The sequence below is a fragment of the Aptenodytes patagonicus genome, chromosome 4 (genome assembly GCF_965638725.1).
Source record: "Aptenodytes patagonicus chromosome 4, bAptPat1.pri.cur, whole genome shotgun sequence".
NCBI classification, from domain to species: domain Eukaryota; kingdom Metazoa; phylum Chordata; class Aves; order Sphenisciformes; family Spheniscidae; genus Aptenodytes; species Aptenodytes patagonicus.
Genome location: NC_134952.1, coordinates 59,226,659 through 59,298,747, shown reverse-complemented (window position 1 = coordinate 59,298,747; position 72,089 = coordinate 59,226,659). Strand labels below are relative to the sequence as shown.

The 72,089-nt window shown below is 41.0% G+C and overlaps 1 protein-coding gene across 1 annotated transcript; it reads left to right on the top strand.

Annotated features, from left to right (window-relative positions):
- Positions 1–27,499: 27,499 nt before the first annotated feature.
- Positions 27,500–70,769, top strand: DKK2 (dickkopf Wnt signaling pathway inhibitor 2). Its single transcript, XM_076336863.1, has 4 exons — positions 27,500–27,841; positions 66,700–66,850; positions 67,533–67,682; positions 68,213–70,769. Exons 1-4 carry the CDS (start codon positions 27,584–27,586, stop codon positions 68,461–68,463), a joined length of 810 nt encoding a protein of 269 aa, XP_076192978.1. The 5' UTR covers positions 27,500–27,583; the 3' UTR covers positions 68,464–70,769.
- Positions 70,770–72,089: the final 1,320 nt, after the last annotated feature.

Sequence of the window (72,089 nt, the reverse complement as noted above, 5' to 3'; positions counted from 1 at the left end):
TCTTGCCCCTTCGAGGGCTTCCATATTGAAATGTTCTCCAAACCGCTTTATTTGAGTATAAAGCTCAAAAGTTCTGAAAGCTCTGATTTTATAGACTTGAGGGGAAAACCAAGCAGGACCTTAAAGTGGATCATCTTCTGCAGAGTTTTTGAAACATCAGGCTTTTGGGAGGGTTTAGTCAAAAAATAGATTTTCCATTAAATGGTAGTTTTAAATGAAGCGTATGCCTCTTGCGACAATTGTAATAATTGATTGAAAAATAGTATGTTTCCAGTGCCATCTTATTTTGGGCTTTTAGACCAATTTCTCTTTTCTGAGAAATTTACATTCTGCACAGCTTCTACTTTTTTGATCAGCCCTAGTTTTGAGGTCTTGGCAAGAGTGAGACTAGGAGAGTGGCATTTTAGAGAGGAAAAAAAAATTGGGTAGCTGAAACTTTTTTTTTTTAGTAGGAAAGGAGGTGAGGCAATGGATGGTTAGGAAGAAGAGCTTGCAATTTGACTTGTTTCAGCCACAGAAGGCTGAAACATGAGGGAGCCGTCTTCAGCTGGAATGCTTGTTAAAAAGACTAGGGTTTAGCTTAATTAGAAGAAAGACTTGAGGACTGCGTTAGCTCTTCAGTGGTAAAAATAAAATACGTTTCGCGTTTACCCTTAGTGTTTATTTTCTCCTCCGCATTTCCCTCCCTTCACAAAACAAAACTAAATACAGTGGATGAAAGCAGAATTTACCTTTAAAATCTGATTTGATGGAAGGATCTTCTGAATGAAAAACGTTTAGGCTGTTGGTCCCTTTCTACATATTTAGCAGTACAGGATGCATGAGTATAAATGCTGGGCAGCTGGGAGCTGTTTGTCTTGGGGGAACTGGAAGCTCTTTGAAAACTGCAGGAGTAGATATGTTTCTGAAGTTTTATTTCATTGTTTAGCTTTCTGTCATCCAGAAGTGCAGTGTTTACTTAAATGTTATACAAGCTCAGTGTTGTAAATTAACAAGTACTGTTGTAAATTAGGAGTCTTGGCTTTAAACTGTTGGACTTAATGTTATAATTGAAAACAGCTCTACAAACGCTCAGCTGTCGAGTCCTCACTTTATAGAAATACCTTGGTTTCAGAATATGACATTCCCAGGCAGTTCTGAAAGTGTGTTGAGCTAAACCTGAGGTGTATATTTGAATTTTTGTGATCAAATGAAACCTACCACATAAATCTGAGAAATCCATGCAATCCAGGGTTTCATGCTAGCAATGCATGCCCTCTTTTTGGGGCGTAGCTCCTATGTGAGGTCTTGTTATTAAATGTGTGCACAGCCCCAAGAATTACATTTTAATCTGCATGGCATAATTAAGACTGTTTTTTCTTTCTGAAGGAAAATTTGTCACGTTGGCGTTCATATTTCAGGTCATATTTCTCCATCACGCTGCGTGAAAACACAGTCACAACAAGAGATGGAAACTCAGAGCAAGATATAGGAAAATGCTGGGGGTAAGGTAGCTCTACGAGTGCCCTAGTGAGAGTTAAGCTATCCCAAAGAGATGTGTTTTGCAGATGAGATGTGATGGAGTAGAAGGAACACAAACAAGTCAGGACACTAACACTGTTTCAAAGAGTACAACTGCAGGCAGAATCAAATAGGTAAGAAGAGGCAAAGCATAAAACTAAAAAAAATCTGGGAAGATTTTAATAGGTAGGGAAAGACTTCAGTGTGCACTCTGCATACGATGATCTCTGTTCTCATTTCCCTTTAAAGAGAATGTATACATTTTGTCCATATCTGATGGAAGTATTTATTTAAGAGGATAGCAGAGCGTGGAACAATGGGAGTGGAAATGATTGAGCGGTAATAAGACAGACATTTACCATATGGAGATCCTTACTGCAGAGTAGGCTATGTGTTTTCTGTAAAGAAAGGAGATTTCAAGTAAGAGATGTAAGTTAGAGGTTGTTTGAAATAATGTTGCCTCAGTGACTGTTCTCCATGCTGAACTCATCACCAAAGAAGTAGGAAAAAAAAGAGTGAGTTAAAAAGGCAAAAACACTCTCCTAAAAGGTCACCGAGGTACATAGAAAGTGCTCGTTGGTGGATCCTGCCAGGAAGAGAGAGCTCCTGTAGACATCAGATTTGGTGAGGGTTAATAGTCAACAGTTAACAAGATTTTAATTCATCACTTTAGTAAATGGAATTCAAATTTTCCCTTGCCAGTTCTCCAGTCTACAGCTGAGAGTAACCCTCTCGTCTCAGGCATTAAGCATGAGGCATCACTTGATACCCAAGATGTTTCAAAAAGTAAACAAATGTGTTCCTTGTTTCTCTCCCCATTATGCTAGAGTGTTAGATTTTGAGGTTACTGAGTTTGGGGAGGGATTGTAGGAAGGGAACGTGCCATGTGTTGCTTTGTTTGGTTAAAGAGATGGCTCTTGCATTTTACCTCCAATTCCTGAAGAGATGAGTTCCCACAGTCGCGTACATCCTGTCATAAGCTGGGGTTAAGCTCTGGGCAAAATTGCTGGTATTGCTAGTGTTGCAATTTCACAAATCATGAGACAAATATAATTAAGTTTTGGTTTCTTTTCTGATATTTGAAATTACAGAGGTAGTTGCTGTGCTGTTTTTCTGTTTGTATATTAAAAACCAACCAGTTTACCTACATGCATGGTAGAACCATGTGGTGTCACTTCTGGTTTTCCTCCTCCCTGTTAGGAAAGATGGTATGTTCCTCAGCTGTCTCCTGCTCTCCTCTATACAAGAGCACTCAGCTCCCATCCTATACCTTGGAGCAGGATGTGGCTGAGGCCAAAACCACCAAGCGTGATTTTGCAGCTTGGAATTTCCCCATGGCTGTTGTGTCCATCTCCTCAGTATAGCAGAAGAAAAGTTTGTCTCGGCAATTGCTTTTGTTAAGGGCTGATTTTAAATGGTGAACACTGCTGCTGTAAACTCAGCTTCACAACGTTGAAATGATGCACCATGATTTGATTGCTGAGCAACTTCTCGCTTTGTTGGCTTTTGCTGAGAGGTTTTTGTCACGTGTCTTCAGGAGACTAAGACACTCTGTGTGAGCTGCCATCCACTATCCTTCAATTTTCCATGGCAAATAAAATGCATGTTAAACCACAAGTGCCTCTGTTAGAATGAAGTTACATGTGGTGTTATGAGGCAGTATTTACATGACTTCTTAATGTGAATGAATCTGTTGGTGACCTTATTCCCATACCAAATAAAGTCAAGACCTCTCAAGTGTTAGTCTTCGCATAGAAACAGACCTCTTTACATTAGATTGTAGAGGCTTCAGTGTTAAATTCTTGCAAGTACAAAGGCAAAAGCATTTTAAAGATTATAAGAAACCTGCACCTTTTTTCAAGCCTGTTTTAAGTAGGCTTCTTACTAAGGAAATTATATAATTCTTGGCCTCATTAGAAGGAAGTCTAGTCAAGTAATTCTATTTTAGTAGCCAAGTAAAAAATACCACGTTAATGCTCAGTATTTAAATAATGTGCTTACTGTTGGTGAAATTGTTCCTACACTACAGCAGGCTCCAAAATTGTTCATAATGCCAACTTGGCAAATGATAGCACTCGGGTGTGGAGAGTTCTGGTGCAAGTCTAACACACCTTAAGAAATGCGTTTAAACCTTTTTCCTGCCTCGATTTCTTTTCTGTAATGGATTAAGTGTAGTATTGGTCTATACATGCAGCTATGCCTGGGATCTGATACAGCAAAGCATGTAATCAGGTGTAATCAGAGTTGCTGCCAGGTTGAGGAACTATCACTGACCATCATCTCTTAAAGTTAGAGCTGTGAATTTTCATCTTTCAAGGTACCTTGAATTTTTCCTAAGCAGTGCTAAATATCAGACCTTCACAGCACTCCCAGCTCTGCTTTCAGTGGTACTCGTGGGACTTGATTTATCAATGGGAAACAAGTATTAATCTTGCTGAGAGCCTATGATTGCAGACAGCCTTCCCTGTGCCATCCATTGCTTGTCCTTCTGACTCCAGCAGTTTGTTCCAGTCCTGTGCTGGCCCATGGTACTGCCGATGCTGCTGTCATGTGGCATGGCAAATGAGAACATTGGTCCGTTCTGGGTTAAAATAACCCTTTTTGCTTTCATTTGTGCAAGATTATTTTTGTAAACGCTTGTGCATGTTTATGTGTGTGTGAGATTAATTCCTTCCCCTGTTTTTCCATGTGGTCCTATGGATAGCTGAACCGCTCAGCTGAGAGGTGGCACGGGAAGAAGGGAGCAAGAGGAAAGAGTTGCCTAAGCTGGCCCTGATGCTAACAAACAAAAAACTGGAATTGGAGCTTCCTATATGGTCTATAGCACGTTGGCTTTGGTGGCAAAGCCATTTTCCTTGTTCCTGCTTTGTCCCACCAACGTTCAGTGACTTCCCCTATCTCATGTGCAATCTGAGCTTATTTCCTAGTGTTAGTAATGACATTGCTACTGTGCTTGTAGACTTTAAAGTAGACCGTATAAAACATACAAAATTGGTCTACATTCTTATGACTTTTTATATGTGAATTCCCTGTCTTAAATGAAACTCTTATAAGTATTGGAATTCAAGGGGAAAAATACTAGAGCTTCCTGGATATTATGCGTCTAGCGGTCATCTTTCTAGCTCTATTTATTTTACACATCAATGATTTTACGTAAGAAACTAGGAAACCAACGTATGCTTTGTCTGCACTAAGGAGAGCAGCAGAATGTACCTGAGCTATAAGAAGCGGTCTAGCCATTGCTGCATGGAGCCCTCCAGGAACTGATTTACCCTGCACTGCCCCAAGAAATTTGCACTCTCCTGCCTACACCCTATGCTTAGCTTGTGCTACAGGACTAAATATTGATCTTATCAATTTCTGCTCTTTGTCAGGCTTTGTTTATGGCTCAGAAGCAGCACATGGAGGGTGGAGGAGATTGCATTTCTTTATGCTTGTATTAGCCATTGGCTCTAAATCAAGAAATATGTGAGCAACATTCATTAAATATGATCAATTTCAGACCTGTAAGTTCATGTCACTTCCACTAGCATTTTTCCATTTAAACTCTTAATTCTCCCTCTTGTGACCTCAAAATGGTTAATTTATCACAATCTGCTAGCATTTGAACATTTCTGATGTTATAGACAGAGATTTGTGAATGTCCTGGGCCTAGATGATCTCAAGCCAGGTCAGGAGATCTCAGTCTCCCAGATCCTTGAATGTGAACTTTAGGGGCTATTTCTACAAAAGGGACCATTCAGTTCAATAAAAGCCGATTTGTGCCTTTATTGAACTGCGTAGCAAGCAGAGCATGTGGAAACTCCCACTGAATAAGCCAGAGCGAAGGGCAAGGGAGGCCTCTGCTCCAGCACACAGGATGCCGATCCGGCACAGTCAATTCTCTCTCCCATGCCTATTTTATAATAACCTAAACCATATTATGCCTGGTAATTTGTTAAATTTGGATTCAAATTTGAGTCCAAAGCTGAAACTGTGGCCAGGCTAAAGTCATCTGGAGTTTTGCCTTTGACTTCAAAGGGTCACGCTTTTTATCCAGGTCTCCAACTGCATGAGTGATTTGAAGGAGCACTTTTTCAGCTCCTCTGCAGAGACAGGTCTATTTGATGTACAGCGCTCTGCCATGGCAGCAGAATCTTTTCTCTATGAGGTTTCTGTGCTCCTCTTGCTTATTCCTTCTCTTGAAGTCATAAATTTCTGTTTAGGGCACCAAAATCCTTCTCCGCAACAGCTGGTACTGATTTTAAAGATGCTCCAGGTAAAGAAAAAAAGTCAGTGGAAGGAATATAATTCCTGTTGGAAGGCATTTTCCCCTAGATATTAAAAAAAGAGAAATGGATCTTTTCTCCGTCATGCTTGTTTGTTAGAAAAAAAAGCATGCAAGAAATCTCATCCCTAGAGCAGTGACCAGAGACACTCGCCATCACCGCTCCATCCTGCAGTGCAAAAGCCCCTCTGGGGAATGTAGGAGAACTGCAGAAAAAGGTAGTGGGAGAGGGATGCAGCACTCCCCTAAGGAGTGATAGGGTAGATCCCATTTATGTAAGTTTTAAAAGTCACTTACAGTAAGTTTTAGAACAATGTGGTCCCCCTGCAATCTCTGTGGTTAAAATACCTAACTGTGCAAATAGGCAGGATACTTAATAACTTTCCTGCTTCCTTCCTGCACTCCCCAAATTGTTCTGGAGGCCCTGGCTGTTCTCTTAGCTCAAATAATGTTTGACAGTTCAGTAATAAGACAAAAGACAACCTTCTTTTTTTGTCTTTTTTAATCCAGATAATTTAATACAATAAAGAAGCAGAGACATCAAAGCAAAGAAACTATATACATTTTACAAAGCATTGGGAATCTGTTCTCTCTTCAGAATTTTGACATGTGCTATGTAGTGTGGTTACATCTATTAAGAAAATACAGACATCTTTCCATGCAGTCCTCTTGCTATTTAAAACAATCATGTGAAATCTGTTTTGATGCTGCACAGAGACACATACAGCTTTATTACTGGCTTTCATTGAAGGTGGGTAGAATATGTTGGCCTTGTACTTCATTAGAGCAAGAGCATGGCAGTTAATTCTGAATGAGAGACATAGATTAGATTTATGACACAGTACAAGTTTTGTGTATGTAGACTGCTTTCTTGTTCCGTCTTCAGAGCTCTGCTTAACTTCTTTTGAAGCACATTTGATTATCATTTATTGCCTGGGAGGGTGTTTTCAGAGACTTTCCTGTCCTACACCACAAGACTTGGGTAGGACTGCTATTGAGACCTAATATGGAGATGCACAGGATCTGCCTTTATGATCTCTCTTATCTAGAGGGCAGCGTGTGAGCCTGTGCCAGCATCCATCTCTAATCAGCACAGCAGTTCCTGGAAGAATTGATGGAGGGGACAAAGGTTCTAACATTGCTCTTAATTTTTCAGTAAATGTCTCTTTTATGGACCAGGTGATGGTCCGTAAGACCCCCAACCCCTATCTACATTCAAGCAGTTAAAATACATACAGACTTGAACGCAGGGGGCGACATAATTTAGTCATCCCAGGAGGAGAGGATGAGCTGTACATTGTGTCTTCTACTGGGACTTCAGGTGTAACCTTAACTCAGGTTTGCTATCATTATTGCTCTCCTCCAATGTGTTTATGTCAGAGCTATGGGAAGACCTTCTTGAAGGCAGAGTGAGCTGCAGGGGCTCGGTAGCTCTTGAAACCTACATGCACAATTCTTTTAAATTGGGGCATGGACAAGCAAAAAGAATTAAAAAAATACCACAGTCATTCAGAGAAAACTGTCTAGCTTGGTTTTTCTGAAAGTTGGGTCCAAGTTATCTGAGTTACCAAGATGATTATGCTTACTGGGCTCAGGGTATTTTGGTAATTATCATCCCTAAAAGTGTTTTACAACAGTGGGGAGATGGTGCTAGCAGATTACTAAACATTAAATTAATTAGAAGGGCTGGGATATAAGGTTTTAGATAGGGGAGAGATGAATGGTAGTTGCTGTGCTGTTTTACTTAGCAGTTTATAAATTAATTATTTTGCCATATTACATTGCCTGTTTGCAGGTTTAGGTGAGGTTATTGTCTTGAGTAAAGCTTTAAGAGCATGGGAGGAACATTTTCACACAGAGTTAATAAAGAGACAGTGACAAATTCCAAAGCTCTGCTTCTCGCTTAGGTGGGAAGGTGAGACAGCAAGACTGATATTTAAAAAAAAGTACGTATTCTTAAAAATGATGTGTGCATACACCAGGTCAAGGCTCTTTTGGCAAGATTTCCAAATGCACTGAGTTATCTTAATATCATGAACTTTCTAGTTTGGTAGGGATACCTGGTAGGTAGGAAAATTCAGCAGACCATTGTAATACAGAAGATATGGTCTTCCTTCCTCTCAAGTATAAATGTAGTTGTACTTCCCCCTGAACATGTTCTGGTCTCTACTTCTGGGTGAAAGCTTTGGAAATAAACATTCATCCATTATGAAGGCTTCTAATGTGAATAGTAAAACTTTGTGGGTTTTTTCCTTTGGTTATGTCCCATGATGGGCTACACAAAGAAAGGAGACCATATTTGGTAAGAATCGGACTTTGTTGCTAACGAATAAATTTTATTCATATAAATAATGTATTTTATTGCTATAAAGTATTAGCTAAAAAGCCAGGCTAGACATTGGCTAAAGAGATAGGCATCCACCAACAACAAACTGTGAACCACACCAAGGAGATATAAGCAAAGGAATGGGGTTGTTTTCATCTTGAATCTTTAGATGGATTCCTGAGATTATTTCATGCTCTTTTAGCCACTAAAGTTCCCACTGGACTCTGATTTGTCTTGATCTGGTCCAGTCCAGACATTATTACTTAATCTTTTACGTATTCCAAGATGTCACTTGGATTACTAACTAGACTCTGTTATGCTGTCAGCTGTAATTTCCCCTGGAATAACTACCTTGCTGCATCCAGATAACCATCTTCATATGAAGATCATTTGTTGTTGCCCAACATGGAGAAATTCCAACTACTATTCCAGTTGGGATGACAAGTTTTTCAGACAGCAGTAGTAACTCCTATGTAAACTCCTACGTAGAGGGGAGAGACTTACATTAAAAACATATTTATAATGTGTAGCTATTCCCTATGGAAAGGGGATTTTAGGACTGATGCATCTCTTTAGGTAGGTGAGCCCATAAAATGAGGCTGAAATACATTTAAGCTACCACCTAAGTGCACAGCTGAACCTAACATAGCTGAAGAAGGACTTCACAGACATGTACGGGTCAAGAGTTATTGGCTGGAAAATATGCCTAAGCCTAATGATTGGAAAATGCATTTGCTGTGCTGCTTTTTGGTATAAAGCTGGTAACGTGGCAAAGTAGTGAGTGACAGTTACTTGTACTGCATAACTTGGATACAACAGTTCCTCATTTGTCACAAAAAAATTCAATTAACATTTCAAAAAGGCGTTATGTAGTTTTCAGATGAGACACATTCCAAACTTAATATTTAATCTGTATGTCAGCAGCTAATTTTCCTGATGTATTATGTCATTTTCTGAGCATATCTAGAGAAACAGGGTTAATACTAAACTTCCCTCTATTTTTTTGTTGTTGCTTTCAGAATAATTATAGTGCAATTTTTATTAATTATGGAGAATGATAATCATCATAAAATAGGAATCACATGTTCCGTGCATCTGTAACTTGTATGAAGTGTATAGGACGCTTCATTATTACCATTGGCAATAGCAACAGCAATTCTTATTCTTTTCATATGAATCAGGCTTTATTAGTATCAGGCCAAATATTATCTATTATGACAAAGTAAGACTCTTTAAGGATGTGGGTAATGATGCATTGGGGGGGCACAAATGAGCAAAAAGGAACTGTGGCAAGCTTTGGGTAATCCTACGTTTTAATCCAATCCTGTAAACATTTAAGCACATGTTAAACTTTACTCGTGTGAATGGTGAAGCTGCTGAGACCTGAATTATCTAGGCAGAATGAGAGCATTGCTTTAAAGTGGGAGATGCCAGCCTGTGGTGTAGAAGGCACATGTGGCCCGTGAAACATCTTGATGTATTTAATGAGAGCCCACTGAAGAGGAAGGCTAAATATCCACCAGCCAAGTGTTAGCTTGGTATAAACCTGCTGCAAGCACTGTTTCCTCAGCACCAGCAGGGCTCCATTTCCAAGTGGCTACTGCCTAAAAGTGGACAGATGATCCAGTCCAAAAGGGCATGATACAGAAGACCCTTGCCCAAGGCCTCATGCTAGGAGATGTTCAGAAATGTGCCTCAGGCCGTTTCACTCGGTGTGTAGGTAGAGTGAGGTTATTTCCAAAACACAGAAAAGCACATCCAAGCCATAACAGTAGTGTGTGTATTAGTACAATTATTACAGCTTCTGAATCAGTAACTTCCTGTGCATATGTTTCTCGGGTTAGGAATTTTTATTTCCGCAAACGATATGAAAACTCTTATGAAAATGTTCTTGATACACTGAGCCTTTGATACTTAGCTGGAGCAACAGGACTTCTGTAGTTCCAAAGTCTAGTTTTGCTTTAAATATTGCTCGCTGGACTAAGTATTTGTGTTCCCTAATTCAGGACATTTCATCTCCTGTCCTCAAAATAGGGACTCACAGAGAACTACATGATTCAGAAGGCTTGAGCTCAAAACACGTTGAATACCTTTGAGAGAAAAATAGCACATAGTAAAGAAGCATCTCAAATGAGATGACAATTCTCCACCTAGCAAGATGCAGTTGCTGTATAGCTCACTAGAGGGCACGTGACTGTACTTTATAATCCCGAAGATAAAGAAATTCTGATTTAAGAAAAGAAAAAAAAGGTATAAATCAGATATAGCTGCACTGCAAATAGAAAATGTTAGACTTGCAGCCCTCTTATTTCAGTTGCTCATTCGAGTACATTGTTTGGAAAGGAAGTTTAGATTAGTCTAGTAGTATGCATATAATGCCTTTTCTTTACCAGGGAACTGAGGCAGAGGTATGCTCTGCAATTTAGTCTGAATTCATTTTATCCACTTCTTTGTTCTTACTGTTTTTTTCTTAATGTTTCTCTGGAAAAAAAATGTAGATACCATACTGATCCCTTCTTATGGAAGCTGCCAGAATAAGCAACTCTGATATTCACTATAAATATTTCAGAATATCTAGCATTTCTATTTGTAACCACTTAATCTTGTACACATGTTAAAGGAAATCAATTTTTAAAAACAATTATTTTAGATTTAAGTTTTCTGTAGGCAATAGAACCTAGAGGACCTGGTTATTTTTAATATATAAACTATTCCCCTACCTTGGAGCTTTAAAATATAGAGGCGTTCGGGTCAGTTGTTTTCATCTGCTGTATAAACAACCCCTGAATCTCCTGAATTTCCTAAGTATTTCCAGTTGCTTTCAGTTTTGAGGTTAAAAAAGGCATAATCCAAATAAGTCCAGCAAAACTGGTTTCCCCCTCATTTTTCTGTCGTGTCTCATATTATGCCTGAGTGCAAAGCCATTTATGTCATTTACAACTGTAACAACTTTGTATTTGCTGAAGTGAGAGGACACAGGTATAGTACTGATTGGTTAAGAATAGATGATGAATGAAATATGGCAGAAGACACTGCTTTGGGAGTCCTGGGCCAAATTCCAGACTTGTTCACTTAGGTTTTGTTTTAGTTCAAACTCTTACTGGTATGAACAGAACTTGGTTGAGCAGTAGCCCATGTTTTTCCAAAGCATCATTCTTCTTCATCTCCTAGCTCCAAGAGCTACATCTAAAAGAGAGCAAACAAAAAAAAGTCCAGCAATTCTCTTGGACTTGGCAGTGAAGAGCCCTGCAGAGGGACTCTGTAACTTCATTGTTTGCTGAGGTGGTTTGTTGCATCTCCCATCCGTGTCTAAAGAGGCAAGAGGTGAAATGTTTGTGTGGTCCATGAACGGCTGCTGAAAGCTGCCAGCTCCTCTCTGGCATGCAATTCAGTTGAAAGACATCTGCTAAATTTTTCTCCTGACCCATGTCACTGATCGTGGCATTGCGCTCTCTCAGTTTTTCATTTGTGTGCTCCGGGTACTGGTGTCTGGTCAGCATCCAGCCCCACCTGAGCTTCCAAAGCTCTTCACTTTGCCTCCCGCCCCTGATGTGTGCACTCTTATTTCTCTGAGCTTGCTCCTCTGCTCAGCCACTGGGTCACCCTGGATCTGCCTTCGCACAGCTCACTTCTCTCCTGCACTGTCAGTATTCCCTTTGTGAACTGATAACTGTACGTTTTATGGGGGGAAAAACCATAGTGCATCTATGCAGATAATTTTAAAAACAGAGGAGAGATAAGAAGCTTCACTTTGGACATGTAATAGCTAAAAATTAGAATAAGTTATCCTCCTTAATCATTCCTCGAGGTTCTATTTTGCAACTGTGCCTATAAAAGGCCTCTGAATGATGATATGGCTGAGGCACAGAGGAGACTAGATAACACTATAGCTTTAATTAAGTGCAAAAGATGTAAAACATAAGTATATGAAAACTAAACATAAATGGCTATATACTCCTCCCTTACCCTTCATATGCAGTTTTAAACATCCCCTATTTGGGCCAGAACCTATGCTGATACCTGCGCTGCAGGCTGCGGTCTAGTGTGCAGAGGTGGCTTTGAAACGGTGAGCGTGAGCGTTAGTCTGGTGCTGGTAGCAATCTAGGTGGGGCAGCTGTCAGCCCAGGGCAAACCACAAAACCACTTGAATAGCAGGGCAGGTTAACCCGCTGTCCTCTGCAGCCAGCACCCAGCCAACTTGCTTAAAAATAGCTCTTGTAGCTTGATACGACACTACCGTGTGTTCGCTTAGTCATATCCACCATCCGGAGAAGGGACGTGAACCTGGCCGCTGCTGCCAGGTGACATAGCAACAGCAACGTTAAATAAAAGCCTTCTCTGGGAGATGGGGACAGTTGTCGCAGAGCCTCTGCGAAGCTCATTTGTCACGTAAGAAAAGTCCCCGGGTACATGCTCCGTCTCATCTGCATTAAGATGGAAAACAGCTGGGGTTAAGCTGACGCACTTCAAAATTGTGTTTTAAGTCAAATAGTTACATTAATGAGGGACTGCTACCAACCATCCCACTAAATTACCTTACATTCTGACTCGGTGAACACAACAAACTTAACTCTGTTCAGCCATAACTGGGGGGGGAGGAAGGTAAAAAAAAAAAAAGCAGCTGGGTCTTTATGAAGAAAAACAAACTCGATGTATCAAGCTCGTGAAGAAACTTTTTTTTTTAATATTGTTTCCCTTATTAAAGAAGAACCCCATTCTGCATCTGCCATGAAGATTTGGATGGTGGGTTGAAATCACGCTGAAAGTCAGGGTGGCCTACATCAGAAAAGTTGCATTTCACAGAACATTTGCTATTGATATGTTGGGAAAGTGTCAGACTTGCGGGAGGACTGGAGAGTATTTGCATGATACATTAATAAGAAACAGTTTAGTATACTAGATTACTAAAGCATGGTTAATTTTGAAGCCAAAGCCCACACATTCTTAACTTTCTTTCCCAGCTGAAGAGCCAATATACTCATGTATTGTACAGGAACCGGAGCGTGATTCTTTGAAAGCAAACCCAGTGTTTAGAAAATCCAAAACTGAGCTAACAGCACAGCATATAGGCATCACACAGGATGTTATTTTAAGCTGTAATGCAGAAATGTCAGTACACTTGATATCTTTATTTGCAGCACGTGTGTTTTGAGAAAGAAGGTTACATACGTTCTTGCCTTACAAGTCCTGTGAAACTGAGATAGTTTCATTTGTCTTGGGAAGCTCAGTATCTGACAGACTGACAGGAGGTCTATTCAACCATTCTGAGAGGTTTTAAAAGATACAGGGATATATGCTCCCCTCCATGAGTTCTGAGAGGGAGCTGCTTTTTGAGACTGCTCTCCTCATCCCGGGAGCATTTTGAAAAACAGGTTAATTTCTGAACTGCAGAATTTAACTGAGTTTAACTCAGTTTAACTGAGTTTGCTGTACAACATTCCCAGCTACCGCACTTGTCTTCTGGAAGCATTAGTCATCTTCCCCACCTTGAAAAGAACAATGGACCTGTAGGATTGTACGTCCTCTAGAGCTAATTTTAAACACAGTATTGACAAAGTAGTCCTATTTCCTAAGATCATATGAAGAATTAGAACTTGAGTATATTAAGTATATTCTCAGTCTAATCAATGCAATCAAAAAATAATACAACCTCCAAGTTGAAACCAAGCGTGGCAGCCATGTTGCTGCAGAATGAAAAAGCTATCAAATGCTGCTGTAATTGGCTGGTCATCTGTAAATGCAATGTTTAGTAACTGAGCAGTAATTTTTATAATATTAAAATCAGAGTGAGAGAGAGAGAGAGAGTGTGTGTGAGTGAGCTTCTAATCGTTTTGATCTCTTTTTTTGGGGAGGGAATTTTCTCTCTTTGATAACGAATGCACAGTAACAGGCAGTGGCTTTCACTGAAACAGCAGAGCTCCACCTCCCAGCCAGTTTGGGTTGGGCACTTGCCTTACAGTTAATTTCACCGTTGCTCCAGTGAGAAACTCTTGAGTTGTAGATGGTGTCCTCCGAAAAGTGCCCTACATTCTCGCTCCTTTTTTTTTTTTTTCTTTCTGAAGAATACCTAGCTCCGATAGTAACCATCTGCATTGCTTTGATGGTTTGTTACTGACAATGTGGGTTGTGTGGTAGCAAGTAAAAAGAATAGTCTCTTAGCCTTTAACTGGGTCACAAAATATTACCATGCAATTTGGGAGGGGGTTATTTCCACAAAGATACTCCCTGCTCCTGCCCCAGTGATGCTGTTGATGATCATCTGTAAGCCAGTGGGGACAGAGATAACAAAAAAGATGTGTAGTTAGACAATACGTATATTTAAAAAATTAATAAAACAGATATCGCAACAGTAAACCCATATTAATTCCCCTTTGATTACCTATAGAATCTTCTCTTGCTCAGAGTTTTAGATAAAGCATTATGGTTTTATCACAATAGTATGCTTGTGATGCATGAAGACGTGGATATAAAAGATTTTTTCAGTAAATTTATACAGAATTTAAAAATTAATTTCAGAATTGATGCTTTGCTTTAATAAGACGCCATACATAGAAGTTCGCACTTTATTTTTCTTTCTTCTTCATTCCCCCCCCATTTCAATATTGCAGACTATTTACTGTTATTTTGTGAAAAATTCCTGACCAAGAAAGATTAAGATTTAGCATGTATCAGTAACAGCTTATTTTAATTTGGTATGTAAAATTAGGAAGATTGCATGGCCCAGATATAAAGTATGAGGTAGAAGTGAGGTTTTCTTTGCGCATTGGCAATCAGAGCCAAGTCTAGGCAGATACATAGAAGTAAAAAATTTCAGATTTTAAAAAATAAATGAAATGTCCAAAATTGATCAGACTGGCGAATGAAAAAAGAGTCAATGTAGTAAGTTGCAGATTTGAAACGTTGGGTTAAAACCTATTAAAAAAATAACCATAAAACATTCCTAGATTATTATCTGATTCACGTCTTCCTGTTGACTCGCTTAGTACTTGTTCCCTTTCCCTATTAGTTTTGCTCTCTTCCTTGTAATTTGAATTCCACTGTTTTAATAATTTAATCATTCGTTCTCTCGCTACTGGTACTTTATACAATTTTGAGGTGGCTAGTAGCACCTTTTGTTGCAGTCATTACTTCTATGGGGATTCAAAATCTATCATATTGAACTGGGCAATATGAGTGATTTCAGTACCTACTATGTCAGGATACAAGTTAGTATTTTGGACTATGAACTAATGCTTCAAGCCTCTAGGGAAGCCTAAAAGATCTAGCCTGGGCTGAAAGAATCAGAAACATGAAATGAGAATCATTCTAAAACCTAACATTTCCATGTTTCCATTAATTCATTATGTTTTGCTTTGAAAAAAATGGAAAATCAAATTCAAAGATCAAAGTCCACATAGCTTTCTACACACAAACTAGCATTTCATCTAGATTATACATGTAAATAAAGTTGCAGCTTGCTCCTAAGACATAAAAAGCAAAGGTCAGATGATGGAAATAAAGGGAAAAACATGTAAGTCTGTTTGTTCTGCATTTCTTGGCAGCCAGTACATTCAGTATTCTGGTACTTGTTATGCAGAAAAATAGAGCTGCCTATTGTGGATAATAGCAAGAAAAGGCAAAGGACCGGTTCTGGTCCTCTTGTAACTCCATTGGTGTCAATGGACTTAAAGCAGGACTTCATCTGGCAGGGGTCTTCGAGTCACCACTCGAGGTTCAAGTGCTAACTTCTTCCCAGAAAAGTTATGCTGAGTAAGGCTGGCAAAAAGGTCCGATTAACTCTTTCAGCTGGAAAAATCTGGGACAGAGCAGGCCCTGGAGCACAGTGCTAGGAAGAGCCAAGCTTTGGGAAGGAAGCTTAGGCTGAGGTTTACATAGTTATTGACTTTGAATTACCAAAGGCCAGAGTGGGGCTGAGTTACCAAACGCCAAAATGGGAGTAAATTTAGATGCTCCCTGGGGTATTTGTGTTTTGAGCAGTGAAGCAAGCTCCCTTCTCTCTATCACACTGGCTGCACACCAAAGAGAATAGGCTCCCCTTCCTTCCCCTTCTGATCATTTTTGTCGTCGTCTTATGCGGAGAGAAAAATGGGGAAACGACTGCAACCAGGGAACAGAGTGTAAACACACATGCACAAGAGGAAAACCGCAACACGTTGTTCTTACCTGTAACTGTTGAGCTTCACAGTTGCTCTCCATCACCTGTGCAAGTAGCCAGGAACGCAGCCTGCATAGTTCATTGAATGGCTATCCTAATTTTACCCTTCTTCAAAGATTTAAGGGGGGGAAAAAAAGTCCCCTAACTCTGGATTTTGCTGCTACTTTATTTAGCAGCCATATATCGACAGTCTTTAAAACAATATGGATTGAACCTCTTTTTTTCTATCCACTTTCAATCTATCACAGATAGAGCAAAGAGATGGGGTATCTTCAGTGCTAGCTTTTGAGGTTCTTTTTCTCTGCTATGCAAGAGTGGGATACTAATTTGTTCTTTTCCCACTTTTGTGAAAATTGCATATGGAATGTTATTTTTCTTCTTTCAGAACAAACATCATGTCCCCTGCAAAGCACACTTTTGTAGGTGGTCAGAAAGCAGTCATTAAGTTGGCTTTTCAATGGAAAAACTGTTTCAATGGAAACAAATCAGAATTTAAAAAAATCCCAGAAATTATATCCATTTGCAAAACAAAATGTTGCAATTTTTTTTCCAAATTACTTTTTATTTAGACATTTACTTTATTTATATATTGCCAATTATTGCAAGCATATTGGAATGAAAGGAGTAAGTTGATCAGGAATGATATTTAAAACATTATTTCATTAAGAAGAGAAGTGAGATGTCCCTTATTTTGGGCAATTATTTATGAAGTCTACTTTTTTTTTAGAACACAACCCAATTGGAGAGGCAACTTGTAAGTGATCAATACCAGATTCTTATTTTATCAAATGCAGTTGTATTAGCCTGTTAGTAGGACAGATTTCGACTCTAACGAACTAACCATTCAGCATAAATTCTTATATTGCAGATAAGGAATTTTTGCCATGTCATATTATCTCCTGATTCTACCACAATATACTTGCGCTAAAAAAACCTTCATGGGGGTTTATGTTCTGGAAGACTTCTCTCTTTATCTTTTAGTTGTTTTCTTAAATAAAGATGGGGAGTAAAATTGAGCAATCACACAGTGAAGGAAGCAACCTCCCTAACTCCCTTTTTTGCAAAGCAGAGGCTCTACTCTTTCTCTGAAAGTGGGATATTTATTACGGCCTGTAGATACACTATCCTAGCTCCAAAAACATTTGTTTAAGGTAGGTTTGCAAGCCAAAGCAAATGATTGAAAATATTTTTACATTTGCTGTTTTATACAGTCTTCAGATGCGACTGCATTTATCAGAAAACACGAGATAAATGTAATAAACAGCAATCAGCTTTTTCAGTACTTATTATAGCTAAGGTTGCACAATGGTTTCCATTCTAACTCCCTTTTCAGCCTCGTAATTTTCTGCTGCTTTCATTCCTGAGAAAGGAATTTTCCTTACGGTTATTTTTCTTTGGAAAGTTTGAGTAATTGGGCTCCAATATTGCCAAGAATATTGCGAAGAAAATGGGTGTATGTAGACTTGCTAATTATAAGTATTTTTATTGTTTTAACAACTCTTCAACATATGCGGCTGGGGGAGGGAGGCTGAAGTTTCAGCTATTTCCATATCAAGCCAGCCGACTTTCTGGGCTACCGCGAATTCATGTTTTGGTTTGTGCGTTATGATCCTCTGGAAAACCACGTGCTGTGCATACACAGCGTAGCTCGCATACGTCTTCCTTGCGGCACTTGGTGCTGGGGAGCACTCTGGTGGGGCCAGCAGCAGTCCTGCACATGGACACGGGAGGAGGACAAGAAAATACCTCCTTGACCATTGCTGCTCCTCTCGCTCTGCATGTGTGGCTGGCTCCCGTCTGCTCCCATCAGGGAGACGAGGGGGGTTAACTTGTGGCTTCCCGGGCATGAGATCCGCACCTTTGCTGCATTTTGCTGAAACCTTTCCTTTTGGAAAGTACTTCTTTCTCTGATTAAAGCTGAAACGTATACCGCTTTGGGAGCGTGGTCAAGCCGAGTTCAGTTCAGTGATACAGTGAAGATGTTTTGGAGAAAATAACAAAGTGACTTAAAACAATTTCAGTTGACTGGTTATTAGGTTTGGCTTTTGAAGCAACATTTGTCAATGGTTATTAATTTTGGTGGGCTGGGAGTTTCCCTTTGCTTTCGTCACCCTCCCAAGAAATCAGTGATTCCCACTCCGAAGGGTTAATGGTTGTCAGAGGGGCTGATTCAAATCCTGAACTGTGAGCTACCAAGCCAGTCACAGCACACTGTGTCGTTAATTAACTGTGACACCATCCTGGACTGTTTTAATCAGTAAAAGGAATTATTTATGAGGAATAACAGTAACATTCAGTACTCATCTTTTTGAAAAAAAATCAGCAGGAGAAAAATCATAAATATGGATTTCAAAACAGTTTTATTGCATCATTTGCCTTCCTGCTCATGAGGAGCATGGCATTAGGAATTAAACCAAAATACAAAAATCAAAGGATGTGATATTTCTTCTGTTTCTGTGGCCGGGGTTGCACGCTGTGAGCCTGCCTCTCTCTGTGCTGCGGTCGTGCCTCCTGCTCCGGCTGCAGCCGGGGCCGCCCGTCGCGGCTCAGCCGGGCCAGGCAGCAATTACACCAGCAGCTGCGCCTGCTGACAGTTTTGGGGAGAGGGTAACCTTTAGAGGGAGAGGTGACCTGGGACCTCTTGATGTGGCCTGGCTAGGCAGGCGTGACGTCAGCACGTGGATGCTTTGCAGCCGGCGTCAAACCCCTGCCAGGGGTTGCTTGTGGCGGCAGCCCAGCGAGCGCTGCGCTGGCTTGCTCTAATTGCTGGGTACGCCGGCAGTCCTGAGCAGCGATGCCACACTGCTGCTGCCAGCACCTCGCTATGCCATCCCCGCGCTGTGCTGACAGCGTGTCCCGCAGCACAGAGTAGGATGAAGGCTGAGGAGGAGGAGAAAGAGCTTTACCCGCCTGGCAGCCTGTCCCAGCGGCTGCAGAAGGGACTCCCTGGCACTTTTGGGTCACAGGGGTAGGGCTGCAGCTTTCACATGTCCTCTATCAAGAGGGATAGAAGAGGAGGAACGGGCCAGCTCTTGGGGCAGCGGTCACACCTATGGACTTCAATGTTGGTAGAAACATGGCATAAGCTCTAATGAGTGGTTCCCCTGATGCTAATATGGAAATATTACCTGTGGAGAAGAGTTTTGTGGTGGCCATAGACTGTGTTAGTGTGGATTTCTGGAGCTGACACGCACCTGTCATGCTTTTGGGTATCGCACGCCCCAACCTGTCCTCTGGGTGCTTTGCTGGGGCCACAGTACCAGGACACGAAGCATTTGGTGGAAATGCTGGAGTGAGGGGATCCCCTTGCCTTTTGTCCCCGTCCTACAACCAGTGCCTGCACTCTCTTGCCCCTGTACTGCCATGCAAAGCCTTCTCTGTGTGTGTGTGGGAAATTGGTTGAGGGGGTTTGGTTGTGAGCTGAATACAAAAATGGTGAAAAAAGAAAGAAACAAACGCAAAATGCGTCCCCATAGAGAGCTGGAGGACAGAGGGGAGGAAGGAACTCCTTAAATGTGCTTTTTTAAAAGAAAATATTGTATTGTTGAGCTGCAGCCTTAGCAAAACTAGGTATTGCTCGACGGTCCTGATTGAATTTTTTAGTCAGAAGTTAAATAAAAGACAGAGTAGGCCCCAGGGACAGTGCTAAGGGAGATTTGGCCATATCCAAGTTGTGAGAGTTGCTGCAAGGGGCAATGGAAATTCAGTGCAGCTGGTGAACTTAAAAAATAATAACAAAAACAATACACCTCTGTGTTATAGAATGTCTTTCATACAACAAGTATCCCAAAATGCTTTATATAGAATTAAAAACAGATTTAATTTGAAGAACAGGTAATTTTGTTTATTTAAGGGAAAGAAAAACATAGGACATTAGACTGAACTAAAGCTGGTATAAATCAAAAATGGTTCAAATGAAGTCGAGTGGTTTAAAATATAGATGTTGTGAAATACACAGGATTATAATCTGGCCCTAATATTTTGCATTTACAGTATGTAATTTTGGCCCTTTGGAGGAAGTCAGGTTAAGGATCTCCCCATTTTCATTGTATTTCCTTTTTGTTCTTAAATTGAACGTATTAATTTCTTGCGTTCCTTTATTTCTTGCTTTTGTCTTGATTTCTGCTAGACTCTGGCTTTTCCAAACATTTCCTCTTTAAAAAAGTTTCAGAGACAAAAGGGAAAAAAAAGGCAAGAGAAAAAAAGGTTACTCTTCCATGCCATTCCTGCCCCCATAAAATCCCCTCTCCTCCAAGAAAAATGAAAAAATGGCTACAATGAATCTAATGGAACACCCTGGCAAAGAATATAAGGGGGGGAGTTCATACGGAAAAATAAAGAAATAGTAGAAAAGCCATTAAACCGTTGATTTTTTTAAATGAAAATACTAAGAAATTGAAATTTTTTTTTGCCATTTTTTATTTTGGCAAGGATAAGTAGTGTAACTGGAAAAATTCTACAAAAACCTTTATTTAAGGCCACTCAATTTTTTTCATTAAATTTATAAACAGGTGTAATTAAAAGAAACACCAAAGCATTTATAAAACAGAAATATGTTTGGAACATTTAAACCTCCAACATTTATTCAGGGTGTGAATGCTTGATTTAGAAGTAAATACAAGCTTTACTCTGTTCTGTGTCTCCTCTTTATGGGTGCAAAAAAGATAAAAGGAAAGCCTACATTTCATAGAATCATAGAATCATTGAGGCTGGAAAAGACCTCTAAGATCATCGAGTCCAACCATTGACCCAACACCACCACCCATTAAACCATGTCCCTAAGTGCCTCATCTACACGTCTTTTAAATACCTCCAGGGATGGGGACTCAACCGCTTCCCTGGGCAGCCTGTTCCAATGCTTGACAACCCTTTCCGTGAAGAAATTTTTCCTCATGTCCAATCTAAGCCTCCCCTGGTGCAACTTGAGGCCATTTCCTCTCGTCCTATCGCTTGTTACTTGGGAGAAGAGACCGACACCCACCTCGCTACAACCTCCTTTCAGGTAGTTGTAGAGAGCGATGAGGTCTCCCCTCAGCCTCCTTTTCTCCAGGCTAAACAGTCCCAGTTCCCTCAGCCGCTCCTCATAAGACTTGTTCTCCAGACCCCTCACCAGCCTCGCCCTTCTCCGGACACGCTCCAGCACCTCGATGTCCTTCTTGTAGTGAGGGGCCCAAAACTGAACACAGTATTCGAGGTGCGGCCTCACCAGGGCCGAGTACAGGGGCACGATCACTTCCCTACTCCTGCTGGCCACACTATTTCTGATACAAGCCAGGATGCCATTGGCCTTCTTGGCCACCTGGGCACACTGCTGGCTCATGTTCAGCCGGCTGTCAACCAACACCCCCAGGTCCTTTCCCACCAGGCAGCTTTCCAGCCACTCTTCCCCAAGCCTGTAGCGCTGCATGGGGTTGTTGTGGCCGAAATGCAGGACCCGGCACTTGGCCTTGTTGAACCTCATACAGTTGGCCTGGGCCCATCGATCCAGCCTGTCCAGGTCCCTCTGCAGAGCCTTCCTACCCTCGAGCAGATCAACACTCCCACCCAACTTGGTGTCGTCTGCAAACATGCCCTCATCCAGATCATCGATAAAGATATTGAACAAGACCGGCCCCAAAACTGAGCCCTGGGGAACACCGCTCGTGACCGGCCGCCAACTGGATTGAACTCCATTCACCACAACTCTCTGGGCCCGGCCGTCCAGCCAGTTTTTGACCCAGCGCAGAGTACACCTGTCTAAGCCGTGAGCCACCAGCTTCTCTAGGAGAATGCTGTGGGAGACGGTGTCAAAGGCCTTACTGAAGTCCAGGTAGACCACACCATTTCTCACACAAAGCACGCTAATTTAGACCTAGAGAGATACAAATGCATATTTCTGTGTTGAAATGTATATATTTTAAACATCAAATGAGAACTGAGTACTTGTGGCTCACTGATGTAGTTCTCAGTGTTTGCAGCTGGAGGTCTCAGTGGTGTTCAATGAACATTTGCCCTCTTGACTGGCATGCCCCACGTGCGTGGGTTGCAATCAGCACAGCCTCTCCTTCTGCCTACTGGAAATCTGCAGGAGGAATTAGCAGTTAAAGGTGAGCATGGGCGTCTTCAAATAGTCTGCCTCCCAAGTTAGGGCATTAAGTGCCACCTCAGAAGGATCCCAGGAAGATTCGTGGTTATGTACGCAATGGTCAAGGAGCAGGTTTGGTCTCTGCAGTATGGTACTTAGATTTCTAGCGACCGTCCCGTGTGTATGCATTTGCCACTGACTGTGGTTTTCAGGGCAATGCTTCTTACGTTATTCTGCACTGTTAGCTGTAAAATGTTGTTTTGAGCAAAAGACTATTGCTCTGAAATATTTGCCTAACCACACACACACACAAAGTGTGGGGGCCTTAGCTTCTCCCAACTAGGCATCCAAACTTAGTGGTAAACTCTCTTTCTGCCTGATCTGCAGTAGTGTGACAGCTTCTGCTTACTGTACTTCATGCACTTAACAACCACTGGTTTTTGTAGCTGGTTCCTCTGGTAGACCGACCTCTCCCCGCACCCCCCATGGCACTTAAGAGTTTCAGAAGTTCTTGGTGTCTCTCAAAACCGAGGTTGTAGTGGCTCAGTCCTAAATCTGAAAAATGGAGATGCTTCTTGGTATTTTTGCCTCCATACCATCTTATTTGAGTAGATACTGTGAAATAAACCTGTGTCTTTAAAGGACATAAGAGCTGCTGCAATGACAAGCGTAGGAAATCCATAACTAGGTTTGGAAGTCTGTGTTTGACCAGCCCCCAAAGGCATGGGCTTGAATGCTGGTTAAAAGTGAAAAAAACCCAAAATAGCAAATAGCTTGTTTCTTTGCAAGTATTATCTGTCTGCACAAGAACTGTTGTAGCAAACCAAGATCTTGTAGTTACCTTCATGCTTTTGTTAAGAAGGAAAAAAAAAGTTCCCCCCCAACACAGGTTTAGTGTCCTATCCATCTACATCTGATTGCTCTGGTCTCGAGCAGCGTGTTGGTCTGGCAGCAGTTGCCCTACAGTGAAGTGGGTTGTTGCTTCCTCTGGAGGGAACCATCTGTCAGAGTAGCAAAGCAAAACCTGTTTCTATTTCCTCAGAGATTCTGCAGACTATCTTCCCTTCAGAGTAGGGAGTTACAAGACAGGTCTTGTCCTGTTGGGAAGATACCCACTTCCATGCCCACTAAATTTAAATTAATGTCTGGAAACTTAGTTGAATCCAGCTGATTGATTACCTTCATACTTAGCCGAATCCAGTCTGATTTGAAAAAATTAGTTTGGGCACCTGTTCTTAAATATCTGAAAAGCTTTGAGCATTCCTCCCTAGTTTTCTTCAAATTTCTGGAGGTTATGAATATACAGGGACTTTGTTATTTACTTCAAAGGACTTGGAATGTGGCTTGCTTTTTACATTTATTAATTTAAGTAATAATTTTAATAAGATATTTAGATATATATTTAATTAATTTAGACAGAGTCTGGTTCTTTAGGTGCTGTGTGCCTCTTCTTTAATACCACACATGTCCATTTATTTCAAGGAGAGCTGAATGATACTCGCATGAGGTCATCATATTGTGTTTTTTATTGTCATGGATTCTCTTTGTGTGCCTACAAAATAAATCAGTTTATTTTGTTCTTTTTGTAATCCTCCCTTATTCGAAGCAACTCTGGTGGAGAATACTCCACCAATGACTTATAAATTTCTGTTCCTTCCTGTGTAAGAGAAACACAGGTGGATATTGTGTTTTTTTACAAAGAGTATCTGTCGCAGCCGAATACTAACACAATATGCCGTCTTATAGCTCTCAGTGAAGCAAAAGACAAATGGGTGGAGGTATTTCTTGAGTGCACACAAGAGAGAACATCCAGAAAAGTTATAATTTGAGGGGGGTTGCTATTGCTGTCACCAAAGTTAACAACCAAGTCAGTTAATAGATTCAGAGCCCAGTTAAGTATATGATAAATTCTGAGTTGTATAAAGCATTTTGGAGAAAGGGGCTGTTTGAAATGTGAATTAACACAGCCTCCCATATATTTTGATCAGTAGTCCAGACCCATCTATAATTTTATCAACTGTCTTAGGAATGAGAAAATGACATTTTGCTTGTCCAATTTTTTGTGGTTATCTTGCAAAACCTGCTGACTTGATATTTTCACAAATTTGGTACCATCCATGAAGCAGGACAGATCAGGGCTAAGGCTCCGTGGTGGCATATATGGAGAATACCAGGAAGAGAGATGTGAATTTTAACTTAAGTGTTCTCTGCAGTGTATTTATCCCCAGCAAGAAAACAAAATGTGACTAGGGCAGTCCATGGAAGAGGAAGAGGAAGCGCAGGATTGACTTGTTATGAGAAATCAGGGAGCTGTTACCAGTTTGTTTCTCCATCTCAGCTTGATCCTGCATGGATGGGTGGACGTCAGCACTCCTGTGTTTGTGTGTGAGGCTGCCTATGCATGGGTGTATATCCACTGCATATGTACGTCTGAGCGGATTGCGTGTTTCTCTCTGGCTGTGATTTTACCCATTTTGTGTGTGTGTGGTGTTTATATGGCTCTCTGCCAACTTCCTACGAAATTATCTGTCAGAGCTTTTCCTGTGGCCCTGATAGCTGTTTGCTTTCGGGTTTGGGAGGGGTGAAACGCCAGGAGGGCGGGGTGTCCAAAACAATCAAAAAGGACTGGCTTTTATCTGTTTCTTGTGAAATTGCAGATTGCTTTCTGATCTTTTAGAAACATTTCCTTACAAATGTCTTCAGGATTTAGCAGGGATGAGACAGAAATGTAATTTTAATTTATTTAAGGCTGCATAAAGATGGAAAAAGGAAATGCTGTGAAGAAGGCAAACGCTGTTTTTTTGGGTTTTGGTTTTTTTTTCCTGAACCGAATTTTCTGGAATCGAGTGCTAATAAAACTGCTTCCAACTTCAAAACCAGTAAACGTGAGCTCATCTGAAGCCCAAGTCAGAGCAAATGCCATGCTCTGTAGAACAGTTTAAAATCCAGTCTTGGGGGTTGATATGTCATTTCAGTTGTTACTTTTACAAAAAAAACCCCTTCCCGGTGAGATGGGATTAAATCCTCCCGAACAATTCTGAGGTTTGAGCTGTGGAAAAAGATTTAAGTTGATCTACTCTTTACAAGGTACTCTGTTTAATACAATACAATCCCTAACATTAGGACACACTGCTAGCAGTCACGTGTCGATAGAGAGACAATATTTAAAAAAACTTACCCAAAGTGGTGTAGTTCACGGAGTATTACCTGCAGAGAGCTCCTATGCCCCAGGAGGGCTTCTGCTCACTGGGAGCAGGAGCACTGGGGGCCAAAACAGTGCCCCGCTCCTCCCTGGTATTTCTTGCCTTAGCAACTTCCTTTTTCACAGCTGTTAATTTAGAAGAAATGAAATTTCAGGTGTGCACTACTTCTTCACCCCTTCTGCCGTGTAAAGAGGTAGAGTAACTGGAAAGGATTGATCAGTTAGAGGAGGGACAGACCCCTCAGGAGAAGGGAAAACATGAAAATTCTGTGTACTGTTCCCAGACATGGTAGTGTTTGTACATCAACATGTGGGACAGCAAGAGGGCTGCTCCTCTCACCCTCTTGTGTTCCCTCCACCCCACTTTCACACGTCCGTGGGAAAGACAAGGGCTTGTAGCAGCTCCACCGTAGTGCCCCGTGGGGATGTTCTCTGCACTAAATCTTTTGCAGGTAACAGAGAAAAGAGAAGAGCTGGTTTTACCCCAGTTCTGCTAATTTTGCACTCTGTGTCCCTGTTTACCTTCCTTTTTCTGAAACCCAGTGGTTTTGGTGCTGCAGCAGGGAGATGCAAGTGCCTTGGAGCGTGTGGGTGTAGTTAGTAGCACCTGGATGTTTCACAGCAATCGGATGTGTGCTCATGCCAAGGAAATTGAGAAGATGAATACCAAATAAGTCTCTCGGGCTGCTAGTGGCACTGAGGAAGTGTCACATTTAGGCATAGTACAGTGCACCGTTAGTGGCTGGACATGCTCTGTACCTAGGCAGTGGACTTTGGAGGCTCAGGCGTAAGATTTGGCAGGATTTGCGTGCCAGCCCCGTATTTTCACAGCACTGCAGGGCTAACGTGCTTTGCGCTGCCGAGCATTTCGGGGAGCTGGAGCACCTCGACACATGCTTGAGTTTGGCAGCGCACTTCGGGGAGCCCGTGCGGGAAGCCTGCCGGCACCCGTCCCCTTCGGCGAGACTTAACCTCCACCTCCGGGCTGGACACCGGAGCGGCAGCGCGGTGCAGCCGGGAGCGTGGCACGCGTGTCCGGGGCTGTGCGTGGCCGTGCGCCCCCGGCAGACCCCGGCCGGACAGAGGGGGTCCCCGCCAGGCTGGGGAGAGAGCTGCCTCCGGAAAGGTGGGAGCTGGCGGGGTGGGGGGTGAGGGGGGACACGGACGGAGGGGGCGAGAGTCGCTGCGCGGCGCGTCCCTCCGCTGGGCTGGGGACGGGGGAAGGGACACCCGCTGCCGGCGGCTATAAAAATAAGGGGGGCAGCGAGAGGCCGCCGGAGACCCCCGAGTGCGAGGAGGAGCCGCGCAGGAAGCCCGCCGGGGGGTCTGCCCCTCTGCCCGTGTGCCGGCGCTCCCGTCGCGGGTGGGGGCCAGCCGCGGGGCTCCCCCTGCCCTGCCCGCCCCGCCGCCGGATGCCCAGAGCCCCTCGCCCCGCACCGGCCGGGCTGGAGGAGGAGGAGGAGGAGGAGACCGGGCGCTTTCACTCCTGCTGGCTGCAGAGGCTGAGGCAAAAGACAGAAAAAGGAGGAGGGGAATAAAAAGTAAAGAGACGGAGAGAGAGAGTGAAAGAAAACTAAGCCCAGCTTTTGCCGGTGCTGCTTGGATTGGATCTGGTTTGAGTTTCCTCTCTGCTGGCTTGTGCAGCAAGAGAGGAGGAGTGGGGGGAAGCAACTCACTCGCTCTTCCTCTGAAGCTTAAGCAAACGTGCTGGTGACTGCACTGGTGGGGAGCTGCCCTGGGTGCAGTTGCCTCGTAGCTTTGCTCTCAGTTACTAAAGAATTGCCTGGACTTCTCGAGGACCTGGAGGAAACAGCCATCACTTCACAGACCCGATAGTTGCGCAGTGCCTATAGACTTGACATGTTCTTTACCTAGGGGATTCTTTTTTTTATTATTTTTCTCCCGTGTCTCTCAGAACAGCAGTTCCTTGAGTGTGTGGCATTGAAATCCATTGCTTTGTTAACAACTTTGGGAGATATTTTTAAAAACTTTTTTTTCCTCTCTTTTGTTTTCTTTGCCTTAAAAAAAAAAAGGAAAAAAAAAAGATAGTCCTTTTGGGGGGAGGGGAGATGATCGTGCTGATGTGGAATAAGTGCTCCTGCTGTCTCCTCTTACTAGCCGCGGTCCTGATCGTGGAGAGCTCCCAGCTAGACAGCTCCAGCTCCAAGGTGAACTCCATCAAGTCCACCCTGATGGGGGAGGCTCCAACTCAGGCAACCAACAGATCTGCAGGCATCCACCAGGGACTGACGCTTGCTAGCAGTAAGAAGGGCAAAATGCTAGAGCAGATGGGAAAACCTCCCAAGCACTATCACCGGCAAGGAGAGGTAGGACATCGCTTCACTGCTTGAGTGTCTGTCCGTCTGCGTGCTATATGCAAATAATCGCTAGTCCTCCCCTCGCATTGTTTTCAAAGCTTTACTGTGTTAAATTAATTAATTTACTTCATCGGGGTTGTCTGGGATAATATAATCTCATAACTGGTGTTAAGAACTGTGCAAGTGGGAGTTGGAAGGTTTTAAACCTTTCATTTTTCTCTGTAGGATTAGTAACTGATGGAAGAAAGAGTAATCTAAAAAAATATCCTCAGCATTTCTTTGTTTGACTCTTTCAAAAGGCTGCTAGAAGTAAAGGAAGAAATTTCTTGTTAACTCTCAGACGCTAAATGAAATGAATTTGAATAGGTGAGGAAAATTTGAGCATGAACTGAAAACTGTGTTTACAGTGGTGAAACAAACTTGGTTTTAAAAAAATCATACCTAGCAAGTTGATCTCTGATGTCTTTCTCCATGGTGAGAATAAAAAAGCATGCTGTGCCGATAGTATAGTTTAAGGCACATTCATTTGCTCAATATGACAGAAAATAAATTCTAGGTTTCTTGTCCAGAATACGTTCCAGTGGTTGTGGAAGTTTTGTTTGGTTATGAGCAGTTGAGATAAGCAGGGAGTAACAGCCCTGAATATGAAGTTTGAGTGTAAGGAAGAAAGAAAAGGTTATGGAAACTTTATGAAAAAAAGCCCCTGACTTGCTTATGCAGTCTTCTTTCCTGTCTGCCCTGCTTGGAAGCTTGAAAGTCTGATAGAAAATTTTCTTCATTCGGCTACCTTTGTGGTAAACTATAAAGCAGCATTTTAAGCCATCAGTCCTCTACTTCCCTATCAAGTCTCAACTTGGATGGTATGAATGTTGCGCATTGTGGTGTGGAGGAGGTAGACTTCTTCAGAAAACATAGATTTTATTCTATTGGTTATTATTAGTACCTCTAAATACAGCTGCTTTTTATAAGCAACAAACAGTGTAGCAGCAAGGGAGCTGCCAACATTCAGCACTGAAAAGGCAAAATACTCAATGCCTGAAGGGTCTGTATCTTGCCTACATTTTCCTTAAAGCAGCAGCAAAGCTGCAAATTCAAGCAATCCACTGAATTTGCTGAAGTGTTTCACATCAGCTGCCTAATAATTGAATGTTATCATTTGGGTTTGTGTGCAGGCATAACAACAGTGGTGGTAGTTTTGGTTTTTGCGTGTGAGAAATTTGTTTTTAAACTCCTCCAAGCTTTCTTTCCCTAGCCACTCAATTGTTTTATAATTTACCCAGAATTTGGTCACCTCTCCTTACCTCTGAGCAAAGTTTAGTAACAGATGCTGTGCTGAAGTTTCATGTTACTAAAGTGCTGCGCTCTTCCCTAGTGCACACTGTAATAATTACTATGTTAAATCACCTTGAGGAAATACAGGAGCATGATATGCTTTCTTGTATGTTCTCCTTGGGTTTTCTTTTGTTTTCTGTGTATTCACAAAAAAGTCCATGGATAGGACCTATTTTCCCACTGAGTGTTATCTCAGTCTCATGAGTTTCAGTGCAGGTACTTGTGGGGCTGCGCTGTACAGCCCCAAACACGATGTATAATTTTTTCCTTTTGAGGAAGTCTTGCCACCTTTCCCAAAGTACAACATCCTTAGCACTTCAACGTGTATTCAGCGCAATGTTGAGAATGATTGATTATAATTCACACAGTTCCTGGAAAACAAGTTGCACTGCCCACCGGTTGCATTTGCAAGATTTGTCCCTTACTTGCCAGCCTGGATTGTTTGCTGGGGACTTCCAGTTACTGGCATGAACTCACAAGGTACACTTCACGTCAGAGACAACACCGTAAGTATCTGTAATGGTAGAAGAGGTGGCACGCATGTTAAGACGTCCTGTTTGTAGCACAAGCAGAGACCCCTGGAGAATCAGTGACTTTGGCTCCCAGGGAGCAAAGCCTGATCACCCGTCAAGGGCTGTGGGTGCTGATTTCACCCTGTCTCCCTGGGACGCCGTCCCCGGCTCCTGCACAGTCTCACGCTGATGTAGTCCGTGAAAATTACTCAGATTTGCTACCAATAATTGTAGATGTTACTTTGGGCCATCTGCCTGAAGCAACACAATTAACACAGAATTGCAGTAAAAAGAAGAGAAGAAAAAAAGAAGGAAAAAAAGAAGTTGTTACTTCTGTGATAATGCTTTATTTTTGGCGATACTTCCAGTTGCAGGGTTGGTAAGCCGCTGCATTTTTTAACAGTGGTGTCACACATCTCAACCAATTAAGACATGATATTTTCATAATTTTTTTAAAGTACTCTCTTACTAGGTTAGTACTTGATCAGTTTAGATTATGGGACTTTGTGCTGAAGTTTTGCATATCATTTGCTAAAAGAACAGGCCTATGCTTTTCTTTCTAAAACAATCCGTTGCATTAGTGGAATTTATAATGTGCCAAAAGTAGCAGTACCTTTTATATCTTGGTAACATGAAATGGTGAGTTGAGCGTCTTGTTTACAAGTAGGAATTTGTTTTAGTAAGGACCAACGATATGCAGCTTAACAGAAAACTAATAAAATTTTGCTGTTGCAGTTGTGACAGCTCTGAGCTGTACGTTCAACTCTCTGCAGATACACATAGTGGAAGTCAGAGAGCTCTCACCAAAACTGATGAAAGGACCATCAGCCAGCAACCTATTTACTTATGCAGCTTGGTAGACTAATGCACTTTCAGAACATTTCTTTAATATGTTAATGTAACATTTTCAATTATGTTAATTCTCAGGACGAGGAGCAACTTGGGAGTCTTTAATCAGCACTAAATCAACGGATACAATAGTTCAGGGCTTATCTGGAGTGTTGATGTATTTCAGCTGGTAGTTACAGTGCTTCTGCCCAGAAAGGGAAGATCCCGCACTCCTTTGTCAGGCAAAGTTCCAGTTCAAATTAATGAAAATACTCACATGAGCAAAGCAAGCTGATCTGGCTTGCTGGAGGGACTGGCGGGGCAAATGTGGATTTTAGTTAGACTTACATTTTTATGTCTTTCTGAGGAATATTATTTATTTTGTGTTCTTATTCCCTTTACTGCCTTGGATCAGCAGAGAATGAGAAGCACTGACGTGCTAAATTGGTGAGATTTCACTGTCTTCACTGTTCTTCACTGTTACTCCTGTTTTCCCCTTTCTGCAAACTGTTAATGTTTTCCCAATTTCACAGAGAATCATAAAGTGTCTACAGCAGTTGCACAAGGGAAAGAAATGCTCAGAAATAGGACCGTACAGTGCATGTTAGACTACGTTACTTTTTGGGGGGTCAGTACTGTCTGCCATCAATTTCCTTTCAAAACTTGATTTAGAGAAATGGCTTCTAGGAACAGCTAACATCTCAGTACTGTAGCCTCTCTAGGAAATTGTTGTGGGCATATCATGTCTCTAAAGAAATACAATGTAGTGAATAGTCGTAAATGAAAGAGGCCAGATTAGCAACGATGGTGGATTAATTTTTCTGCTTGTTAGATACAGCTTCCACTGTGTTAGGGCAAGCTCTCCCGTGTGAGCACTCTTGCTCAGCTATAGGGATGCAACTTGAAAGGGAAAATCCCGTGTACTGTAGCTGTGATTGAAAGGCATAGCCGTTCCATAGATTCCTGGATGATGGCTCTGTAGCCTCTTTAATTCACTTCACTGTCTTTCTGACTTCTTGCCTCTGGGTTATAGTCCCCTCTCTCTCCCGAGGCTTGTCCCCTCTGTCAGTGCTGGGGTTTGCACTCCTTTGCACTCATCCGCCTTTAATGATCTGGTAGGCTGAGACCTACCAAATTTTATTTCCAGACGTTTTCCTTCTTTATAGGGCGCTATTATCTTCTGCCCTTTCCAAGTCCTGGCCAAAAGCCATTCTTTCAGCTCTTTTCCCCAGCAAGTCGTGTCTCTCATTCCCTTTGCTGCTGCGTTGGGTTTGTGCTTCCCGCTGGGACTATCCCTCCCACTTCCCCCACGTGCATGATGGGAGCAGCAGCAACGATGGGAAGAACTTGGACAGCCAAGAGAGGGGACCGGCACAACTGTGGGGCTGAATAAGAGATAATGAGGTCTGGAAAAAGGGAGAGAGGAGTGAGTGAAAAGCTGGGACAAGTTTTAACGCTTCAGAGGCACGATAGACCAATATTGGCTAAGCCTTTGTATTCCAAATGTACTCGGTTTAATTTTAAAAATGTATTTTTTTAAAACTCTATCACAGCTTGAGCTAAGAGGCTTGAGACCACAGAAGGCAAACCAAAAAGGCATTAATCCAAATGGCTAAGTTGACACTGATCTCATACCTATCAGCACATGGACATACATGTGTTTCTTGAAGAGGACATAGTTACCCACAAAGACTTGCTAGAAAATGCTTGGATGATGCTTTGTAGCAAGTAAAACAGCATGAGTTGTAGTAATTGACTGCAGTGCCCTGAGAATGTTACAGTAAAATGTACCAAAGACACCAAAAATGTAACCGCAATATCTTGAATAGCTAGCAACCAAGACAGTATAAATTATTTCTCCATGGGATTAAAAATAAATTAATTACAATACCTAGAAATTACATCCAGCAACAGCTGGATATTTTTTCTAAAAAAATAAATACAGAATTGCTAAATCTGCAGAGGTCACCAGAGTGACACACGCAGCCATTCTTTGCTCTTGCTGTTTGCTGTTAGGAATCTGGGAGACGTACTGGTTTACTGGCAGCAGTCTTGCTAAATAGCTGAGTGGCTTGTCTCTTGATTGCAAAAATGGGATGCAGAGTATTATCTCCTTCCTGGGTCATGCTTGGTGTCCCCTTCAATTTGTTATTATTATTTGACTTCTTAATATAGAGGAAAAGCTTCTATAAAGTGGCTTTACTACAACTATTTCCTATTAATGTTGCAACAATGCCTAGAAAACTTCCAGGACTCTGATGTGCTATCGAGTGTACAAATGCTTAGGAAGAGTTAGTTTCTGTCCGGAAAGTCTGTCAGAGTCTAAGGACAACACAAAAGATGATGAAGCTTGATTACATTTTGCCCTCAGAAAAATAAGTCTGATTAACTCATTATGTTTGATTAACTGATGCTTTGCAGATGCAAATACAGGACAAGTTTAATTTTGATTTTAATTATCTCAACACCGGATGTATCTTGCAAGCACTTCATATCTCATGGTTTGTCAGCTGAGCCTTTGGTCCTTTTACAGTTGTACTTACAATGCCTCACCCTGGAAACGTCGTTCAGGAGGAATTTAACTCTGCAAAGGAGGAGTCCCATGAAGCTCCTGCTTCTGTTTGTTTTTTGAGCATTGCTTTCCTCTTCAGGTTTTGTGTATCTGAGAATTTTTTTAAGCATATCCAAACAAGTTTTATATATATGTAAAAATGTTAATTTGGAGAACATCTTCAAAGCAGAGACCTTCCCTTCCTGCAAGGGCTTGCAGAAGTCCCTGCCAAGCTCATGCTACCCCCACATGCACACACTGGTTGTGGCTGGCAAGAGTCTGGGTGCAACGGGCCAGACCTGGAGCCAGCAGCCCCCACTTGGCCCATCGTTGGCACGTGGCTTGTCATTGTGTCCCGCCACGGTGCTGGGGAGCTTTGTGTCGGTGTCGGCACTGCGGTTGTTAGACATTTATGATAGATTTGGGGAGCTGACTTTTGTATGACACTACAGAAATGGGGAAGAAAACCAGAAGCTGCCTCTCTGCTTTTCCTGCATCGGTAAAACTCCAAGTGTATTTAGATTTTTTTTTTTTTTCTTTTTTGAGAACTGAGGATAATTCTTTGGAAATTGTTGTCTTTCAGTGCTGTGTTCTAGGCTGTGTTTCTGGTACCTTTAGGCTGAAACCAGCTTCTATGAGCTTCATATCCATGGATGTGAAAGGCCCATACAAAAGCCAAGAAGATCAGAAGGTTTGTTTTGTTACGTTTTAAAATTAATTTTGCCTGCAAAAGTCTTTATGTTCATTAGAGAACATGAACATTCATCTCTTCTTTTTTAATCAAGTATAGGGTGTGCAATGACCGTATGTGTCCCCAAACTGTCACTTTTCTTCAGTATTATTTTTCCCTTTTTGATTGAAGGGCAGATTATTTTAATGGAAAATTTCATTAACACAAAGCAATTTTCAGATTGCAATAAATGTGAAAATAGGTGAATTTGTGATACTTCCAAGCTCATTGCAGGATCTTTTGCTCTAGAATGAGCTACAGAAAGTAGTAGAGAGAGGGATGGTGTAAATGGATACACATGGTCATACTAAATGACCAAAGCACAGCAGTTTTCAAATAAAATAATGAGTTTTGTTCATCTTAGTTACCATTTTCTTGGGATTGGCCTTAAATCCATCTATGATTTATACATTTCTGTTCACACAAACGGAACTTGAGTTATGAAAATGAATGGCTATAAACACACAGTGGGAATGGGGGGTTCACTCATGTAGCAGCTATTTTGTTCTTACTAAAGGAAAGACTGGGGCAATGCTACAAAAAAGAAAAAAAAGGTTGAGAGTTGTTTTTTTTCCCCCTCAAAGCACAAAAGCACACGGTTCAGCCCCTTGGGACTTTCTTAAAGCTAAGCTTTGATATGATTGAATTTTCATATGCACAGTAATGAATCTTGGAGACACGCATGTTGCACATATGTAGTGCAAATGGCACTGGTTTAGCATTTTTAGCAGTAAGCGAAGGTGGACTGTTCTGCACATGCTCGGGAATGAGGTGTTGCTTCACTCTGCAAGCCCTCTGCCTCATTCTCTGTGCATCATGTAAGTGTGAACCAGGCTGTGCATGCTTTTAAAAGCATATTTATCGGTCCAGTGAATGAGAGGACAAGGTTCAGTTCTACGCGTTTTGGCAGCTTGCGTTGAGTGAAGCAGTGAATCGCTGTCAGTGTGATCTCTTCCCTGCAAGTCTGAAATGCGGAGATCTCTTAAAAGGAATTGCAAACAGAATACGTTTATGTTGCAGCAGGAAACTTTTACTCTTGGAATCTCATTCTTGACTAGAATGGCAGCAGGGAAAGTAATGCATCTGATGGGGGAAAAGCCCCTTATTTTACCTTTTGCACAGAGCAGGGTAGTTTCCAGAATTGTTTCTTTTGCTATGTGTTCCCACAGAAATGGTGTACCCCTTCTTGACAGCCTGCAAAGATCCTAAAGCTGGACATTTTGCTGTAAAACAAGGTCTCTGGAAGCGGGGGAGAGAACTGTATGTAAAACCACTAACAGAAATGCGAAATGCTAAGCCTAACTGATCTAGTTGGCCATTAACTTAGTTCAATTCATTTTCAGAAGTATCAGAAAGATTTAGACTGTGTCAAAAAAAAAAAAAAAAGGTGCTGACAGATGTGCTACTATCTTGTACTTAACCTTTCTGCTTTCATATGACTTTCTCTCCTCCTTTTAGTTTTTTTTTGTTTGTTTGTTTTTTTACAGCAAAACTCTAGTGTTTCATGAAGTACAGCCACGGTACTCTGGATGTCCAGTGTCAAGTATTCATGTCAACTCAAAAGAAACCATAGAAATCTAGGTCCTGTGTTTAATTGGGGCTTGGGTCCCATCTCAAATAGCTTAAGTTGTTTTCTGAAGTCACTACTGAAAATGGATTTTGGGCTTCCCAATGCTTCAAGTTCTAAGGAAGACTCCACCTGCCACCTGCTCTTACGGCTAGATTTTCTGGTGTGCCTGAGTGCTTTCCCTGATTTTCTTACCGTGGGTGTGTTCATGTTGACTATAACACAGAGGTGCTTTGGCTTATGCGGTCTCTGTTCAGGGTGAGTTTTTATAGAGCACGGGTTTAAAAGGAGAAAAACCTCTGTCCAATATGGCATAGAGCTGCAAGCAAGAGATGCTGTTAGGGAGCCTCGGGCTTGGCAGACAGTTTGTCTTTGCAGTGTGTCTTCAGTAGCAGCTGAGTGAAAAATGGCCAAATGAAGCTTCTGTTGCCCTGACCTGGCAGGGCTAGTACAGACTGCAGAACTTGCCATATTTCTTTGTTTCTTCTCTTTTGGCTTGAAAATGAGAGAGCAGAGCCTGCCTCCCATCCAGTTCATTGTGAATTTCCCGGGAGACTCAGGATCCTGTTTTCTGCCTTAAAAAAGAGAAGTTTGTGTTTCTCTGTATCTTGTGGGGCATTAGGTTGTCCAGGACACAGAAACTGAGCTGTGAGTCTGCTACTTCTCCTCTTTGGTAGGAGGAGCACTGGGTGGATACTTTCTTTTTCAAACATCATCTCCCCGTCATTCTTCAGGCGGGAGGGAAGGAGAGAGATGTCAAATGGCCATTTCTTCTTTTAGAGGTAGACAGGACAATGGCATTCCTTACCAAAGAAAGAGTTACAAATTGTGATTAAATAGTTAACGTGTAGCTTTCACGTAGAGAGAGACCATATGGTGAGTAACATGAAGGGATAATAATAATGAAGAAGCAGAAGGGAATAAAAAGCTGTCTACTCTCCTGTGTTTGCATCAGGGAACAGGGTGACCATTTGGCAGGCTAGAGAAGGTGGCATGGCTGGTGTGTTACCTGATGATAAATTCATGGCGTTTATGGAGATAAACAGCCTGGCATCATTAGTCTTCTCTTTGTGGGGGGATTATCTCATTAACTTCCTGGGATGATGGGAGCCACCAAGTATATGTGAAGACTGTTTCATGTATTTAGCATAGTCTGAAAGTTTTACCAGACTTGTCATTCTTAAATTTCAGTTTGTCATCCACTTGGGTAGTAATAATGATACCACCTGACCCACGTAACAAACCACATGCCACAGTGTGTGAGCTGAACACTATGGGGTCGCTCAGAGAGACTGGAAGTTGTTCTTCCAGACCCTCTCAGTTCCTGTTACTCCCAACAAAGCTAAATTTGCAATGCATATTATTCATAACCAAGTAGTTCGACCAGCTCCTGTGGTGGGGAGAGAGAGTGGTGTGGGTCAGAACTGAAGAATGGAAATCCTGGGAGCCGTGGAAGGACCGGGAAACCAGGAGGTTGCCATCCTCTCTCCACACCTTCTCCAGGGTGGAGCCAAGTGTTGATGCTGCCTCATGTGTCATCTTAGGGGTAATGAGGAAAACTGCCTATAAAAACTTAGGCTTAAAAGTCTACTTTACATTTTGGTGGAGGGGCTAAACTGCTTAGCTGCATAAAATGTTTTCGTAATTGTTTGAATAAATACAGGGGTTTTAAAATGCTCTTCAGGAATGCTTGTAAATTTCTGTGCTTGGTTTTGTCCCCATTGCTGTCTTCCAGACATCCCACTCCTCGCCAAGGAAATGGCTTTTTAACGAGAAGAATCCTCTGGAAATTACTTTCTGAGGGGGTCCTTGCCACAGCAGCTGCAACAAATTGCAACTGAACTTCAGTCCCAATTGTTTTTTATTGCTAAAAGGATAAGTGACCAAGTGAATACTTGTATTATAACTTCACGACAATTTATTAAGTATCAAATTGTAGTGTGTGGTGTTGTCTAACCAGGGAAATTGTGGAGGGAAATTTCTCTCAGACTTTGTACCAGTGCATAAGCTGAAAGAGGCTGGAAAAGTCTTGCTGATCCAAACTGTCCTGTGGTTAGGCCAACTTAGGGTTTTCCTTCCACTGAGACCTTGGCGCCGGGGCCTGGCCAGTGGTGTCAGCACAAGCAGAGTATAGTCAGCACGAGGCAGATGAAAAGAGAAGTCACAGCACTGCAGTCTAATGCATGCTGATCCACACCCCGCTGTGTAAACAAGTCTCCGGGGGGCATTTTCTGAGCAAGTTGTTTTTGAGTAGCAGCATAGCTTTAGCATAGCTCAGATTATACTAATTATTATAAAGCATTTTTGGCACGATTTTCCAAATAAGCAACATGGAGTCCAGGGGGGTCAAGGAAGGATGGAGCAAAACCTTGGGATGGTACACGCTGCTTCCATGTGTCTTTGAGCAGGGTTTGCCAGCTGGAAAGGAGTCGCAGGTCTGCTTGCCTTCCCCTCAGCCTCTGCTCCAACTTTGGGGCCAGTAGGGAGGATAAGGAAGACTCTGTCCCTTCATTCCTCTAGAGAAGCGACTAGAATGGGAAAGAAGATGTACCTTTTATTACATGGGAAATAGGAGGTTCTGAGTTTTGGTATTGCACAAATATATAAAATGTGCCTAGGTAGTGCAAAATTTTCTAAGGATTTCAGATATAGGCACTCAGGCTTTCTTAGCTTACATGTTTGTCTATATGCATATGAAAATCTTTGTTTAGTTATCTAAACAACAGTGGTGGACAGAGATAAATTATAAATTAAAAGGGATTATTATTATTATTATTATTATTATTATTATTATTATTATTATTATTATTATTATTGAAAATGCAAGAGCTATTTTTATCTTTGGATTTCACTGGAAGTGTAGAAGAAACAACTGGCTGGACTCTGCTGAAGGGGGACAGTTATCGGGTGGTTGGAAGAATGAGTTTAAAAGTCAAAGTTTCATGTTTAGTTTTTCCCTGCTTGCTTTCCTGGTTTGCCAAACTGGGAAGCACATATTTGGCCCTGTGCTTGACAGGGATTTTGGATGGCTTCATTAAAAAACATTTGTAAAATTTTTAAAGACCTTCATGCATGGAGATGCCTGATAGGCAGAAGATGTTCATTTAAAATGCAAGTGGGGATTTCTGTTATTGGTACACTTCAATGAACTTAAGTTGTGGAGGGTTGAAATATCAGAGAGCGAAACTAGAGGCACCCCTCAGTCCCTGGGAAAGCAGATTTCTAATGAGCCTTCCCCAGGCTTGCTGACCTTACTGTCACTGCTGTAGGTTTGGGATTTGCGTTTGATTTTGTTCATCACAGTCGCAAGGATGGTGCCTTTTCTTAAACACTGTCCTCTTAGGTTATCAGTGAAGGGTAGATAAGAGAGTCTTTATTACAGGCACACATGTGCACCGCAGGTGTGAAGGGAACTCTTAAACTGTTTATGAGCACACAAAGCCCCACGAACAAAGAGGGCAGAAAAGAATGTTGTCATTTTAAGGAAAAATATGTTTTAAGGCCCTGTTAAAAATAAAGCCAAAAAGGAATAGCAAATGGGCTGCAGATTGTCTCTGTAACAGGGATTAGCACTGTGAAAATCTTTCATTTTTCTGAACAGGCATGTACCACAGACAGGCCCGGCTAGCCAAGATACCATTCAAGACTGGAGGGGCTATCCACTTTCAGGCTCTTGTCTCAGTGAGTTACCCACAAAATCCCCCTCCAATAGGAACAAACAAACAAAGAGTAGGATAACACTGTCTTAACTCTGCTTTAAAGGTTTTAGATGAGCAGAAGCCAGTGTATACGTTGTACGAACAGGTATGATAGCAGTGTATGAGTTCCAGGTCTGGGGTGCAGTTGTCACTCTTGAATTTGGTGGGACTGAAGCCTATTTTACAGCTAAAGGGTCAGAATGGAAGGGTCAAGGATAGGGAAAATGAGACAAAACCTGTTATCTTCTGTAACAGCCACGTGATGATATCTTCACTTGTTCAGGAACAGCTTTCAGGTCCACTGAGGGGAACGTCTGTAATGGTGGTAACAATTCGGTACCCAAAGAAGTGATGTAACTCACTCCCCTCCAGCATTGTTTCCCAGCAGATGCACAAAAAAAATGTGGCCACAGACGCAAGCTCATGCTGCCCAGAAATGCCACACTTCGGCTCCTTGCTAGGCAAAATGTGCTGTCTCATTGCCTGTCTTATCCAAGAGGTACAACACGCTTCTGCGCAGAAAGACATCTTAAAGGTTAGGCCCTGTTTATAGATAGGACAAATTTGAAGGGTATTTATGTACCTAACTCCCTGAATGTTTTCAGTGGGAATTAGGTTCTGCATGCCTTTAGGGAGCGGGGTCATGGCCTTTTCCACGCAGGAGAGAAATTCAGCTCAGAGGAAATCATCCGGCTGAGACTCCCTCGCTGCAAAGCATGCTCAGCGAGAAGGAGCTCTCTTGTCTTTCATCACCTATGTAAGACAGTCAGAATTTGGTCATCAGAATAATTTGTTGTTATTACAGAAAAAGATAAATCAGAATAATTTACGTTGTCCCCTCAACGATGAAATAATGATATGAAATATCGGTGACAGATCTGTATCTAATGTACCAGACACAGTTCCTCTGGCCCTTCTGTACAGGTTTTGGTCTCCATCCAGAATAACCCTTTTCTTAAAGCAGTGTGATTTTTTTTCAGTGTAAAACTGGACAAGGATGCAGAGATGTTGCAAGCAGAGCTGTAGCGTTTCTCTTTAATGAGCCTCTTCCTGACCCACCCTATGTAAAGCAGTTGACACATCATGTGTTGTGCAGCTGGGACGGCTACCCTGGCACATGTATCTGACACATGAACGTATTGACTCTTGCCTTTTGGAAGCACCAGACCCATGCTGTTCTCCAGAGATGTGTCTAAGCCATTTCCCAGATACCTTGGATATAGCGGCAGTAGGAGCAAAAGCTGTAGTGGAATTCACTAATTCAGATTTAGCTGATTCTGTGAAAACAGATTACACAACAGAGACTGACACTCAGTTTCTGGATTTGATTTCCTCTCTTTCCCTGGTTTGACCTCCAATGCTCCTTCTGGCTGTTGGTCAGTATGCGGGTCTCAAGTTGTAGAGTTTGTGTGTGAGGGGGTTTTTTGTTTGGGGTTTTTGGGGGTGGTGTTTTTTGGGTTTTTTTTTTTTTTTTAAATGCAAGACTTTTGCAATGTAGCACTTTAAAGTTGAGCTTTACCCATTGACTGAAGGGCAGACCAGTTTCTGTGAGATACCAGCTGGAGGGCTTGAAGGGCTGCTTAGGTGGCGCAGGGCTCAATTTCAGCCAGGGTGATCCATGCTGCTGAAATAGCATGAGCAGACAAGACCAGCCGTGAACATGGTTCGTGAGCTGTCGGTAGTACAGCACATGTCTGTGTTACCACAGGACGGGAGCTCTGCTGCTCCTGGTGCTGTTGACTTCACTGGAAGTCTTTGCGCTTGTATGCTTTGACCACTTGTTAGTAAAATTTCACACTGCTTTTACTTTTGATCCCCTTCTGTCCTAAATGACCCTATTGGCAGGAAATTAATTTAAACGGTAGCTACTAGAAGACATTTTGTGAACATTTGCTTCTTCGAAAGTTTATTTTCACAGTATGTTTCACCTGAATATTTTCCAGAACAGAAAACCTCAAATGCTCTCCTGTCCTGACAACATGTGCAAGACTGAGGCTTCCCTCTTCCTTCCAGCCTGCCTCACAAAACACCCTCTTAATATTCAGCCTTAATATTATCTTTACAAATATGATTAAGGTTAATGTTTCAAAACGGCACTCTCTTACCAGGCTAATGACAGATCGAAATCAAATGACGCCATTTCTGGCAAGTAATTTACCACTGCTCTTCAGATACTTGTGTGAACGGAGCTATAGCTCAAGTACAAAAACTTTAAAGAAACTGAATTACCAAGGGATAACCCATTTCATAACTGCTTAGAATAACTAATAACTGATCAGTAGACAGGATGGCCAGCTTTCACAATGCAGGGAGGCTGTAAGCAAAGTTTCACACAAATCTTTGAGAGACTGATGCTGTTCAAATTATTGGTAAATTGTCTGGAAAATGGGGAATTAGTGAGGCACAGAAGTTTTTGATGAAATGTATTCAGAACAGTAAGAACTTAAATGGACCACAAAGAGTTGCAGTAAACGTCAGTATACTGAGCATCTGAGAAATAAAACCCACAGGTAAAATTCCATTTCTATAGGTATAAAGCAATGTACATGGCATAATGTGATGGCAGGTGGGCACATATAGTGATAACTTCTAAATTAGAGTCACGTTGGCTATCAGTTAATGGTGAAGCAGCAGCAGAGACAGACAAAAATTAAATATTAAAAAAAAAAAAGCCAAGCAGAATATTAGGAACTGAGAACAAAACAGAGGGCATTTTTACACTACTTCTAAGTTCATGGTGCTGGATAACTGTTAAAAGGATATAGAAGCAGTCAGGATTAGATGGGGGAGGAGGACAACAGGGACGATCAGAGCAGCAGAACTGTTTTAACAAAGAAGAAATGAAATAGGACACAACGCCCCAGTTTGGAAAAGGGATGCCTATGGGAGAACAGAACAGAGAGATATAAAATAATGAAGGGTGAGGAAAAGGTGAGTGGGGAGCAACCACTCAGTATTTGCCCTAGAACAAGAGCCAAGAGCAGACAGTGTGAAATTATCAGACATCCAGGAACTACTTTTTCATATTGTATAGCTCCTTGCCACATGATGCTGTGAGAGCCATATGGAACTGCTCAAACGGAGATGAGACAGATGCAGAAACGAGAGATTGCACTGGTAGGTACTAAATGCAGTGGTAAAACTTCCATCTTCAGGTGTGTCTAAGCTGCTGTTGGCTGAAGCTGGCAGAATGTATCTGGGAGAAATCCTTCTGTACTTGCCTATTTTCTTACTCCTTGGAGTATTTGCAACTAGCAGGACACTGGCCTGATCACTTTGCTCTGATACACTATGGCAACTTTTATGTACTTATGTAGTTTATCAATAATTTATTATTTTTATCAACATAATAAATCAATATCGATTTATATTTTATCAGTATCATAAATAACCCAGCTTGTTACCTCAATTTATCAGGAAACTTGAGCACATGTGGTTCAATGTAAGCATTCTTGTTGTCTTGTTTACCTCAGTTAGGATGTGCATATATAAATATTAGTCAGGCAAATATTTAAATACTTTGCTGGACTCGATCTTTGGGTCTATGACAGTGGGCACTGATTTTCATATTCTCTCCAATGCCCATTGAAATCAGTGTGAATACTCCCACGAACTTCAGTGTGGGTTTGTTATCCGGAGAGACTTCTAGAGTACATGTTAAATATTCCAAAGAGATTGCTGCAGCGAATGGAAAACATGACTATAATGAAAAGGAAATGGAAAAACGAAGAAATAGACAAAGAGGCTTAGGACAGATTTACAAAGTATGTAGCACGCACAAGCGGGGGAGACGTTTCAAGAAGTTTGCTACCATTTAGTCAGCTACGGAAGTAAATACTTTCACAAAAGGGTCAGATTTTCAAGTACTTCATCACTCAGAATGAAGGTTTTTGGTTTTGGGGACTCTTTTTGCTTTCTTTTGTTACTTCCTCAAGCTCTTTTGTGCTCATGAGTAAATTCTTCCCTCCCAAATTATCATTATACATAGGGCTGAGTATCTATCTTCATACTTTATAGAAACTTCATAAATACATCCTGTAATTTTGCAGTGAGCTTCTGTGGTAAAGTCTGTATAACTCAGTGAATTGACTTAAATTTGCCTTCAGAATCCACCTTCTTTTTTCTGCTCAGATCTCTCAGCCCTTCTGTATACACAGTTATCTTTGAAGGCAGAGTTCGCCATAGACGAGGTCAGCAAACTTGGACCCGACGGCAGAGCCAGTGTCACTTCCTCACTAGCTCATGGCAGAAGCAGTCAATACTTCCTCCTGCCTCTTAGTGAAGTGTTTTCTAAGCTGGTGAAAATACGCAACTCAGGAAGACAAAAGTGAGATTTTTTTTCCTTTAAATATACTCTGTATTTCAGTGATGCATTAATAGGACACTTCAGTAGTGCAAATTATATTTATCACTTCTGCTGTTAGAATGACCTTACAGCTTTCTGAAAAGTCTAACGTTTCCAAAATTGCTACAGTTTTGATGGAAACTACTCTCACGCCGGGGGAGTACAATGTTGGTTGGCTCCATCTACAGAGAGATACAGACAGCTGAGGAGAAAGAGCAACTCAGGATTACAGTCAAACCCAAGAATCTCTTACTTTATCCTTCAAAGCTATCTGACCAGGGATTTTAGGGAGCTTAAATAAAAGCCATGGTGTTACAAGTGCTGGGGGTTGTCTTTCCCCACTTTCACCAGATCTCCCTCCGCATTAGGCAAAAGTGGGAACCTGCAGAGTCTAAAAATATTGTGTTCCCTCCAGTGGTCCCCCTAGCTGCAGGATCCGGTTACCAGCTGTGATTTAATGAATATTGTCAGTATTAAAAAAAAAATTTAAACCCCTCCTTTGATTCACCCATGAGTGGAAGCCTGTCGTTTTTAGTCGAATGTTTGGTCTGCTGAGTCATCAGTTATGCTAAACTTTTATGGCATTGATTCCAAAAATTTGTCACTGTATGCCATCTGAATTTCCCCATGATGTGGAAATGCTCCTCTCTGAAACAACTATATGATATTTTAAGGAACTCAAAACATTTGGAAGATGATGTTAACTTAAATCCAAACTTTTACACAATGGGAAGTAGAGTATATTCAGAGAAGAAAGACACAGGTGAAATTAATACAGAATAGTGTTAAATGTCATAAAGTTTAACAGGAAGTACACAGGTTGAAAATGATACTGTTTAAATCAATATTCTTTTAAACAGTAGTTTTTCTAAACTTGCCTTAGAAATATTTGTTTAAAAAAGATGCATACCTAACATATCTTCTACTTTTGGAACTCCATTTTTTGACAAAATATTCTGGTTCCAGAATTCCTGGAAACATCAGAACTTAGTGAGTGCTTTTAGTACTTAAGAGGCAACAGAAAAAAATGTAATGGAAACTGCAAGATTTCACTGGGACTGCTCCATTTTCCCATAAAAATTCTTGGAATAAAAAGCTGCTTTTTTCTTTTTAATCCTTCAATGAAAAAAATGTGCTGTATTCACAATTTGTACAGATTCCAAGCAGAAGAATATCACAATTTATTGCAGATAGGAAAAGTATTTGCTTTGGGAACCTGCATTTGCTCTTGAATCGGCAGGTTACTGCTGCATTCATTTTCCATCCTTCTCGGCTTTCATACTCGCTCATCCATCTCTTTATTGTTCAGTTTAGTAAACTCTTGAGTGTATAGAAATCTAAGTTCCCAGGACTCTGAATTAGACTGGAATTCAATTCATCTAACGGACTTTTGAAACTGGGGTTGTAATTCCCAGTTCATTTAGATACTTAACGATCATTTAACCTCCTCCAAAGTATTTGTGCTTGCTGACTCGTTGCTTTTTAGGCAGTAGAAGTCAGTCAACCTTCAGATCAGAAGCATGTGGTGCCCCTCCAGCAGAGAAACATTTTCCACCAACATTTTGAAGAGAATAAAAATCTAAATAAATAACCCCCGAGGTTGAAAAGAGCCTATTCACCAAACATCGGTAAAGTAATTCCACAGGAAAAATAAATGTTCAGCAAAGTGATCTTTCATTTGAAAATTGGATCCAGATTTTACAAACTGAGAAGGGTGAACAACTGTGTCAAATGCAGGGCAATGCAGTTTGTCTACAAAGTCTGTTGTCACAAGGTACTAATGTTCTGCGTATGGAGAAGTACAATCTGGGCAAAAAGTAAACAGTTTGTTTATCAGCGAACTGTTGAAATCACAGCACCATGAACGCTGTCCCTCGTGTAATATATACAATTCATGTATATGTACCATCTTCCAGCTAGTTCAGAATGATACAATTCAGGACAGATTCATCTGGCAAGACATCATTTTGGAAATGAAGCTTTCTGTTCTTTGAAGAAAGATGGTAAAATCGTTATGTCCAGAAGGCCACAAAAATAGAGCACAAAGTGAGACTTTCAGGAAAATCAAGCATTCAGTCCCCTGTTTATCTTTTGTTCTAACATAGTTGTTCATTGGTTAAATTCATCATTATTGCCTTTATATTCTCCTTTCACGAGGGAAAGAATTCGCTTCTCCTAAGCAAAGTTTAGTAGTAGTAGTAGTATGTTTTCCAAGCATGGAGGAGTGTAGGGACTTAATGGCCAGTTATCCTATTAAAATGCAGTGTTACAACTCTGCTGCCTCTTCAAGCAGCCATGCGTATTTGAAATCCAAGGTTCTTTTTCTGAAAAGAAAAATCACTCTAAGCTACTATAAATTGGAAAACCTCATTCTCGCTGAATTGCACTGATTTTGTTTCACCTGTGCAAGTCCTCTGAATTGAAGCAGAATTTGCTTCAATTTGAATTTCAGCAATACAATACTTATAAGTTTGTGATATTTGTAAGAGCTAAATCCAAAATCTTTATGCTCCAGGCTAAGGTGAATTTGTGCTGCAATCGACTTAGCAAGTGATCAGTCAGGCTGTGGAAAAAGATTTTCAGAAGGCAACTAAAGCATTTCTACCTTTAAAATCCTTTCAGGATTTTAGCCAAGGACATAATTTTAGGGATGGTATGGTAAGGAGAATGTCTCTGGCTTTCTCACTGTAATAATGTATCCTAATTTGGACCTGTATATTGTTTTTTTACATTATGTCTGATTTATATACATATGCATATATATACTAAGACTAATTATGGTATGTGGATTAAGCAGGAAAGTTATAATTTATTTTCTGTTTTTTACCAATACTCTGATGTTACTAGAACTGCTTTTGCAATCTCTAGTACCAGGAAAAGGAAAAATGTCATAAAAGAACATTTTCTCGAGAAGTTTTGATAAAGACACAAGTCCTTTAGTTCTTGTTAGGGGGAAAAACCTTCTAGAAATTAGGTCTCTTCAAAACTAAATTATTCACAATTCTGATTTTCATTATTCAGTCTTATTCACTGCTCAAACATAGCAAATTTCCTTTTCTAAATATCATTTGAAGATAAGTCCGAAGTTTGGAATTAAAGTAAAATTATTGTGAAACAGGTTTCTTTAAAACTGGCATAATGCACTTTCATGTGTATTGTTTTCCAATGTTTAAATTTGGTCAGTTCACAAACAGGATAAGGATGATTTTATCTGTTGGAGATGAAACCTCTCCTGAGATCAGGCTGTGCACTTTTTCTGGTTCACTCATCACCAAAATTCTTTTGGTCAAGAATTTTGCTGGTGATGCACATGCTAGAAGAAATTTCATTTACTTTAGCTGGATTAACAGGAGTGATAAATGGGGGGAAATATTTACTGTATTAAGGAAATTCAGAAACCAGCTGGTTCTAGAGGGATCTGATGGGACAATTTAACATAATCCCTTACTTCAGCAACCTGATTTCAGGTGGAAAGATTAATTAAGACTAAGAGAATTTGTAGCACAAAATCTAGTGTTCCTTAGGTTAAAAAACCCCTGTGACAACAGCTGTGTTTTTCATCTTGGAAAAACTTTGTTGTTAGCACGATGCCAAGAAGAAAAAATAATATTTGCCATTCTCTTTCCCCTAATACTTTTGTCTTGCCATCTCTCCCAGTTTTGTGGGCTGGGCTTGTCTAGCTTCTGTAAGGTGGAGTTCCTTCTGTACTATCTTCAAAGCAATGGGCACCTTTTAATTTTCTTTTGTCATAGCCACAGGGCTTCAAGTGGAGACACTTACACGGGACTCATTGGAGAACAGGGCATTCTCTCTGCATTAAGACTTTGAGGAAAACCAGAAGCAGTAAAAGAATTTCCTGAGCATCGTTGAATCAGAGCATGATTTCTATAGAATTGCAGCTCATTACGCTGCCTCCTGTTTTAGAGGAAAGCTAACACAGGTGAGACTGAAGATGGCTAAAATATAGGTGCTCTGCCCCAAAGCCGGTTGAAGTTAGTCTAGCGTCAACTGATTTCAACTTGTAGGGTCCGTTTTGACTTTGACTAAGGTGTCCCAAAAGAAATAACCACAGTAATAATAAATGTAACATTGCTTCCATATAGCTATGCAAGAAATCTGCAATGTGAAGTAGAATCTAACTACTTGGTGCAACTTGACATATTCCTGTGGAAATCAGTGGGAGATTGCCAATTTCCACCAACAGAAAATCTGGCCCTGCAAATAACTTTATCTTCTTTTAATTCCTATTGTTCTTGAACTACAGTGCCACAAAACAAACGTGCGTTAACTCTTTCCTCATGTGTGTATCTTGGCATATCCGACACAGAGCAGTAGTTAGGGATATCAGCCAGCCTTCAATGTCTGGTTTTGTAAAATTGATGTCAGTTGAAATTGCCATGCAAATAGGTCTTGTCTTTGTCCTACTTCTCAGCTTTGGAGATAAATTTTAAAACACGGCTGTAATGCTTGTTTGCTTGTATAGGTCCGCTAGCTGGTGGTGTTTCTGTCTCATGTTCATCATGAGAATGCACTGGGAAACACAGTTGTCGGTTGTATAGAATTATTTCTAAACATCTTCCTACTTGGTAAGGTAAGGATGGGATGACAAAACAAAGAAATGTCCATTCGATCATGCGGTGTTGTGACTCACTGGGGAACTATTTGTGAGGTGTGACATCAGTAGATTTTCAAACTACATCAAGGAGATATTTATCAACACTGCTGTTTTTTTTGTGGCACCGAGAAAAGAATAAATAAGTGTAAAGGAACAGCTTTTTAATGGTCTTCTAGGAGAATTTTAATCCCATATTTTCCAACAACGTGAATGTGGCTACATTTGAACGCTAAACCAGAAAGGTTTATAGTGCATATGGTACCTATTTGCATTTTTTAAATGTCTAATTTCTGCTGTGGAAATGGAAGCCAGCTTGAGTTATTTATTGTGGGATGCAGAAGGAAATCACAACCCTTTGCAGGGACACGTTAGAATCCCTGCACCATTCAGCCGGTTTTCTCCTGTCACACCTACTTAAATTTTCAAAAAGACGCTTTAATGTATTGAGTGTGCTCTGGATCATACTAGTTCCTGAGCACTTATGACAGCTTTCAGAGATTGCTGGTGGCTCCCAGTAGATTGTAATTCTAGAAACAGGAGCCTGATGCTAAGCATCACCACCTGTTCTCCATTATTTTTCTTCAGAAGAAAACAATGCAAGGATAAGATTACATACTAATGGAACCCATTTTCATTAAATAGGTACATTTGGTCACATGTAATTTGGTGGCCCATAAAAGAAAAAAAGAAAATAGTAAGCTGTTTTCAAAAGGAGAAACAAATAAAACTTAAATGAAGAGTTTCCTAACTACGTTAATTAAACCCAATTCTTACATGGCAGGTATACCAATGTGCAGTATGTAAGTACATACAGATCCCTTGTTGGAATAGCTGTGTTTTCAATTTGATTTGTTGACATATCCTAAAAGACTTTGGACCTCATTCAGCTCTTTGTAAATCCACTACACAGCTAGATTTGAACCCTTCTGGCATTTACACTGGAATTCCTATTTCTACTTTGCTTAGAACAATGCAGGTCTTGTCAGTAACTGAGGTTCCTCTGCTGCCTCTCAGTCAAAAAAAAAATACATATAGCATTGTTATAACAGTACTTGAAAATGATTTAGTTGTTATATTCTGTTATCATTTGCCATATGCCAGCATGGTCCCATGTTGTATCTCTGCTATACATTCATGTGACATGTATCTACATAAGTGAAGGAATTTTAAAAATGAAATTATCAGTGCACCTCTGTATAGGTTTTAGCATGTGCGTGTAGTATAGGTAGGCGGTACATTTTTCAAGCATGAAAGCATACGTATGTCTCCTTCTCTTGAAATCCTGAACGTGGTAGAATTCATATAGAATCCGTGATAGCCTGGCTCCTGGTAGTCACTAGTCCTGGTTATGGACGCAGATCAGTCTCTAAATGGCACCCACATCTGCTTCTTAGCACTTTTTGTTGCGGTTTTTCCTTTTGCCAATATGTTATTCCTGAGGCGGTTATAAAAAAGCACTTTTTTTTTTTTTTTTTTTTTTTAAAGTTTCTTCCTGCTTGTGCTGCTTGGTGATTCTCCTCTGAGAGTCCACATCAGACTGTTGGTAGCCATTCAGTAGTACTGCTTCTTGCAAACTCTTCGATAAAAAGTGGTGGGGCTTTTTGAAATAACGTTTGTTTTCCAAAGTGTGTCAGTTCCTGAATTTTGAAAATGAGATGCAGCAGTTAATTGAAAGGCAGTAAAGGAAGGGTCACTGTACTTTACCCACAGCTGTGCACTTTTTGGGAAATGAGGTGTTATTAGCAGTGTTTGTTTGCTGCATGCATGCTTGGGAGGTGCCACCTGCCAGTGCAAGCCCCATGCCTGTAGCCTTGTGCCCTGGCACCCTGCTCTGGAGCAGCTCCAGAGCTCCCTTAGTGGCAGGCACCCTGCTGGGGGACAAGGATAGGTTTAACTCCTCCCAAACAATGGTAAAAGTTTTACCAATCATTTTAGGCCCCTTTTTTTGGACAAAACTTAGGTAGAATCTGCAGAACTAAAAGGTTTGTAGTCCAGACTTCCTGTGTGATCCGTGGGAAGGCATCCAGCAGGGACCTATGGAGGAGCGACACCATGCACTGAAGTTAGAGCTGACGGTAGATGATAGAGGTCCACAACCCTTCTTAGCTGGGGCTTGACTACAAACCTGTGGGTCTTTTCTATTTTGCCACAAGCAGCCTGATATTCAAAGTACAGAGCTCCCGTATTCCCTTATTTAGGGCAAAACCTTCAATCAGTAATCGCATCAGAATTGATGGGGCCATGCGTGTACTGGACACTTTGTAGGTACTTAGGTCATCTTCTAGAGTAGGTTTGGTGGCTGCATGGAGCAGCCTAAATGTAAGCGCTGTCTGAGCCGTAATTACCAATGAAGAAAGGCTTAGGATCAAAAAGTAATCTGGTTTATTCTCTCAGATGTGTTTGTTCTGTAGTATTGAACTGGAGTCCTTACTCTGAAATTGGAACAGGTTTTGCTCAGGGGAAGCAGAAAAAGTGGATTTATGGAGTGCTCTACAACTGCTTTTTCTGAATGCAGTAATGGTTTTTCAAGTATTTTTAGATTTGCAAATGTGTCTAATGACTTAAATATGTATAGACTTGGTTAGTCTACAAAAGCAGATTATTTAAGCTTTGAAAGAGTTTCATTTCAGATGTACAAAATGGATTTTTGAGGACATTGTCAAACCATGACATTACTCTGTGCATAGATGAGTGGATGTGATGTTTCAGAAAAATTGACACAGACAGTCTTAGCTTTTCTGTGAACAAACCAGACTGTTTGTATGCCTCTTTTCAAGAGTTTGTCCAAGTTGCTCTAAAATAACTTAAAGTGTATGCTTCCAACTAACAGATAATTTACATTGCATATTTTTATGCTGTCATGTATTGATGACCTGCTCTTCAAATCTTTACTCATGCACTAAGTCTTTAATGAGTAAATCCATTGTGAAGCCCAGCGAAACCATATATCACAGCGAGGACTACTCGCATTAGGGAGAGATTGCAAGATTATGTGTTTTTAGCCTTTTGATTTCCTAAATAAATTAAAACCTGTGTTCTGATTTTGGCTGGGAAAGCCCCTTTGTTGGCCAGCCACAAAATTTCCATTCATTTGCATCAGTATATTTTTCTCACGGAGCAGATAACAGCAGTGCTGGATTGAACATCTAAAAGACAGCACTCTGGCAGAGAGGGAGCCTGCACACGAGCAACGAGCGCTGTACAAATAGCTTTGCTGTTATTCATGTAGCTTGCTAATGAAAACAATGATCTGGGAGAGCCATGAACAGAGTTCTGCCTAACGGGGTCTCATTAAAACAACAGTTTGCTGCTTTTCGTTTGAACTTTTCAAAAGTCTTTCTTGAGTTACACTTGGTAGGAATGATAAGGGTACTACTGCACGTTTCTCAGCAAATCTGTAACATGCAGGCGTTTTTCCATTCAGATGTGTGTGTGTGTGTGTATTTACATGAAAGACGGGCCTAAGACAGACTCTCTTTTCCAAACCAGATGTACTTTGACTTGAAGACTTCAAGATAATTAACTTGAATTTTTTGGTATATGGCAAACAACTGTGGCTTAGCCATGAGTAGAAAGAAGCTGACACTGAAAAGAAATGAGGGAAGAAGGTCAGCAAAGGTTTGTATAAATAGCTGGAAGAGGCGCTGGGGAGGATCCAGGCATTCGTATTTTGCTCCTAGCACACAGTCCCTACTGGCCATCACTCTACAAACAGCTGTGTTTTCTTGATGTGACAGATTGTTGCACTGCTGCTAATGCTGATATTTGTCAGTGCCTTTGATTGCCCTTCACTGAGTTTTAAAATGAGGACTTAAAAATACAGGAGAGAAATGGTGAGGTCAATGATTGCAAAGGTATGTGTGTAGACAGACTTTGTCCTCTGTTTAAAGAAAAATGCGCTACCTGCATTAGTGTGTGCTTCTTCCTTTATTTTTCCAGATCTCGTGATCAAGCGTGATAAATCTCATTAATATGAGATGAGGAAAAATGAAAGAAGGTTTAGAGAAGGATGTTTTGGAGCAGAGTGATTATGTTCTCTCAGAATGTTCTAGAAAACTGTCAAAATAGTAATGTAGTTGTATTTGCATGTTCGAGTAATATTCTGAGGTATACAGAGGCCTAACTGATGAGCAGTACTTGTATGATACAGCTTACTGAGGGACTTCTCTCAGTATCTACACTGATATCAGTGATCCCAATGCTTTTATACACATTCAACCTGTAGGCTTCAGCATGATTGCATTGGTTTAATTGAGAAAAAAAAAATCTCTTCTATTGAATAAACCTAGATAAAGGTACTTAAATTAGATGAAATCTTTGTAAGTACACTATGTACTATCTAAAACTTAAGCTAAGTATTAAGTAATTCATATGCCCTATTGTTGCAGCTCAAGATAGCCTGACACCCTCAAACCAAGAATTTTGACTGATCATTTTAATTATACTGATGAAAATGTATGTTTTTCCTTTAGTGACAAAGCTTATCTCTCTACAGTATATATCCTAATTGTAAACCCTTTAAGGTAGAGCACTGTCTTGCCTTTGGGCCACATCCTGAAGTGTCATGTTTAAATGAGGTTCTGTTGATTAAAATGACAACAGTGCACCAAAGGGACCAAGTATGGGTTTTCAGGAATAATACCAGTGTTTGCTATGTACCATGCCTGTATATGTCCAAAAAAAATTAATTCGTAACAGCATAACTCTAGCATGGCCTCAGAGATTCCAGGCTTTGGAGCGGGCTTTACGGGAGTGTTCAGAGCAGCAGCGTCCCACAGTGGGAACTGGGACTCTGTAACAGCTCTTCCTTCCCCTGCAGGGATTGGGGGTGGAGGGAGTCATTCTTCCTTCCTTTAGCCTTTGCATCCACACTCAGCATGTGGAGCATCAGCACCTGTAAAGCAGGCTGCAGTAGAAGCTGATAGCTTCTGTGCCACTGATACCAGGGAAAATCAATAGCAATGAAAATGGCATGTCAGCGTTTCTAGGGAGGGGCATTTCTACTCATACTCTGGACAGGACAGGGGTCGAAATGCGGAGTCGTAGCAGCAAAGCACTACAGAGGTCTTTTACTCTCTCCCCTCTTCCCTTCCTATCCATGTAGGAAGGCCATCAAGAGACTGGCTTTGGAAATTATGGCAAAACCTGATGTTTAGCCCCTCTCCACTGTATTCTGGTGACCATTTTGAATGACTCTCGGGAAGCTAAATTCCTGAATTAATGAGGCAGCAAGTAGCTGCAAGGCTGTGTGTCCCAGTGCTTCAGTTTTGACAGATTCACTTAGTAGGCAAAGTGCCGTTTGCTCCTACCCCGTATGATGCTTTGAACTGGTATCAAGGAAAATGCACCAAATTTAGGAGACACTAACATTTTAACAGTGATACTTTGTTACTTTATGGGCCGATTTTCCTACTTGGGAGAAACTTCTGAATCCAGTGGGAATTGTGCCTGTTTTGGGACTGAGTGGTCTGTGGGAAAGGGTGCATTTTCTGCTTTTTTTCTGCATGTTTACACAAAACATGCAAACAGTCAGGTGAATTTAGACACTTGGATATGCAAAGAGCTACCTAGTGGTCTTTGCAGCTCTTTCAGCAGAGTAGGTGTGTAACCACCACTGACGTAACTGTTGGTTCAGTGCAGGTGGAGAGAAATCCTCCAGTCTGAGCGCTCTTCAGAGCACAGTGCTAAAGACATGGTGCTAAGGGCACCTTGCCAGGGAAATGTGCTGTCTCACTTGTTTCGAGTGCAAAGTATTCTGTGCAGTCCTGTCTCCTGGAGAATTTGAAGAGTGGGAAAATGAAAAGGAATTGGTTGACTTGGGAAATACCCTTCTCATGACTGAGGAAAGCCATCTATAGTGTTACTTCTTTACTTTTCTGTGATGAAGTAGTTTTCATTCATGTCAGCCTAGTCTGCTTTTCTGCCTCCTTGTGACATAACTAGGAAAATAATCTGTTGCCTAAGAGGTGAATCATGCTTTGTGTACAGTAAGCTATTACAAATGTGCTTATATTCTCACAAGCATAAACATATAAATAACATCAAGCATTTGAATAATTCCAATGCTGCTAGTTGAACTACCCAAGACTTAGTTATAAATATTTTTATCTGCCTAACTAAAAGTTCCTTCCCCCCCCCCCCCCGCCCCCGGAGTGGCATGTGAAGTACAGGGAAAACAATAAATCACATCTCCTTTACATCTTCCAGCAAACACTCTAGCAAAAAGGTAGGGAAGGAAATCTTCCTTTGCGATAATCACATAGCCATGGTCAATGATTGGTTTCAGTGTGGAGTTTAAGGAGAGCTCTGTGCATATCCATGCTCTAAGAATTGTTTGGCAATTGTCAAATAGGCTGAGTTCATCTATAAAATATGCTTTAGGCAATCAATTTATTTACGTAGAATATGCTTCCATGGATATAACTAGAAAGTAGGACTACATTTTTTTCATACTTGGCTGGTAAATGTGGTCACCTTGATTTGTGTTTGTATCCCTGGATAGAGGAGATAATTGTTAAAGACACAGTCACTTATATTTAGCACTTCTAAATAAAGGAAGAGTACAAATTAAGAAAAAGGAAAGAATCATACAGTTAAATGGATGAGAGTTGAGAAAATTACTTGTGTACTGTGTGTGGACTACTTATGCGGCCTTGGCATAGCCAAGCCATTTAATCTCCACTACCTTGGGTCCATCTGTTTAAAAGAAAGAAGAAAGGGGAAAAAAAAAGCAAAGAAAACCAACCAACCAAAACCCTTAAAATCTTTTCTGCCCTTGTTTGGTCTTGCTTATGTAGACTATCTAATAGTTAAAGAACTGATCATGCAGAATTTTAAGAAAGTATAGCACCTAGACACTGCCTCTGGGCATGGCTATAACGCAAATAATACCAACAAGAGGAATCCAAATATGGGTTGACTATGTGAAAAATGCTTGCTAACGAAGCATGCAGTACACTGGAGAATCCAACTCATGCAGAATAAAAGTTGTCAAGAAGGTGGTGCAATATTACCATGGTTCCTGTTTCTTTGGCTTTCCTAACAAGTATCAGATATACACGGAAGTTTTCATTACAATAAAGTTGCGTGAACTAAAAAGTAGTATCAGGTTGCTGCATCTGGCTTAGCTTTAGAAGTGGAAATATAATAATGGGATAAATGAAAGGGCCACCCACTATAAAGTGTGGGTGACCCATATAAGGAAAAAAAAAAATCTTTAATGGATATTTATTCCAAAGGCTGTTACAAAGAAACTGCTCTCAGACTGATGTGGTGCCAAGCATAGAGGATTAAACTTTTTAATGACTTTTTGTTGATCAACATCCAAGACATCTAGGAACAAAGAAGAGATTCCATAACTCTACATAAAGAATATTATTTTTAGATAAGAAGAGAGTGCTTGAAAGCATAAGTTCAGAAGATACGGTAAAATGTAGCAGGGAAGAGGATAAATACAAGTCTCAGCTACAGAACAGCTTATTTTGAGGGCAGAGAACAGATTTATAGTTAATTCAATGTTAAATGCCAGAATCCTAGGTAATTGCATGCTGACAACGACTAGAATAGGACAATGTCCATTTTTGCTTGATTCAGAAATTGCATAGGATTATTCCTGTTTCTTTGGACTTTTTTTTTTTTTTTTGGTACTTTTATCAAGAAATGACTGTCCCCTGTAGGTAGTGACCTGAGTCTGGATTTTTTTCCCTCTCTTTTTTCTCATATTTCTATGACGTTAGGTGTGTTTTCTATGAATTAGATATTTTTTGAAATCCTATTGTCCTTTCTCTTCTGTATTATGGTGCTGAGCACTGAAGGAAGTCTTGCCTGAAAATGGAAAGGGGCCCATAAGATGGAGAAGAGGGTGTAGTCGGAGTACAACGTCTGGAATGAAAGATGGTCCCTCAGTGGCTATTGCAGACTGAAACTAAGAGCAGTCCCTACTAACTCAGGGGCTGCAGACATAAATGTAGTCCGAAGCCACCCTGTTCTTGCCTCCTGGACTGCATGTGCTCAGCTCGCTCTTCTGAGAATTGGGGCCTGGGTTTGTTTGAATTAATAGTGAAGTCATTACACTACATAAATATGTTAGCGTTCATCTGGTTTTACTCACAAGTTATTCTTGCCTTGCTGTGTTGTTCCTGTTTTTTTGTTTGTGCAAAATTAACCAGGAGCATTTTAAAAGAAAAAGGAAAAAAGGGTAAATAGTGTTGAAACCTTGATTGCTACGTTATTTACCACAGGATGAAGTTGGGTAGGCAGCTCTAACTTAATCATATAATAAGAGTACAATGATTTTTTTTAATGATGCTGTTAGGGGTCCTTTCCTTTTTTGCCATCTTTGGCCTCCTTTGAGTAAAGTGTGATAATTTGCCTTAATAGCCTGGTATTATAATTTTCTATTTTACTCTTACTGAGGAGTCAGCTGAACAGCAATATGAGTCCAGCCACTTCACAGAGGTTGCCTGTGCCTTCAGGGGGCTTTCCTAGGACAGCTGCTCTTTTGCAGGTAGTCCCACTGCATGATCACTGCTGGCTCCTCGTACAAGCATAACTGCTCCTAGAATGAGTCAGGATGAGGAGCTGCGCTCTCATATTGTAATTCCTCCTGTTGTTATGAAGGGGAAAGCCCCAAGTTGCATTATTGACTCGTCCTGTTTCTCAGTCTCACTCATGCAGACCAAATGTAAGAACTGAAGAAATATCACACACACACACACACACACACACACACACCCCCATCCTTAAAACTCATGAACTTCTGTGGCCACGTCTCCGAATTCTCTGTGGTGCATGAGACTGGAGAGTGGGAGCTGGTGCAGGTGCCCTGGTGTTGTTTGTTTGTTCTGATATTAAACCTGGGCTGACTGATTTTTGATGTCTGATTTCAATTCTCTGTAGGTGCATTGGAGTTCAAAGGACTTGGTTCCTTTCAGTTCCCCTCGCAATGGATCAGTCACAGCCATCACGTTGCAGAGGGGCTCATGTAGAGCAGGAAAAGAGGGAAGGTGTTTTGAATATCAGATGACAGTGGTGGTTTCTGATGCATAGAGAAAGAACTGGGGATTGAAAGAGGTGTATGAGCCAGGTGTTCTCACATAAATGACCATCAGGGAGACAAACAATAATGCTGACATTCAGTAACAATGTTAGATTGCAGTCAGCAGTCTGCTGAGGTGGAGACTGCGGTTCATCCTCCTCAGACATGCAGCATCTGGCTGTGTCTCCAGCTGACACGAACTCATGTTTTCAGGGCTGTCCTTTTAAACATGAGGGCCAGAGAAACTGCATTTTGAAAACTAGTGTCTTAAATGCTTTGTATTCTGCAATGCAAAGCGTATTCTGCAAGGAATACCTAAGAGTCATTTCCAGGGTGAGGACTGCAGACGCTGCACAAATGTTTATAACCTGGAAGCATTCTCTCTCCAGACACCGACGCAGACAAAGGGAGCTTTTGCACTGACTTCAGTAAGACAGGGTTCCCCCCTTGCTTTTTCTAGATTTTTGTGAATGTTTAAAAGCAAAGGAAGTTTACTTCCTTAGTAGCTATACTGCAGAAGGTAAAGCTGTCATCTCATTTTTCTTGCTGTGAATACATGCTCGCAGGGATGGTTCCCAATAAAAGCTCCACCTTGAAAGTGCGTCATGATTTGGGGATGTTCAGACCAAGGTGTTAGAACAGTAACTTACTGCCAGTTCCCAGCAGTGTTATTCTACTCCCAACCACAATATCTGAGTATCTACCTGTGGTTTAATGGTTGGTGCTTTGTGAGCCATAGGATCTGCTAGCTGTTTCCATCTAGGTAGTATTCTTAGATTAATAAAAAACTCCATACTTCTAGAGTTAATAGATCCAGAGGGAAAACTGGTTTTGGCAACCCACTGTTCATCCATCACAGTAAACATGTTGATCAAAAAGCCAGAAGAACCTTACTCTGGAACAGATGATAAATAACCAATTAGAGACAAAATTAAAAAGCTAAACCATCAGAAAAGGGGTGGGGAAAAGGCAGAGATAAAAGGGCAAGAACAGTCTGCTGAAAGGGCTGGACATAGAACAAAGTGTGTGTTAACAAACCTTTATTCTTCGAGCAGTCTTTGGTGATGCATTAAAAAATGACATAAAATCAAGACCTAGAGGCTTCCTGTCGCATTGATTTAGTACTACATTGTTGACTTCCAAGATTACCTAACATTGTTTTGATGCTCTCTGTTGTAATGCTGCTGCTGGTAGTTCACCAGACAATATGAATCATACACATTGAGACAAAGTCCATAAAATTTGGGGTCAAACTGACTGTTCCCCAAACTTTCGAACCTTCTTCAATCATGTCTTTTGTAAGGTACCAGTTCTATGGAGCAGGAAGCCTCCTTCAAAATCAAGCAGCATAGGAGGCTCATGGTCTCTCCAAATGTTGAGAAGGAAGCATTGCTTTGTAATCCCGTGGTCACAATACAAGGTAGGGAGGGAAAACTTGAGCACCTGTGTATGCACAGTGTGTATAGGCAGGAAACATGGTATGCTTCCTTTGAAATGGCATGATTCAGCAGAGTGACACCAATATGGATCTAAGGTTGATAATTTGCCTTAAAGGTGTGATAGAACAGGAAGACCCATAGCTGTGCTGCCTTGGGAACTACAATGTATATGCTGTGTCCTGGTGATAGTTTTATGCTGTTCTGTGGTATAAACAACATACATCTGTGCATATTTTGGGCATAGTGTGTCGCCCTTTAAGTCATTTGGAAATATAACTCATTCCAGGTTTTACCTAGATGAGAAATTAAAGGTGAATCAAGTTGAATAAACTTGTAAGGTGGATTACTTTAAGTGCCTTAAACCTTTGAGTTTATACTTTCATAATGCATGTAAAATGCACTAATTTAAGGCGAATTTAATTCAGATAATAGTATCTACCCAGGAATTGAATTGATCCACTTGCAGTCTTTCAGATTACCTTCTCTGTATGTCCTCCTGAAGCCAAGGCCAGCTTTAAACAGACACTACCTCCTCCTGGTGGACACAAAGTGTAGGTAGTTCTGTAAGAAAAGGTGTTGAATTGTAAGGTGTTGAATAAGAGGTTCTGCTGTAGACCTAAAATGCTTATTGAAATCCACCACGTGGACCAGGAGATCACATAGGGTCACAGGATGAGTGAGATTTCATACGGTGAAAAGTCTTTGGAGGTTTTCTGTCTGCACTGGAAGAGGCACCACTCGCGCTGGCTAGCTCTGCGTGCAACAGGGCAACACAGCTCCTGTGTTTATTTTAAGGTGTTTGACTCTCTTTCTGCCAGGTGTAGCTACATGCTCCCCCTAAGCACAGCTCCCCGCACAACTGCCTACCGCTTGCAGAATGGGAAGTTGTTTTCCATGACATTTTTGCTGGGACGAGGAAAGCCTGAGCCAGGACCCACGTGAGTCCTGCAGCCCTGTCAGTTCAGAGGGACCTCAGTGAGGTTTGTTTTTTGGTTGTTAAGATCTGAGTTTTCTTTGGCTCTAGCAAATCGTGAGAGCTAGACTACTGCACGTTTTAGAAATGTTCTTCCCCTGGTGGTCTAGCAGTGGATTAAGTATTACTTTGCAACATGAATATTTATTGTCTTAATAATGCAGGCTTCTGGGGCCATTAGCCACACAGTTTGAAGGAATGATTTTTGGAGGTTGCAGTATATGTATCCCCAATGTAGCACTCTGTGAATCAGGCCTCATGAACAGTGTTGTTTTAAGTTGAAGAGTTAAAAATAAGTTATTGCTAAAAGAAAGTGCCTGAGTTTAATCTAGAGGCAGAAGATGGTGCTCTTCTCTCTGGGTCTGGCAGAGAAGTGGGTCAGAGATGTATTATTTAAACAAGAAGGAGGCTCAGTGAGAAAAATTGGATCGTTAAACTTGTCATGGCAACTGAATGGAGTAAATCTGTTTCATTGCAACTACTGTGAGTTTTGCTTTCAGGAATGGCCTGTGCCACAGCAGTCACTGAGAGTTGAGAGTTTCTGGTGAGATCAGTCTGAGACAGGATCCATGTCTGGAGCTGTCTGAGAGCACAGCATGATTTCCTCCGTGGGATAAATTAACCATGGCTTTCTGCTCGTGCACAGTGAGATCCCTTGCTATCATCTATGCTTGTGTTGAGCTAAGAATAGAAAAAAGCAGTATCAGCAGTGCTGTGGGAAAACTGCATTGCTCCAGATGGCTGCTGATAAACTCTTTTCTCATCTGGGATTAAAAACAAAATAGTAGTAAATGACGGTTATTTCTCATCCACATTTTAATGTACATGTTTGCTTAGCAGCTAGGAGAGAGCTAGGCTGAAGTTTGTCAGTTAGACATGGATTTGTCTGGATACACTTGAGAAGCTATCAGAAAGTAGTTTAATTGCCTTGCAGGGAAAAAAACAACCCACAAAGAGTTGGGAGTTTGTTTGTTCGTTTGTTAAAAAGTTTTTACTTCCTCCCTTCCCCCCTCCATTTTGCTTTATCACATTTATGTGGTTCTGAATGAGGAGCTCTTATTTCCATTGTTACAAAGGTTTGTGTCCTGTGAGATCGTGTTAGGTCTTCTCCTTGACTTTCATAGAGAGGATCTTCATTCTATCTCCAAAGAGGTGAGTGGGACAAATCCCATGTGTGATGTATTCATCTAGCTCTACAGGCCACACTTTGCATGCAACCGTCCCACCAGTGTTGATCTGCTAAAAGCCAAAACAAATTTGAGATCCCAACTCAGAATCAGGCCCAACCAAGGAGCCAAACAATGACTTGCATTCTTTGTAATTAGTCTTGACAGCAGGCTATTTGGTTAAAGCACATGTTTGCATTTCCTAATTTATTGGCATGCTTTTACTTTGGATGAACTAATTCTTCAGAGAGAGAGAAAAGCAAAAGCAGAGCTGGCACCCCTGTGGCTATTTCATATGTTTGCTCTGTGGGGACCAAGTCCTTGCTCAGAAAGATAGTTCTGTCCTGTCCAAAGCAGGATGGGAAGGAGAGGCTCTCACCATGACTGAGCCAGTTGGTTGCTTCATCATGCCTGATGGCTGTGGAATATTAAGCAATATGCGCAGTCCTGAGACTAAAGGGCAAACAAGCTCTGTCGTTCACCTCTTATGTAGAGGATGGAAACTCTGTCCTCTTGCCTATAGTTCAGACCAGCTTTGATCATCTAGCCAGCACACTGGCTGTAGAGACATCAGCTTCCACCTCCTTTACAGTCATTATTTTAAAATTTATAAAAGTGTAATTAATTGAAATGGAGAAAATAACCTTCTTTCCTTAAGTAACAAGTGAGTAATAGACTGAGCTGCAGTACCAATTAATTTGTGGTAGGCTGTCTCACAAGCATGGTGTGAATATAAAGGATTATATAGGTGTGATACAAAAGAGAAGTCTTTTGACAGTAGAAAAAGACGTTTCTGCTGGATGTGATAGGATAACCTAGTGGCACAGGTATTTGCCACATAGGGCAAATAGGGTATTAATAACTAGGGATTCTGTATGTACGAGACTGTGAGTAGTAGCCTAAATTTGATTTCTCACAGACTGGTACCTAGGAAGCAAGACCATTCCTGGGATAATGTACGTGTCCATTTTCTTGAGCCGCTTGTCTCACCTTTGCAATAGCTACTGCGTCTTTGCCAGGTGACAGAGAGTGATGCAGGATTGACGTGGTAGCTCTGCAGTGCTCTTACTTTCCAGCTGTACAACTGGCTGTGGCTTTTCTGCTGTTCTTAAGCTCGGTCCCCAGTACCATCACGGGATGATTGTATGAGACAGAAGCTGGCCGAGTGTCCAGTACAGTAACTGCAGTGATATTGTCATTTATGTGGTACATGAGACTTTAGTTCCCTTCTTGAGTGCCGCTCAGCATCCACAGTTAAAAGGGTAATGAATAACCTCCATGCGGTTTCTTCTGCTGGGAGTGGTAGTAGCCATGATGTCCTGCCAGGACCGACTCTGCACTTGGACTTTATGATGTGTTTAAAAGAAAAAAAAGTTAACTGCTTCCGGGGGAGTCACTACTGATCTGTTCCACCAAATCACTTATTTAGGCACAGCTCCTCTCAGCGTTAAAGGTGGGTCTGAAGCCAGCAGTGTCTAGGACTACTTGTGCTGAATAAGTGATGACACAGCCTAGGTAAAAATGCCAGTGGCTCTTCCTGCCTTTCTCTGACATAGTTAGCTAGTACAGCGTGGAGTAGCCTCAGCATAAAAACAAATGAGACATCATAACATGAGCAAATGAGAGCCTGATGACTAAGACACTGGCCGGGAATATTGTCTTCAAATATTTGCTGGAGGCCATGCTGAAATTCAAGCCCTTATCTCCCAAAGCTCAATAAAGTGTGTCTGCCATCAGTCTACTCACTCACCCTTCAGCACATTATAGCATCTGTCTTACTCTCCCCCTGGAGTGCTTCTCCATTACGTTTTATAGTGCCAGACAGAGAGACTCGGACTGACTGATTCCATAGCACAACAGTCCCACCACTTAGTATTGCTCCAGCTTGTGGTGAAACTCTGTGGTTCAGGATGACTATATAAAATATGTGGGATAGTAAATGACACCAGCAAAAATATCAAGTAAACCTCATTGCACCGAGAAAAGGTGCTAAGTTAGATCTCCTCTGCCAAAAGGGGAAGACAAAGGTAGAAATAAACCTCACTCCTGCACGCTCCTCAAACCAAGAGAATGGTGTTAGCCACTTAGTCACAAAAGTTAGTCAGTCCCTTCCTCAGCCTCACTGTGAAGTTAATACAAAAGGAAGCACCTCAGTACTACTCCTGGAAGGACTTGTTCAACTATGAAAACCTCCAACTTTTCTCCTCTATCATCTGCATTGTTTTCCTTGACTATTTCTATTATGCGCTCTTGGCATTTTGAATATAAATTCAGGAAGAGCAGGAATGGAGATTCATATTCTCTCTCTCAAAAAGAAAAGTTTAGCATTTACGTGTTGCTATGACCTGGCTGGCAAAGGTTAGTCTTGGTGCACTGATGCAGGGGACATCCTGGCACAGCATTGAGCAGCAGCCATTTAAATATCTAGTCTGAATCCTCCAACATTGCAAAAAATCCAGTACACCTTTGCTGTACATTTTTGGACACACATTCAATGGTATCTTTTGTACGAGGATACAAAAGTATTTGGAATGACGGAGGAGAAAACATCTCAGCAAGCAATGCCCTTAATCAGACAACACATTCTGAAAATGTGACTCATTATCACAGGCAAATCTAGTTTATGTCATGCTACAGGTGACTTGATCGCCTGTAATCTGCGCTAAAAAAATTAGGTAAGATTGCTTAAATGCAGCTTCAGGGAGTGCTACATATTTTATCTCGGTTTCATCTGGTTTCCCATAATATCAAAGCTGTGTTTAGTGGATAGAGATTTACGACCAGAAAATGATATGTATAGCTGAAGAATGTGAAGGGATGATGTGCCTTGTAGAATTAGTTATCATTGCTGGGGAAGTAGAGCTGGTTTACAGCTTGCTTTTTCCCTCTCCATCTGGGACTGATTTGTGTCTTTGCGTTGTATATAGGAAATGTTCCCTGCAATTCTCTAAAAGTAAAGACCATGTTTCAGGCACTGTGGTGTAGGAGATTTTGAAAACCTTGACTCATGCATAGACAATTGTTAGCATGTACATTTTTACAAGTATGTTTTCTTTATCCTGTATTTTTAAAAATATATACATATTTATACATAGACTGGCTCAGCTACTGCCAACAATGGGACAATTATGAACACATTCTCCCCCGTTAGCCAAGGCTATGTACACACTATATTATTTTGTTTTATTTTTGTGGTTTAATACTGAATGCTGCGCAGTGATAGAAATTACTTTGCTGGGAGCAGGAGTTATTCCAATGAAAGTCTGGTGACTAGGAGACAGACACAAGGCTATGTAGGCATTTTTGTTTCAAGCTCCCTGTGACTGATAGCTAGGATATCAAATAGATGGTGGTTTTGGAAGAAAGATCAAGGCAATTGATGGCATCGGGCGTTTGCAAGAGGGTTCTTCATATAGCTGGCTGGCAGCTGGTCTTTTGGGGTTTTGAATGGACTTGCCAGTTGTTGTCTGAGCTACACGTAACACAAAACTATTTTTTGATGTGCTGCAGTCATTTGCCTTAGGTAGGTGAATATTTTGGCTTATTTTTTCATTTCAAAAGTGTCATCTTTATTTAGGATGGGGCTCTAGAGTGGGACTAAAGGCTGAGTTATGTCACTTTCCTTGACAATTTTTAATGTCAAAATTGTCTTTTGTTACTTTTACCATTCTTAAAGACAGAGCTGGGAGTTTGCAGTTAGATGCGTATCTTGAAATGTCTTTTACATGTCATTCAGCTTAAAAGCCAAAAGTAAAACAGACACTAGATATGGTATGTGAGAGCATTCATTAGCACCATTCAGGATCAGGGAACTCATTTTTTTAAAAGCTATTTGAGGAACTAAAAGAAAACTGCAAGTAGGCTTCTTGCTGACAAGTTGCAGGTGTATACCACATGCCCGTATTGGAAAAAAGATGCGGTTATGAAGGTCTTGATGACAGACAAGGGTCTAAAATGCCTTCATCTCCAGGTTTTAGCTAGTTCATCTGTTTTTTATTTGCATTTCCCCCAGCTAGCAGTGTTAGTATTTTCCAAACTCAGTATAACCATGCACAGGTCTATAAAAAATCGCTTTTCTGCATTGTAAGATCCTTAGTTTAGTAAGATCTCATTTAAATCAGGGAAGCCTTACTTTTATGGTAACTATATCGTAAATTGTAAGCCAGCGTTAACGATTTCTTGCTGGAAAAATGAGGGAAAGGAGTGATGAGATTGAGGGAAGAGCACTTTAGTTCCGCTTTGCTAGAATAGGTAGAATCCACTTATGCCTTAAGAGTACCAAACAGGTGAGTGCTTGCATTTGTCTCTTATTGCTACTCCTAGCTAAAAGATCTGGCCTTCTTTGACGTTCAAGCATCCTCTCGAGGATAAACTCAAGAGGAAGTGTTTATTCTTAAGGGAGAAAGACTTACACATACATCAGGTTACTCCACGCAGCTGCACTCTGGAATCATTCTTCAAAGACACATATTCAGAGGGCAGAAGTAATGGGGCAGCAGCACTTGGGAAATATCCAGCCAGTGCTTTTGGTACTGTAAAGTAAGTTTTGACAAAGAAAACAGCTAATGAAATCACATGGGAAATGGCATGGTTCCCCCTCCCACTAATGGCACTAGAGAAACTTGCTTGGTTTTGTTATCAGACCTCTTGTTTCTTCTGCAATTCTCAACAGAATGGCACAAAGACAGAGAAACAAGAGTTCTCCATCTAAAAGAAAAACTTTCAGAGCAAATTCTCAACAGCCTCCAAGGTTTTCTTTTCTGAGAACAATATAATCAAGACTTGATTTAAAATATTATTAGAAAAGTAATCAGCCTGCATTGAAAATTAGTCAGTTGAGCTTTTTGTTTGTGGTGAATAATTAATTGCAAGAGTCATTTTGAAAACAGTAAAAGCAATACTTTGATTTATTTAAAATGCTGGAGGAAATTAGGTGAGGAAGTATAAACATCATTTTCCAGAAAGTGCCCAAAATTTATTCTCATCTTTTTATCAAAACAAATTCCTCAAGTATAATTTTGAAGAATGAAAAAAAAAAATCTATGATTAATTTAATAGGCAGTAAAATTAGATGCAGACAGAGAGCATAGTTGTAGCTGTGTGGGAATCAGCAGAAAGGATCCTGGAACGTGGCGGTGTGTGTTGTTATGTTTCCTTAAGGCATCATGTCTTTTCCTCTTGTAGGAATAAACTTTTCTTTCTCTCTATGGGAGAATACAGTGCTTTCACACCCTTTTTTTTAAAAGTCAGTTTTCCTCTAAGATAATGCTGGTTTTGATGAACATAGAAGAATCGTATACGTGTGTCTGCTTGCAGGGAATTATATGTGCAAGACAGTTTGTGCTCTATAATATATTCCAGGCTGCATACCATAGGGTGTTGTTTAGCAGGTGGCAAGTTTAAGGAGTATACTAAGCCCATAAGCGAAGTAAAGGGTATCAAAGTGAAATGCTGACCAGTGATGTTTGTTCACTTCCAAGGGGTCCAACTGGTGTGGGCCAGTGGGGAGTGGTGCAATTGCAAAGGAGCTTGTACCAATGTGGTGTAGATGTTCACTGTGAGAACAGTGAACTTATTAGGCATCAGTGTGCTTGACAACTATCAAAGGAAAATGCCTCCTTGGAGTTTAAATTAAAATGTTACCTATTTCAGGGTGTGTTTCAGGATTTTTACTGACTGAGAGGAATTTTATGGCTCTGTTTATTCCTCACTGTGGAGTTTTAAGCTCTTGTCTATGAATCAGAGGCCTGAACCCACAAAAATGTGAGTTCTCTTGGGCCAACATACGTTTGAGGCAAGAAAAGATGAAACCACCAGGGAGCTGGTTGTATCTCCCTGATTCTTTAAGCAGATAACATCTTCACCAGGAGCGTGAGCTTAAAGATTGCTATATGGCTGCAGTGAAGCATCCCTACCTGCATCTCCTGGCCACAGTGAATGGTATCTCAACTGTTGGTCTCTTTGGTTGTCGGGGGGATTCGGTGGTGTTTTGGTGTTGTTTTTTTTTTTAATGGCCTGCATACATGCCTTGTACAAAGCAGTGCTTCACTGTAAACCTTTCTTTTACCCACCAGGCCTATCCTTGTACCAATGATAAGGAATGCGAAGTTGGGCGATACTGTCACAGTCCTCATCAAGCAACGTCTGCATGCATGATGTGCCGGAGGAAGAAGAAGCGTTGCCACAGAGATGGCATGTGCTGCCCTGGGAACCGCTGCAACAATGGTACATCAGTCATTTCTTGGTTTTCCTCCATAAAATCAGCATTTTGATAGCATCTATTTCTTTGAGTGTTCCCAGCAACCGTATTTTTTTCTGGGTGACTGTGCTTCTTTTTCTAAACCAAGAAAACTTCACTTCCTACTTCATTCCACTCCACTTCATTCTCTTTAACAGTATTTCTATGTTTAAGGCTTGTGTACTACCAGACTTTTTCCCATTTTGGGGTGGGGAAACCCCAAAATGCTGCTGCTGCTGACTGAAATTATAGCACTTACATTCAATGTGGTTTGATTCACTGGAGACTGCACAGAACCCATATTTTTAAGGAAGCAAAAGAGACTTAATGAATCCTTGATCTACTCTCCCTGGGGGGGGGGGGTTATAACCATACTGTTTGCATTCCCATACTCTCCTCTGGAGAGAGATGTCTACAAGGCAGTCTCCAGGTGCTCAGACCATAAAGCCAGTGTCACAGTGAGACTGTTTGACTGTTTGACAGTGAGTGAAGCAGAGCTGAGGTGAAGTTAGGTGCCAGGGATCAGGGACAGAGGTGTGATTAGAGCTGAGTGTCACTGAGGCCAAGCCCCAGCACGTTCATGGTCCTGGTCCTGATCCTGGTTTGTGTATGCGTCTCGGCTGCTTTTCTTCTTGTTCAAATCTTTGACCAACTGTCTTTTCCTTGCAGGTATTTGCATACCAGTAACTGAAAGCATCCTTACAGCTCACATCCCTGCTCTAGAAGGGCCACGCAACAAGAAGAACGGTCATTATGCTAGCAAGGATTTGGGATGGCAAAACCTAGGGAGGCCGCGCTCCAAGCTGTCACACATAAAAGGTAAGATCACATTTGCACTACACTGCTTTGTTCCTTCATGTTATGAATCATGTTATTGCTGTTAAGATACAGCAATGCAAACCAGAAATAGGCAATAATTTCACAGGGAGTGAACGTCTATTGTGAGAATTCACAGCATGACTCAAAAAGTGGTGTAACATCAACCAGTAGTTCCTGTGATTGAAACAGCATCTGCTTTCTTCTCTATGTCAGAGGTGGACTGACAATCCATTTTTCAGTTGTGCAGGATTGCACCCATCCTCCTCTTGTAACAGTCATGTAATTAAGCACTTGTAATTCTGCTTATAATCCTGTAGCTGAATTTCTCCTTACTAAGTCTTATGGCAGGTCTCATTAATTACCCCCTTGAACCTTCCTTATTCATATCTTCCCTTGTGTTTACATCCTTCAAATAGCCACAGATGGAAATATCATCTCTCCCTTTTCTGAGCTTCATTTGCATCAGTCTGCACTGAATCTGTACTTTCACGTTTTCCCATGAGGTAAAATAGTTTGGTTGCTCTTTTTAGGACATGAAGGCGATCCCTGCCTACGGTCATCAGATTGTATTGAGGGACACTGCTGTGCTCGCCATTTCTGGACCAAAATTTGCAAGCCTGTGTTGCATCAGGGGGAGGTGTGCACCAAACAGCGCAAGAAAGGGTCCCATGGACTGGAGATTTTCCAACGATGTGACTGTGCCAAAGGGCTGTCTTGCAAAGTATGGAAAGATGCAACCTCCTCTTCTAAATCAAGACTTCACGTGTGCCAGAAAATCTGAATGAGTATTGGGAAGATAGTATTAAGTGACTGTGGCTTTATGTATTTAATGCATTACGGCATGGTGGGAAATGAGGACTGCAAATGAAAGCGGAATGGCTAAAGTAACAGTTAGGGTAGGAGTAGAAATCACACCAAGTGCATTTCTTTTTGAGCTGGTGGTAAACACAAGTGCAGCTGGAGTTCTCCTACTGTGCAGCTCTTCTGTAAATAACTTCTACAGTTTGTAGGAAATGCTAGTATGCCAACAAGTACAGTGGAAATTAATGTCACTTACCTTGCTGTGTTGTCCTGTGATGTTTCAGGGGTTCAGTGTCAGGGCTACAGTGGGTTTCCAGCGTGGTAATGACTGCTAAATAAATTGTATACATTGTACTCCTATAGGAAGCAGTGCATGCCAGGAAGACTCATCTGTCAGCTCATTATTGGTCACGTTGCAGGTGTGAGAAATGGAAATAAAGTTACTGTGAATGTCCACACGCCTTTGTCATTCAGGGCTGACACTTCAGCAAAGAAAGCACTCCTGCAGGACAAGAGTGCTATGTTTTGCAGGCCCTCATGAAAGAGGTGAAAACTTGCCATCTCACAATTTCAAGAAAGCAGCAGTTTCTCTAAGAGGAGGCATTTAAACAGGGTTTTGTTTCCTATACATAGGTAAATTGAAATGCTTTATGTAGTTCAATGTCATAGTAGGGCTCTTAATCGCTTGTATTTGCCTCAGTTTACTGCTAGTATACATTGGGTTGAACAGATGAAGCAAATATGTGCATGCTGAATCCAGAATTATATACAGGCAGTTGCTCATTAGTCCTAAATATACTTACTTTGCGTAAGCATACTTGCATTATAGACATTTCCAAAAGAAATAGCAGAGCGTTGAAGTGCCTAACACGAAGAGCTATGAAGTTGTGTAACTGTTGCTGTTAAAACAGATGATGTAGACATTTTTTGAGGTGTTTAGAGCATACTGCTACAAACTCAAATTTTTACATTGTGTTAGTAGCAACAGGCTACTGATGGCACTCTGCAGAAGTATAACAGATTTGTTTCTTAGAGGCAGCAAAGAAAAAGGAGTTGGTTTTTGTGAGCACCTCCTCTCCTGCAGAAAAGGATGTAAGATGGTACGTCCGCAAATGACTTGTTAAACATCACGTGACGTCACAGCATACCAGCCTCCAGCACGTATTCAGCCTGAACTTGATGTCCTCTCAATCTGGACTGTTCTGCCAGGAATGATGGAAGTACATGGACTGTGGAAACAGCTGACAACTCTACATTGTTTGTGTACAGGTTAAAAAAGGGACAGTCTCTATCCCTTGACTTGTCTCCCAGGTCTTTTCAAACTTTTTTCATTTTACTTATTTGCAAGTATTCCTTTGTATAGACATTGGTAAAGAGACTGATATTTCTTTAAAGAAGTCTGATTCTATGACTGACCTACTGCTAAGTTGTAATTACCCATTTTCATGTTTTGTAATACAAAGGACTTTTCTGTTTAATCAGTTCTGAACAATGCGGGTACACCAGTATGTAGTTTAACTTTGAAGACCATGTCATGCATACCTAAGACACCTTTTTCCACTGACATGTCTCCACCAGCGGTTGTTTTAAAGCTATAGCTTAGCTACACCACCTGACTCAGACTTCCTAATTAGAACACAGACCTCAGCTACGTTGCCTTTCTCTTTCATAAGAGTCTGAATAAGAAAAGTAGTTCACATGCCTCTTTCCCTACTGAAGTTAGTTTTTATTGACCTAGAGGGACTGCTCAAAGGCAGGGTCTTCTCTTTTTTAATAGTCTCAGTCAGAGTTTTATCTTGCAGTCCTATCATTGCAACTCCGCTTATTTCAGAGTTTTTCCAGTGTAACTGAAACAGGAATAAGGCTCAGAAATATCATAATTTCAAGATATTAGAAACATACAGGAACCAATTTTGCAAGTGTTTGTTATTTACACTGACACAGCACATACTCAGCAGAGGAACTCTACTGCTCTCATTGTGACTACATATTAAAGAAAATGATACCCAGCGTGAGCAGGGGGGTTGCAGAAATAGGCTCTCAGCAATTTTTAGCTCTTCTTATCATTGGCCTACCCCCTCTTTTTCCTCTTGCAAAACATAGTTATTTGGGATAATTTATTTACAGGAAATGTTTAATGAGATGTATTTTCTTATAGAGATATTTCTTACACAAAGCTTTGTAGCAGAATATATTTGCAGCCTGTTGACTTTAATGTAGAAAAATGTATAATAAGATTAAATATATTAAATGTCCTTTCCTATTCTTCCCCAAATATTTTACCCATATTCTTTTCCTTACCTGCTGCTTAAGAAGAATAGTTCTTTCTGGAAAGATACACAAATCTATTGAAAAAAAAAGGCGTATATTTTAGCTGTACAAGAAAAAGCATCCAATTGTACTCGTGTCTCAAAGCACTATGTAGGCTGGATTTTGGAAAAACACATGAAGGTCATCTTAAAATCCCCATGTGTCATTTCTACAAAACTGGTTTAAGTGGCAACTACCTATATGCTTCCCTTGGGACAGTTTACACCTAAACATTCAAGAATAAGTTTTGAAAATAACGCACCTGGATGCATAATGTTCAATCAACTAGGATTGAACAATAGGAAAGGTGCCCAGACGCATTCCCTGGATAGTGATACATACCAGAGAGACTCACAGTGGGTAAAGCTGGTATTCAAATTACAAGGCATTTTGTTATAGGTTACAGCATACAAATGCATTGCTGCCAGATCTATAACTAGCAATTCTGAAATGGCAGATAACAGCATTTAGCTCTAATAACATGAAACAATCCATATGACACAACTGAAAATATTGCTACTAAAACCAACCAAGTTCTGATCCCAGGAAAACCCCTGCAGAGCTCAAAAAATATTGCAAAATAATGCCTGTAGTTATGGAGCAATGGTCTCGATATCCTTGTTACTTTTTTCTGGTAACCCTTTGCTCAAACGGATTTACATTTGGAGGATGGAATGGGCTCCAAGTCGCGCTAGTGTTTGTACAAAATGAAAAGGTTTTGCTACTGTTATTTACAATATTTGGTGGGTAGGCCTTTGAAAATTCTAACACAACAACATAATAAAGTTGTGAGTATCTTCAGAGCCCAATGACTTCAACAGAGCCTGAGACTGCCAAAGCCTTCAGAGATTTAATCTGGGAACAAAAACAATAGGCACAGGCCGTTCGTTGCACACCACAAATACTGAGCAACATAGCTGAACTGAATAGCATGCAAGCAGTTTCGCAAGACTGAAGTTTGATTGTTTAGAAGCCATTCAGTTAATATTTGGGGGAAATATACATCAGTTTGAGAATAAAAGAACAGCTAAATTTGGGGATAATTGCTCTCACTCACTGTGTCACTCATCAAGGGAATTAAGAGTGACTTTGGCTCAGTAATATTTCAGAAATCTGCTGTCATGACACAAGTACTGAAGAGGTTATTGCTGAACAATTCAAATACTCTTCCTATTAGCCTAGAATAGTCTCAGCAATGCAACATCTCTTTGGAAATACTTATTAACTTTCCTAAAACTAATGGATTGCTACTCTATAACAGCATATATTTGATTTACAGTATAAATGTGGGTGTGT

Excerpts from the sequence above, each read along its gene's own strand:
- DKK2 (XM_076336863.1), top strand. The coding sequence starts at position 27,584 with ATGATCGTGCTGATGTGGAATAAGTGCTCCTGCTGTCTCCTCTTACTA. Across the intron at positions 27,842-66,699 it reads ACTATCACCGGCAAGGAGAG|GCCTATCCTTGTACCAATGA; the intron begins GTAGGACATCGC and ends TTTACCCACCAG. Across the intron at positions 66,851-67,532 it reads TGGGAACCGCTGCAACAATG|GTATTTGCATACCAGTAACT; the intron begins GTACATCAGTCA and ends TTTTCCTTGCAG.